This window comes from Erythrolamprus reginae, chromosome 4, assembly GCF_031021105.1.
Source record: "Erythrolamprus reginae isolate rEryReg1 chromosome 4, rEryReg1.hap1, whole genome shotgun sequence".
In the NCBI taxonomy this organism is placed as follows: Eukaryota; Metazoa; Chordata; class Lepidosauria; order Squamata; family Dipsadidae; genus Erythrolamprus; species Erythrolamprus reginae.
This window is the reverse complement of record NC_091953.1, coordinates 123,531,743-123,603,831: the sequence shown is the minus strand read 5'-3', so window position 1 is coordinate 123,603,831 and position 72,089 is coordinate 123,531,743.

Genomic DNA, 72,089 nt, shown 5'->3' with positions numbered 1-72,089 from the left:
CTCTCCATCCGTCTTTCTTTCTCTTCCTTCCTTCCTTTCTTTTTTGCTCTTTCTATCTCCCTCCCTACCGCCCTCTATGTCGTTCTCTCTCTCTCTCTCCTTCCTTCCCCCCTCTCTCTTGCTTTCTTTCTCTCTCTCTCTCTCTTTCTTTCTTTCTCTCTTGCTTTCTTTCTCTCTCTTGCTTTCTTTTTCTCTGAGCTTCACGGCACACATGACCATGTCTCGCGGCACACTAGTTGAAAAACACTGCACTAATGTGCCATGGCACACTGGTTGAAAAACTCTGCTCCAGACTATACACTATATGAAACTTTCTACAACTCCCGAGTGAATTTATTTTTGCTCACTCAGTTTATGAATAATCCCCCCTCCCCCAATATAAATGTCTCACTCATCATCATCAAATTAGTTCATCTTGTATGAATCTAAATTTAAATGTTTTTCAGTCACACTATTTCGTGAATATTTTTGTTTTGCAAAAAAAAAAAATCACTCTGAGAATGCTTTTCCAATTTGACCATTTCCGTCTCCAGTAAGTCGCTCTTATAAAACTTGTATTTTAGACAGATATTTGGAAGCCAAATTAATTTTTTTTAATGCAAGTGCTGGATTTCCTTGGAGGTTAATCCAAACCACATGTGAATCAACTCCCTGGAGAAGTCCATAGCCCTGGGAAAGATGGAAAGAAAGAAAAGAGCACGGTCAGCAGCCAGGTGGATGGACTTGATTATAATGAGTCACTCGTTGGGAAACAGATCATCCTTGAGTAGATTTACGAGATCTCTAAGAATCTATATCAACTCGATGGTATGCAGTCTTTCCTAATAAACTGCATTCAAAGTTAGCATCCACCCCTCTTAGAAGAAAGAAATATTTTAGGAAATATTTATTTATTTATTTATTTTTAAGAAATTTTTTAATTGATTTAAAATATATATATATATACATATACACATTTACAAAACGTAACAATGAGAAGAAAAAAAAAGAAAAAAAGACAAAACACATACCAACATAAGTAATAATAATAATAATAATAATAATAATAATAATAATAATAATAATAATAGTTGATTAATTATTTAAATACAATAAACGATGTTAACTATAACAATAAACAAACAACATAATATTTAGGAAATATTTAGGAAATATTTAAAAAGGCAGAATACAGTGGTACCTCTACCTACAAACACCTCTACTTAAGAACTTTTCCAGATAAGAACCGGGTGTTCAAGATTATTTTGCCTCTTCTCAAGAACCATTTTCCACTTACAAACCTGAGCCTCTGAAACTGTAACCGAAAAAGGCAGGGAGAAGACTCCGTGGGGCCTCTCTAGGAATCTCCTGGGAGAAAACAGGGCTGGCAAAGGTGGGAAGAAGCCTCTGTGGGGCCTCTCTAGGAATCTCCTGGGAAGAAACAGGGCCTCCGCCCTCCCTATGGTTTCCCCAATCGCACACATTATTTGCTTTTACATTAATTCCTGTTGTGGTTAGCTCTGGCCCTGCTCCTGCCCCAAGGACTGTAGATGTGGGGGAGACATCCACATGCTGCAGGCCTGTTTTGCCCCCCCCCGGTGGAATCTGATGATGAAGGCTCCTCTGACCAAGAAGACATGAGTGACAGGGAGGAGGGGAGTGTGTCAGACAGCTCAGAAGGAGATCAATTATCTAGCTCCTCCTTGGATTCAGAACAAGAGTTAATGATACAGCCACACATGAGGAGAGCGATGCATAGGCAGCAACAACTGAGAGATTATTATCAAAGAAAATGAGGTCACCTGTGGTTGGGTGGGGCTGTGGTAATTAGTGAGGCTGCTATAAATAGCAGCCTGTGGGTTTGGCCATTGTGGAGGATTTTCTGATCGTTGTGTTTCATGACTACTTTACTGACTTTGACTTTTTGTGTGCTGATTTTCCCCCGCTTTGAAACTAAACCAGAGCAAAGTGTGTGTCACTTTGTGAAAGAAGAAGGACTGTGAATTGCCTCACAGCTGCAATCTAAGTATCACAGAAGTGATAAGGGACTTGTACAAATTACCAGTTTGTTTGGAGACGAGTGTTTTTTGCTATACCAAAAGAGGGCTTGGTTTAAGTGAATTTTCATTATAAAGAACATTGTTTTGAATTTTCAAATGTGTGTGTGTCTGAAATTTGTACCTGTGAATTTTTGGGAAGATTCAGCCAGAGAGCCCGACAGAACAAATTCCTATGGGAAAAATTGCTTCTTCTTACAAACTTTTCTACTTAAGATCCTGGTCACGGAACAAATTAAGTTCGTAAGTAGAGGTATCACTGTATTATATTCCCTGAAAGGAGAAATATGTTCTTGGAAAGAAGCTTCCACCTTTCTTAATAACCCCAGCAGGACTAGGACAAATTATCTACAGCTCCAGGGTGATGTGATTAAGACATGACCAGTAGCGGGTTCCTACCAGTACAGTTGATGCCGTCACACCGGTAGTGAAAATTGAGCTGCATGTGCAACTTCACTTCTGTGGCATGCATGTGTGAGCACCCAAGTGAGATATTGCTGCTGTGCATTACCAGGAAGCAAAATCTCATGTGTGTGTGAGAGAGAGATTTTGGTGACTTTTTTTTGCTTCCATACATGGCTTGGATTTGGCAACTGATAACAAACCTGTGAACAAATATTTATGCGAAAACATCCTTGCTCTGGAACATGTTGTAACAACCAGTAACCCAAACTGGATTTAATCCGATTAAATGGAAATCTGATAATGTTCCATCCGTGACAAAAATAAATAAATATTGAATGACCATTCTAATTTCACATGAGGGTTTTTGTACTTTATTAACGTATGAGCGGAGTAATCCTTGTTTACTAAGGTTGTGCACACACAGAAACATTTAGATTGAGATTAGTTGTGAATAACTATTCAGCCACACACAGATGTACTAACTGGAATTAAAGTTTACTTTGTGAAATAACATATTCAGATAAACAGTCTAAAGTCATACACATAAGTCAGAGTAACAAATATTATCAATAGATAGACTTTCTAATCGGTTGTCTTTGTCATAATCAGCAAGCAAAGACATCAGGTTTAAGCACAATTTAGCTGTAATACATAACTACAATACAGAGAGATTGCAGAGAAAATGCAGAGAGAGTGCTTAGACAAAAAGAAACAGAGAGAGTGACTCAGAGAAATAAACTATGAACTCTAGCTCCCTCTTGTGGCAATCTGCAACACCTGCAGCCAATATATTGTCCACCCAACAGTTATGGACAGAGTTCTAACATACTTTACCCTTCATCATTTAAGGAACAGTGAGCTAGAGTTGCCCTGAAACAATAAATATATCAAAACTGAAGAAAAGTTTTGGCTGGCTCCAGTCTACCACTTAATCTCCCACAGTGGTCCATTGGTTGTTTTTGTATAGCATAAGAAAAGGATTGTAAAGTCTAAAGTGTGCAATAGGGCTGATATTCCTGGAGGCATCTGTAATATGGTAAATAATTTAGCTTTACTAGATGAATGGTCAAAGCAATGGAAACTGCAGTTTAATGTTTCCAAATGTAAAATAATGCACTTGGGGAAAAGGAATCCTCAATCTGAGTATTGTATTGGCAGTTCTGTGTTAGCAAAAACTTCAGAAGAGAAGGATTTAGGGGTAGTGATTTCTGACAGTCTCAAAATGGGTGAACAGTGCAGTCAGGTGTTAGGGAAAGCAAGTAGGATGCTTGGCTTCATAGCTAGAGGTATAACAAGCAGGAAGAGGGAGATTATGATCCCGCTATATAGAGTGCTGGTGAGACCACATTTGGAATACTGTGTTCAGTTCTGAAGACCTCACCTACAAAAAGATATTGACAAAATTGAATGGGTCCAAAGACGGACTACAAGAATGGTGGAAGGTCTTAAGCATAAAACGTATCAGGAAAGACTTAATGAACTCAATCTGTATAGTCTGGAGGACAGAAGGAAAAGGGGGGACATGATAAAAACATTTAAATATGTTAAAGGGTTAAATAAGGTTCAGGAGGGAAGTGTTTTTAATAGGAAAGTGAACACAAGAACAAGGGGACACAATCTGAAGTTAGTTGGGGGAAAGATCCAAAGCAACATGAGAAAATATTATTTTACTGAAAGAGTAGTAGATCCTTGGAACAAACTTCCAGCAGACGTGGTTGATCAATCCACAGTAACTGAATTTAAACATGCCTGGGATAAACATATATCCATCCTAAGATAAAATACAGAAAATAGTATAAGGGCAGACTAGATGGACCATGAGGTCTTTTTCTGCAGTCAGACTTCTATGTTTCTATGTTTCTAATTGCCTCAATATTCACCCCAATTTGTCCTCCTTGCACAAGGTCTCGCTTGTTCCATAGTTGCATGGAAATTTTGGTTTTATTACTGGATATACAACTTACCTTCTTTAATATGAAAGCTTTCTAAGTGTTGAAAAGATTCAAAAGGCTTGTTTCCTGCACCAGCAGCAAGTCTTTATGGTTCTCTCTGGTACACCTCAATCCAGCTGCTAGATCTTGTTAACACGCATCTGGTTACCCCATCCAATGTAGGAGTGTTGACACTTGAAAGGAAGTAATTGGCATGCGGGCTGACTAGCTAGCTCTCCTATGCAACACAAGGAGAGTGTGTGGAAATAGCATGGAGGCATAGGGTTGCTGGAGAAATGTGAGTGTCCGGCAAACCTAGAAGCAATGTTTAAGGGGTGACAAATTGTTCCCCTCCAACAGGCTGCATTGCTTTGAGAGTCTCCAATGGGAGGAAATATAGATATCATTCATGTGACTGCAATGCCGCGATGTGTAAACTACTTGTATACTAAATCATAATGAATATTAAAAATTGGAATTGTGGTTGCCTTTTATATTATAGAAACACAGGAACATAGAAGATTGACGGCAGAAAAAGACCTCATGGTCCATCTAGTCTGCCCGTATATTATTTCCTGTATTTTATCTTAGGATGGATATATGTTTATCCCAGGCATGTTTAAATTCAGTGACTGTGGATTTACCGACCACTTCTGCTGGAAGTTTGTGCCAAGCATCTACTACTCTTTCAGTCAAATAATATTTCCTCAAGTTGCTTCTGATCTTTTCCCCAACTGACCTCAGATTGTGCCCCCTTGCTCTTGTGTTCATTTTCCTATGAAAAACACTCCCCTCCTGAGCCTTATTTAACCCTTTGACATATTTAAATGTTTCGATCATGTCCCCCTTTTCCCCTTTGTCCTCCAGACCAGTGTTCCCTCTAATTTTTTGGGGGGGGTGGGCGGAAAAGTATAGTGTCTGAGCGGCAGTCCCTTTGGGACTGGGCGGCACAGAAATATTAAATAAACAAACAAACAAACAAACAAATAAATAAAAAACCCACCCTGTTTTGCCTCAGAGAATTTCAAAATAAAATACTGTCCTGTGTGTCTATAACAGTGAGCTCATAATAGGGCAACTCTATCAATATCAAAATGCCACTTAAATAGTTGAGCTAGTTTCAAACTAGATTTTGTTTTTCTTTCTCTCTTCCTTACTCCCATTCTTTTTCTTTCTCTTTTCCTTCCTCTCTTTTTTCTATCTGTTTCTCTTTCTTCCTCTCTCTCTCCTTCCCTCTCACTCTTTCCCTCTCGGCTTCTGGGCAGGTTTGAAAAACTCTGAGTTGATGATGATTTTTAAGTGAGCGATTGCTCACTGCTCAGCTTAGAGGGAACTATGCTCCAGACTATACAGATTGAGTTCATCAAGTCTTTCCTGATAAATTTTATACTTAAGACCTTCCACCATTTTTGTAGCCTGTCTTTGGACCCGTACAATTTTATCAATATCTTTTTGTAGGTGAGGTCTCCAGAACTGAGCACAGTATTTCAAATGTGGTCTCACCAGCGCTCTATACAGTGGGATCACAATCTCCCTCTTCCTGCTTGTTATACTTCTAGCTATGCAGCCCCATATTATGACCTTCAGTCAAGTGAAAGTTATATTTTAAATATCAATGAAATCAGTTAGTTATTGCTGTCAATGCCACAATGAAATCAAGACTCTTCTACGTATCCTGGATCTCCTCTTTTAATTCCTATTTTGTTGAAAATCCTTATCTGTGACTATCTGTTTAAGCAAATTTAATTATACCTAGAACAGATAAATTAATCTTGCTGGAACTGTAGTGTAGGTTTCCTTATCTATCTCAATCTAGTTTCCCCCCCATAATTAGATTAAAAAGGAATTCCAATAGTCTTAAATTTCATTTCCTTAGTTCCTGGTAAAACAAATAGGAATTGTTTTGTGCCTGGAGAACTTCTTGTGAATCAAATGAAACGTTAATTGTGCTTTCATGACTGATCAGGAAGTCTGTGAGCCTCAAGTCACAGATTGATGTTATAGTGTTGGTTTTATGCCATATGCTGTAGATGATTGTGATATATTAAAGGTAAGCTATAAATCACAAAAATAGGAAAATATTTTAGAGTAAATGTCTGTTTAGGTATTTTTATATCATTTACTGTTTAGATCTTGACATATTGACCCCAGTTCTTCTTTTTTTGTATTAACACAATAAATCCTTACAGCACCCACCACACGGCCTACCTTAAAAGGTAGAATAACAAGAGTTGGAAGGGATCTTGGAGATCATCTAGTCCAAACATCTGCTCGAGCAGAGGACCCCATACCATTTCAGATGAATGACTGTCAATTTTCTTCTTGAAAGCCTCCTGTGATGGAACATGACAAGACGGAGTGGCTGTGGGTCTTGCCTCCCAAGGACAATTCCATCTGTCCATTCATTACCGTGGGGGGAGAATCATTGACCCCCTCAGAGAGGGTTCGCAACTTGGGCGTCCTCCTCGATCCACAGCTCACATTAGAGAAACACCTTTCAGCTGTGGCGAGGGGGGCGTTCGCCCAGGTTCGCCTGGTGCACCAGTTGCACCCCTATCTGGACCGGGAGTCACTGCTCACAGTCACTCATGCCCTCATCACATCGAGCCTCAACTACTGTAACGCTCTCTACATGGGGCTACCTTTGAAAACTGTTCAGAAACTTCAGATCTTGCAGAATGCAGCTGCGAGAGCAATCATGGGCTTTCCCAAATATGCCCATGTCACACCAACACTCCGCAGTCTGCATTGGTTGCCGATCAGTTTCCGATCACAATTCAAAGTGTTGGTTATGACCTATAAAGCCCTTCATGGCACCGGACTAGATTACCTCAGGGACCGCCTTCTGCTGCATGAATCCCAGTGACCAGTTAGGTCCCACAGAGTGGGTTTTCTCCGGGTCCTGTCAACCAAACAATGTCGTTTGGCGAGACCCAGGGGAAGAGCCTTCTCTGTGGCGGCCCCGGCCCTCTGGAACCAACTCCCCCCAGAGATTAGAATTGCCCCCTCCCTCCTTGCCTTTCGTAAGCTGCTTAAAACCCACCTCTGCCGCCAGGCATGGGGGAACTGAGATACTCTTTCCCCCTAGGCCTTTAAAATTTTATGCATGGTATGTCTGTATGTATGATTGGTTTTTATATAATGGGTTTTAACTGTTTTTAGTATTGGATTATACTGTTTTGTTACTGTTGTTAGCCGCCCGAGTCTGCGGAGAGGGGCGGCATACAAATCCAATAAATAAATAAATAAATAAATGAATGAATGAATAAACAAACAAACAAACAAACACACACACACACATACATAAATAAATAAATAAATAAACACCACAATTTCTGGAGGCAAGCTGTTCTACTGGTTAACTGTTTGCATCATCAGGAAATTTCTCCTTTAGTTCTAGGCTGTTTCTCACCTTGATTAGGTTCCATCCATTGTTCCTTGTCTCGCCTTCTGGTGCTTTGGAAAATAGGTCAACTCCCTTTATCTTTGTGGCAGCTCCTCAAATATTGGAACACTGATATCATGTCTCTCCTAGTCAATTTTTAGACAATTTGGACAAATTAGATAATTTTTCATCCTAAAAATAACAAGCTCTATTAAACAAGATAGAACATTTAGCATTAGACTTATATATCCAGTGAAGGGTTGCAAAATCTTTTATTGCCACACTGTGGGTGTGGCTTATTTTGTGACTGTGGCTTGCCAGCCATGTGACCAGGTGGGAGTGGCGGGACTAAATGGGGCACCTTTGCCGATGCAGATAGTCGGCAGCCATGAGGATGCAGCCCATCACTGAACACAGGTCATGATTGTTGTACATACTCCTGGTCAGTTGGAGGATGATGAAGATATTGAGGACTCTGATTCAGATAGTGTTTATGAATTAGTGGGAGGCCCGGGGTTACAGGTAGTAGAACAGGTGGGAGGCCAACCACAGGATGGGGCTATGAGTTCAGGATCTAGCGAGGGAGAATCAGACGCTCGCTGGGTTAACCCTAAATTCAGAAGGGCCCAGAAACGTAGAGAACAGAGGTCTGGAAGAAGATATTAAGGAGAGGAATGGGTTAAATACTGTAGTGATGTATTTGGCACGTCAGGGGGTCAGTGGGGAAGAAGGGTGGAGTTTCAACGTTGCCGATGAGAAAAATGGAGGTTTTTCTTGCCGCTCTCAAGTAAGCAAAAGTATTCTGTGTTGATTAACAGTCAGGGCTGCTGTTTTTAGAGATCAGGCTGTTAGGAAAATAAATCTTGTTAAGTGGAGAAGGAGAAGGAATGTGAGAAATGCGGTCAAGGGAGATAACGGACCAACAGATAAGTGCATGTATGAAATGTGTTTGAATTCCAGAAGAGCAGAGAAATAAATGGAGTTTCTTTATTCATGATATATGATAAGTGAAAGAAAGGAAAGACAATTGGACAGGGGATGAAAGGCACACCAGTGCACTTATGTACGCCCCTTACTGGCCTCTTAGGAACCTGGAGAGGTCAATCGTGGAGAGTCTAAGGGAGAAATGTTGGGGGTTAGGGGTTGACACTATTGAGTCCGGTAATGAGTTCCACACTTCGATGACTCGATTGTTGAAATCATATTTTTTACAGTCAAGTTTGGAGCGGTTTGTATTAAGTTTGAATTTGTTGCGTGCTCTTGTGTTGTTGCGGTTGAAGCTGAAGTAGTCATTGACCGGTAGGTATAATATATTATATTATAACATTATAATGATATAATGCATTTAATAAGAGTTATTTGTAATTGCTAAATTTCTACCAGAAACCAGAACAATGATGAGAAACATGCTGATTGTCATCTCTGCTAGTTATGCAGAAATGGAAACGCCCCCCTTTCCCTCTGTTACTGCACAATAGACAGGGATCTTTTGATCCAGCGAACTGTCCCTGGCTATTGCTGACTTTATGGATGTATATCACAGGTCTTAGTCGAGGGACCCTACTCACAACTTTCATAGTGTACGTGCTGTCTGGATGTTCAGGATGCCCACTGTTTTGTTCTGGTGAAGCCACACATGTACTAGATAAAGAACTGCTGACAAGAGGTGAACGATCACTTTCTCCTCTTAATCCTCCTATTCATTCTATGAGTTGGTGTGTATTTTCCAGGATTACTAAAGCCAGGAAAGGAAAGCAGAGCAAGACCTCACCTACAAAAAGATATTGACAAAATTGAACGGGTCCAAAGACGGGCTACAAGAATGGTGGAAGGTCTTAAGCATAAAACGTATCAGGAAAGACTTAATGAACTCAATCTGTATAGTCTGGAGGACAGAAGGAAAAGGGGGGGGGGGACATGATCGAAACATTTAAATATGTTAAAGGGTTAAATAAGGAGGGAAGTGTTTTTAATAGGAAAGTGAACACAAGAACAAGGGGACACAATCTGAAGTTAGTTGGGGGAAAGAGCAGAAGCAACGTGAGAAAATATTATTTTACTGAAAGAGTAGTAGATCCTTGGAACAAACTTCCAGCAGACGTGGTTGGTAAATCCACAGTAACTGAATTTAAACATGCCTGGGATAAACATATATCCATCCTAAGATAAAATACAGAAAATAGTATAAGGGCAGACTAGATGGATCATGAGGTCTTTTTCTGCTGTCAGTCTTCTATGTTTCTAAGATGTCGGCATGTTAACTGTCCTTAGTGTCTCCAAACTGGGCAAAAGGTCTAAAAAAGGGGTGGCACATTATTTCTTTGAAACATATGAGGTGCTTTAGGTTGAACATTATTAGTTTTAAATAAGTGAGAAGGTACATCGCAGAGTTCAGTCCATTATGCGCGCTAAGGATTCGAACTGCCAAGTTGCTGATCTTTCTGACTGACAAGCTCAGTGTCTTAGCCACTAAGCCACCTCATCCCCTGAACTGTAGTACAGTGGTACCTGTTCTTAATAACTTAATTCGTTCCGTGACCAGGTTCTTAAGTAGAAAAGTTTGTAAGTAGAAGCAATTTTTCCCATAGGAGTCAATGTAAAAACAAATAATGTGTGCAAACCCATTAGGAAAGAAATAAAAGCTTGGAATTTGGGTGGGAGGTGGAGGTGGAGGAAGAGGAGGAGGACAATCACTGCCCAGAGCGAAGGGAGCGTTTCCCTCTCCAAGCGCTCAGAGAAAGGAAAATGCTTCATTCACTCTGGACTGCCAAAGCCTCCTTAAGCGCCACTGAAAGGCTCCTCTGACAACCCAGAAAGGCCCGAGATGGCCAGGATTAAAGGGGGAATGGCAGGAAACTGGCTGGGCCTTCATGCCACTCTCAAATTTCCTGGAATATTTTTCCGGGCTCGGGTTCTTAAGTAGAAAATGGTTCTTAAAACGAGCCAAAAAAATCTTGAACACCCAGCTCTTATCTAGAAAAGTTCTTAAGTAGAGGCATTCTTAAGTAGAGGCACCACTGTCTTTGCATCTAATCTTGGATTATAATAAATTTGCTCTTTGATCACACCATCTCAAGCGAGGATGGATTTATCTATTTTCATTGTGTCAATTTTTCCTCCTCATTTTATTCCTGTTTTAAAATGGAAATCATAACAAAACCTCTCCATATCCATATTAAAATAGAGCGTATCCCACCCCCCAGGAAATGGCAGATACAGTATCGGTTGTACTTAAGCCTTAAATTGGAAGTAAATCTCAGTGCATTAAATGGGAGTTCACTTCAGAGGAGCAGTAAATTATACTGTCAAGAACTATATTGCAATATATAAACAATGACACAAGCTCTGAATGTGATCAGCCCCTACTGTAACACATTTGATTTCCTGGCTTGCCATACCAGGAAATGTCTACATCAGCTCTAATTCTTCCAGTTGTCATTTTGTACCTCAGGCAGACTTCAGCTGCACGAATCCCAGCGACCAGTCAGGTCCCACAGAGTTGGCCTTCTCCGGGTCGCGTCGACTAAACAATGTCGTCTGGCAGGACCCAGGGGAAGAGCCTTCTCTGTGGCAGCCCCGACCCTCCGGAACCAGCTCCCCCCGGAGATTAGGATTGCCCCCACCCTCCTTGCCTTTCGTAAACATCTTAAAACCCACCTCTGCTGTCAGGCATGGGGGAACTGAGATATCTTCCCCAGGCCTATATAGTTTATGTATGGTATGTTGTGTGCATGCTTTTTTAAATTATGGGTTTTTAACTTTGTAATATTAGATTTGTATTGTACATTGTTTTCTATTGCTGCTGTGAGCCGCCCTGAGTCTGCGGAGAGGGGCGGCATACAAATTTAATAAATAAATAATAATAATAATAATGACCTCTCGCCATAAGAGTCTTGTTAAATGTGCATTCTTTCTATTGCTGAAATCGTATTCTTTGAAATCGAGTTTAGAGCAGTTTACATTTAGAAACATAGAAGATTGACAGCAGAAAAAGCCCTCGTGGTCTATCTAGTCTGCCCTTATACTATTTCCTGTATTTTATCTTAGGATGGATATACGTTTATCCCAGGCATGTTTAAATTCAGTTTATGTATGTATGTATGTATGTATGTATGTATGTATGTATGTATGTATGTATGTATGTATTTGTCAAACAAATATAGGATGGTAATTTGCGCAAATAAAACATTAGATAAGTAACTCTTAGAAAGGGGGAGAGGTCAATTGTAGATAGTCTAACAGGTAGGACATTTTGGTATATGATTTTATGAACTATAGTTAAGTCAGAACGGAGACGATGGAGTTGTAAGTTGTTTAATCAAAGAATTTCAAGTCTGGCGGAGTAAGGTATTTTGTTGTGAGAAGTGAAATATTTCTGGACTCTCTCAATTGTGTTGATGTCAGATATGCAATGTGGGTTCCATACAGGCGAGCTGTATTCTAGGATTGGCCTGACAAATGTTTTGTAAGCACTTGTTAGCAGTTCAATATTACCAGAGAAGAAGCTGCGAAGGATTAGGTTAACAACTCTTAAAGCCTTTTTGGCAATGTTATGGTAGTGGGCTCTAGGACTTAGGTCATTGGATATGAGTACTCCAAAGTCGTTGACACAGTGAGGGTCATCATTAAGTTCAATTCCTCTATTTCTATTTAGTATCCTAATTCTTTTTACCAATGTGTAAAACGGAGCATTTAGTGGTGGAGATTTGTAATGCCGGAGCATTACTTTGTGACTCAAATATATTTGATCTTATGATCTTATGAACAACAGTTAAATCAGTTCGTAGGCGATGTAGTTTTAAATTGTCTAGCGGTAGTATTTGAAGTCTGGAGAGGAGGAGTGAAAGACTCTTCTTAGTTCATTCATTCATTCATTCATTCATTCATTCATTCATTCATTTATTTTGTCCAATACACAATGAGGGTTTTAGTGGGTACAAGTGCACAAGAGTGCCTTCCGCCCCTGTCCTATTGCTCTCCTATATCTCCTATACCTTTCTTCTATTCCTATTTTACTATTCCATAGTAAAATACATGATGAAGGTTATAGAGGAGATACTCATAGTAAAATATATCTAAGAAATAATAGAAAAGAAGGTATAGTAATAGAACATATCAATGAAAGAATAGAAGAAGAGATATAGGAATAGAAGAAAGGTATAGGAGATATAGGAGAGCAATAGGACAGGGGACGGAAGGCACTCTTGTGCACTTGTACTCGCCCCTTACTGACCTCTTAGGAATCTGGATAGGTCAACCGTAGATAATCTAAGGGTAAAGTGTTGGGGGTTTGGGGATGACACTATGGAGTCCGGTAATGAGTTCCATGCTTCGACAACTCGGTTACTGAAGTCATATTTTTTACAGTCAAGTTTGGAGCGGTTAATATTAAGTTTAAATCTGTCGTGTGCTCTTGTGTTGTTGTGGTTGAAGCTGAAGTAGTCGCCGACAGGCAGGACGTTGCAGCATATGATCTTGTGGGCAATACTTAGATCTTGTTTAAGGCATCTTAGTTCTAAACTTTCTAGGCCCAGGATTGAAAGTCTAGTCTCATAGGAAGCCAGCCTTAAATGAAGTAGAATATACCACTTTTATTCTCATACACTTTTTGTGATTATTGACCTGAAATATTGAAATACATCATGTTTAGTTCCCATTAGTTTTGTTATTTATTTATCCCTTCATGTATTTCTTTCTTCTGGGGTGTGCTGAAAATTGCAGATAACTAACATCTATCATACCAGAGTTTTCTTTCTAATATTGTACTTATTGTTTCTTGTTGCTGAGACATAGCTTGTTTATATTTGCAAGACTAGTTGCCTTTGTATTCAGTATTAGTTAAGCTTGCAATATTTCTGGTCCTACCGGAAACTTTTAAAGATGTAATCACCTCTTTATTCATCTGGGTATAAGCTCACCAATTAATTTAATCAAATATTAACTTCTGACGTCGGTACAAGGTAAGATATTAGTTTTAATGGTTATACAAGAGGGGGTTTTTTAATAAAAAAAAAGCTGAACATTTTTTATTTTACTATTTTTTTTAAAAAAAAACCTCCACAGGAATCTTAAATTGATTCATGTAATGTTTATTATTGTCTTAAAGTTAAAACAAACATTTTTTTTTCACCCAATGAAGTGAGCTTACATTCTGATACAAGTTGAACTGTGTGCAAAATTTATTCAGTGGTACAAATGTTACAGAAAAAGGACAGCAATTCTAACCAATCTATTACTCTGCAAAGTAAAGAAAAGTGGGATTGAGAGCAATGTACCCTCTAATTTTTTTTCGGTGTGGGCGGAAAAGTATAGTGTCTGAGCGACAGTCCCTTTGGGACTGGGCGGCACAGAATAATAAATAAATAAATAAATAAATAAATAAATAAATAAGAAAAAAATAAATACATCAATCAATCAATAAATAAATAAATAAGAAAAAAAATCCCTTTTATTAAAAGAAATTAATAATTTAAAAAAAACAAAATCCATTACTATTAAAACTAAATCAACCAGCAAAACCAAAAACATAACTATTAATAAAAACAGGTGAGGGCTGGTTTTTTTTTTCTCTGTTATTATTTAAGTGCTTTTACCATATGCTTTAAATCAAGTCACTTCTATCTCTATCTCTCTCTCTCACTCTCTTCCTTCCTCTCTCATCTCTCTCTCTCTTTCTTTCTCTTTCTCTCTTTCCCCCTCTTGGTCTCTTTCTTTTTCTCACTTTCTCCCTCTCTTGCTTTCTCTCTCTCTCTCACTCTTTCTTGTTTTCTTTCTCACACTCTTTCTCTCTCTTGTTCTCTCTCTTGCTATCTCTTTCTCTCCCCCCTTTCCCTCTCTCTCTCTTTCTCACTTTCTCTCTATCTTGCTGTCTGTTGCTCTCACTCACTCTCGTTCTCTCTCCGTTCTTCTCAGCGGAGGCTGGTGATATTTAATGTCAGGGGGGCGCGTGCGGTTGCGCGCGCTCCCTATCTCCATACCAGGCCACTCGGAACATTCAAAATAAGAAAAGCCTTCGCTGGCAAAAGTTTTTCTTATTTTGAATGTTCCGAGTGGCCTGGTATGGAGATAGGGAGCGTGCGCAACCTGCCCCGCCTCTCCTGCAACCCCCTTGCTGAGAGCCCGGGATGAAAGTGCTCTCAGCAAAGGGACTGAGATGGGCAGGGCGTGCGTTCCGGGTGCAGAGGAGCCACGCCCAAAGGTAGGAGGCGGCGGAGGAGCAGAGGGGGCGGATTGGGCGGGGGGCAGTGATGAAAGGCCGAGGGGGCCGGAGGCAACATGGGGAGGCAGGGGCGACTGCGGCTCCCTTCCCTTCTGCTGCCAGCGCCTCCCCGCCCCCGCCCCCCCCCCCCGCGGGACTGAGCGCCCATGGAAAATGGGGACTGCGCGCCCATAGAAAAGGGCGCACGGGACGGTATTTTGGCGTGCGCGCTCGCTCACGTGCGCAGCCTACAGGGAACGGTGATTGAGAGTAACACAACAAGATGGATTGAAAACTGGCTGACCAACCACACCCAATGAGTAATCCTCAATGGGTCTATGTCCACATGGAGAGAAGTAGGCAGCGGAGTACCACAGGGATCAGTCCTAGGTCCAGTGCTCTTTAATATATTTATTTGTTCTCTTTCTGCTCAAGATTCCCATGGACAATTGGTGGGCCACTGTGTGACACAGAATGCTAGACTCGATGGTCTTTGGCCTGATTCAGCATGGCTCTTCTTATGTTCTTATGCTGTCATTTGCTGCCTAAGCAGAGGATTGGACTAGAAGACCTCCAAGGTCCCTTCCAACTCTGCTATTATTCTAAACATTCCCGAAGCTGCAACAGAATGTGTTTGAATTTCCCTATTCCGCCTCTCCCCCAAAAATCTTTAGTTATAGTTATGCTTCCTCTGATGAGATATGTTCCTTGTGCAGCCAAAGACCTCGGTAGGAAAACAGCTGCAGTGTTAATGAAAAAAAAATTGCGGGCATATTTCCTAAAAATATTTTCTAAGAGGGGGAAAATGTTCCCAGCTGTTCAGGTCCCTTTTGGGAGAACATCTGAAAATGGAGAGTTTGCCTCTGGCTTTACTTCCCAATGTTCGGCCTTGCTGATCTGGCTCCGTTCTGGCTCTCTATACTTGCAGTTCAAACAACTGAAAGGCCTGTTAAGAAATCGCTGCCACATTGTTCAGCCCGTCGGTCATAGCAAGTAATAGATGGGCTTCTAATTACGAACATATTAAGGGAAACAGCTCGATGGAGCTAAGCCATTTAACTACACATATACACAAAGACATAGCACCAACCCCCCCTTTGTTGAAAATAAAATAAAATAAAATTAGATGTTTGTTGCTGTTGCTTTTGAACTTCTGGAAGAACATGTGGTAGTGCATTAACCCCCCCACCCCACCCCAACAAATTAAAAGCATCCTCAGATAAAAATAACCCTGGTCTTCTCCCAGACCTTTCAGATTGAAACCAATGGTAGGTTTGTTTATTTGTTTGGCCACTTTCTGAACAGCCTCATGCACAAATGCATGGCTTGAAGCACCAGCTGGGGTTTTTTTTCACATCTGGGCAGCAAAAGGAGTTGCATGTGACTTTTAAAATGTACCTATGCTGCTTTGGTTTGGTTATTTTTCCCAAGCCAATCGAAATGCGATGGAAGCACCCAATCAAATAGCTTTCTGGTATCACACGTTCATTGTTCCTCCCCCATCTGGAAACATGGTAAATTGGTGGAAGAAAATGCAAATGCTGGCTGGGGAATTCTGGGAGTTGAAGTCCAAATATCTTCAAGTTGCCAAGGTTGGGAAACACTGCTCTATATCATGGAAGGAACATAATCTGAGGCTATTTCATTGTGTGGAATTGCCTGATATGAGTTAAGAAAAAACACTGACATCCCTTTCTTGGATCTAATCCAGGATGAAAGATGCTCTATGCTCAACCCAAATGGAGGAAATTGCTTTATTGCTAAAAAAAATAGAAAGAAAAAGTCTTTTATGTGCTACTGTTATGAAAAAGATTTTAAAAATGGAAATAACACTTATTTGAAAAGCAATTTTGAAACACACAAATGCACCATTTTCTTCTGTCTAAAGCACTATAGTTTTATTCATTCTTGAAAAATCCAATATTTTGATAGAAAGCAATATAATTTTGTACTCCGGTGTATGCAGTATGTATAACTTTATAGATTTGCCTCTTATGGGGAGAAAATTTTATTGGGATGATATAGAATATAATGAATGCCTTTATTAGACTAATAAAACAGTGAAATAGTTTGTTAATGTTACTATTCTAATAGCTTCAAAAGCTCAAAACGTTCAGAGTCAAGGCTCAAGATTCATTAAAAAGACAATTTTTTTTGTAAAATAATTATTTTGTGGTTAAATAACTTTTAAAGGCTGTTGCCTTTCCCACATACTTATTTTGGTTAAGTGCAATGTAATATGGCCTAGTAAAAACTAATAAATAAGAATTAATAACATAATGACAATATTTGTTCCGACCATGCTGCTTAAATTAGATTAACTAAGAACTACCATTAATCTGGTAATTGTTAGAACTGGGACGCAACCACTAGCACATTGTAATTCTTTACAACAAATTTATAAACTAGACCAGTGATATTATTCTCAGGTTACAGAGAGAAAATTGCTTGTGGAAGGAGTTAAATATCAAGGAGCCGGGGTGGCGCAGCAGGTAGAGTGCTGTACTGCACGCCACTGAAGCTGACTGTAGATCTGAAGGTCAGCGGTTCAAATCTCATCACCGGCTGAAGGTTGACTCAGCCTTCCATCCTTCCGAGGTGGGTAAAATGAGGACCCAGATTGTGGGGGCTTTGTTAAAAAGTGCTATTGCTAACATGTTGTAAGCCGCCCTGAGTCTAAGGAGAAGGGCAGCATAAAAATCGAATAAATAAATTAAATAAAATAAATAAATATATGCATCATTGAGAGCATAAGACACCTTTTTTCCCTCCCTAAAAGAGGATGAAAATTTGGGTGCATCTTAGACTTCGAATGTAGCTTTTTCAAAGCTTTTCCCCCCAGCCCTAACTAAGTGCTAACGAGCTTCCCAGCTTCCTATTCCCTCATTTTGAATCCAAACAATCCTCTTTAATGCAGGCAAAGAGCAATTGTGGGTGTTGGTTTTTCACTGGAAAAAATGGAACAGCTGAGAATGATTCATGGTTGAGAAGAAAAAAAACCCTTCTAGTTGTTCTGCTGTGGTTCCGATCCACAAGACATTCATAAAGCACATGATGTATATATATTTGAAACAAAGCTACAGACATGCATTGATATATTAATGTCTCTCATTTGACCCAAAGACTTCAGCAAGAGGGCTGTAATTATTCGGAAGGAAGTTGGTAATAAAGTTAATTGTTGCCAGCTTGCCTTCACACCAGCATGGAGCTAGGATTGCCAGAAAGACGAAAAAGGAGAAGTTGCTATTCATGGCACAATATCAGAATAATTTATTGCGTTTTATTGTATCTGGCATAAGCCAGGATCACTTTGTTTTTTCACAATTTAGGAAGCTCGGCCTATTTGAATTTCCATGGAAACTATTTATGAAATTAGCTAACTCCCTGGGGAAAAGCCATAGGAATGATGCTTTCTCCCACTGGATGGGCCAGGAGTAGGAGTGGGTTCTAACTTACTTCGCTGCTGGTTCGCTTCCTTCTGGGCAACGTGACTGTGTTGTGTAACCAGCTTCTTGCATACTCAGAAGAAATAAATTAAATTAAATTAATTTTTAAAAAAAGATGGTGGCCCCGACGATGTGAAACTTTTCAACACCACTGACAACACACTCACTCTCCAAAAAGACCTTGACTTTGTTTCAGATTGGTCTAACACCTGGCAACTTCAAGTATCAACCAACAAATGCTCTAGCCTCCACATCGGCAAAAAGAATCCAAACCTCATATATGAACTGGATAAACAAATTCTTGCAGCCAACCCACACTCAGTAAAAGACCTTGGAATACTAATATCAAATGACCTAAGTGCTAAAGCCCACTGCAACAATATCGCCAAAAAGGCTTCCAGAGTTGTTAACCTGATCCTACGTAGCTTCTGCTCTGGCAATCTCACACTACTGACTAGAGCCTACAAAACCTATGCCAGACCCATTCTCGAATACAGCTCATCTGTCTGGAACCCACACCACATCTCAGACATCAACACTCTCGAAAACGTCCAAAGATATTTCACCAGAAGAGCCCTCCACTCCTCCACTCGAAACAGAATACCCTACGAAAATAGACTAACTATCCTGGGTCTTGAAAGCTTAGAAGTGCGGTGCCTAAAACACGGTTTAAGTATTGCCCACAAGATCATATGCTGCAATGTCCTTCCGGTCAACGACTACTTCAGCTTCAACCGCAATAACACAAGAGCACGCAACAGATTCAAACTTAATATTAATCGCTCCAAACTTGACTGTAAAAAATATGACTTTAACAATCGAGTTGTCGAAGCGTGGAACTCATTACCGAACTCAATAGTGTCAACCCCTAACCCCCAACATTTCTCCTTTAGACTATCCACGATTGACCTCTCCAGGTTCGTAAGAGGTCAGTAAGGGGCGTACATAAGTGCACTGGTGTGCCTATCGTCCCCTGTCCAATTGTCTTTCCTTATCCCATTTATCATATATATTCTTTCCTTCCCATCTACTTCTCTTCTTTTTTACTTCCTATCTTTATATATATTACTTAATGTCTATTCTCTTTCATATGTATTGTATATTGGACAAAGAATAAAATAAATAAATAAAATAAAATAAAATAAATATGGACCGACACTGGCCAAACTGGTTCTGTGATGTCATTGTGACATCACCAGCAGGTCACTACCGGTTTGGGTGAATGGTTCAAATTGGGAGGAACCCACCTGGTCAAACTGATTAAATGGTGGCAGAGTGAGTTACAAGTGTCAGGAATTAAAAATCCCTGGGTAATATCTTAATGCAGAAGATAGGCCTCTGTTGAGAATGATGAGTCATTCAGAGGCAGTTGAGGTGCAGCAACCTAGTAATTATGTGAAGAGTATTTAGCTAGGCAAGAGCTCTTTGCTCTCTCTCTCTGTGTTCGCTGTTAGCTGTGTGCTGTTGCTGTTCGTGGAAGTATGCTTTGAAGAAGCTGTAACGCTGTAAAAGTTGGTTCCTGTGAGTTATTGAACTAAGATAGTTGTAGCAAGGTGCTAGCAAGATACTAGTTTATTGTATGTACAGTATAGACAGTAGTAGTTGTAGTAGTATAAAGAAGTAAATATATTTTTCCACAACTTCCTACTGCTGCTGTGTTTCATTGAAGACTTCAACTCCATTTCTACTGGTCTGTGGTTGGCTGGCTGGTTGGGTTGGTGGGCTGGCTGGACTTGTTTGCTGCTTGGGCACAAACAGGCTAGTTTCCGCAAATGCAAGCTCTGATAACAAGTAGATGTGCAAGAGATGAAGAACATAGTGGAAAATATAAGGAAAATTAAGAATACAAGGGTCAGGGAAATGAGAAGGAAAATATTACATAAGTGGTATCACACCCCCATTCAACTTGCATACTTTCAGCACAATGTTAAGAATACCTGTTGGCATGGGTGTCAAGATAAGGGAGTGTTTATGCATATGTTTTGGAAATGTCCGGTAGTGCAGAACTTTTGGAAAAAAGTGCAAGAGAATATTAATAGGATGTTAAATATATAATGGACAATTACAAAGGAAATGGCAGTATTAGTTAAAAGGAATGAGATGGGAGAATTTAGAGAAATAAAATAAGCAGTGATAGAAAGCGCTCAGGTGGTAATAGTCTTAGGTTGGAAGGATGCGACAAAATGGACAATACAAAACTGGTATTGGTATATGGTGGATCATATTCAATTTGAGATTATGGATAAGAGGATGAATTTGGCCAATGATATTGATCTGCGGGAACTGATAGGATGATGGGACAAGGTAAGAGGATATATGGTCAGTAGAATTCGACACCAAGCTACAAGGAACAAATTGGAATCACTTTATAATATGTAAATAGATATATTGCTCTTGAGTTAAAATAGTATGTATAAAATATGCCCCCATTTTGGTGGAGGGGGGTGAATGTTGTCTGGTGGTGGGCATTAATCAGTGTGCACATTGTTATATGTTGTGTGTACGTTTTATATTATAAAATCCATAAAAATATTTTTTTTTTAAAGAATCCACCTGGTCAATAGTTGAATGGCAGCCATGAGATTTAGAACTATTTCATACACAACAGTTTCGCCATTCATTCCAGAAATGTGTGGTGGACCACCATTGTGTTCTGAAAGAAAGTTGTCCCCATCTGAACAGAAATGAAGTAGATAGGAACAGTAGTGGGCAGCCAAATTTTTTACTGCCACACTGTGGGTGTGGCTTATTTTGTAAGTGTGTCTTGATGGTCATGTGACTGGGTAGGAGTGGCTTGCCGGTCATGTGAGCAGATGGGAGTGGCTTGAACAATCATCATCGTTCAAGTGAACTGTAAAGTCCTCGACTTACAACCTCACCAGTGTCGCTCTCTGGGGTGACAATTTGCTTTCTGTTTCCCGTGCTCTACTTCCTGGATCACCCCCCATTTCAGGCTGGGTAGCCAATCAGCTGTTGAGAAAAGATGGGGGAGGAAAAGGACCCCCCCCAACTCTTGCCGGTGCTGGTCTCCCTGCCGCTTTCCGCGGAGGAGAGGGGGAGAGTCACAAGGTTATTATTGCTGCACGATGCCTTTTCATCTCAGCTGCGGGTGGAGTGAAGGCTTTGCAAGGGGAAAAAGACCGCAGCCCAGACTGCTTTGGTGTGGCATGGCTCGACTTTCCCTTTTCCCCCTGCTGCTGCTGCTGCACGCTCCTCGCTTTTTTCCTCTTTCTTTCTTCTTCCTTCCTTCCTGGCCTCAGGAGGTGGCTGCGTGAGGCTGGAGGGGTGCTGGACAGGAGAGAGGGAAGCTCATCCAAGACCAGGAAGGAAGGAAGAGGAAAAAGAGAGCCAAGCTGAGACTGGTAATCCTGGTAATCCAGGAAGTGACTGCCACTGGTCAGCAGCTGCACACGCAACTTTGTTTCCGCCAGTAGAACTGCGTTCCACCCCTTCCTGCCTGCTACCTGGATAGAAACCTACACCTGAAGTACCCACTCTTTGATGGCTCATGAACAGGCGGTGATTGCTACTTACCACCACTACTGGTAGGTTGTGCGTGCAGCTCCGCACCACCAGCGTGCACATGTGTGTTCTCTTGTGAGATTTTGCTTCTGCACATGTGCAGGAAGTAAAATCTCATGAGAGGACATGTGTGAGAGATTTCAGCGATTTTTTGGTTCCATGCATGTGCAGAAGCAAAAAAATTCCCCAGATCTCTCTCGCACGTGCTGACCTCTTCTAAAATTATACACATTCAACCTCATTTACTGTGATAGGAAAAACATACCCATATCAAAAATTTTCTACCGGTTCTGCTTACTTGATCGTACCCGTAGGAGCCCATCACTGGGGTTTGTGTCACGTGTACATTTGCCTTCATTCACGAGAGAGCAATTTTCTATTCTATTCTATTCTATTCTATTCTATTCTATCCCTATTCTATTCTATTCTATTCAATTTATTGGATTTGTATGCCGCCCTTCTCCGCAGACTCGGGGCGGCTAACAACAGTAATAAAACAGCATGTAATAATAATCCAATACTAAAAACAGTTAAAAACCCATTATTATAAAAACCAAACATACATACAGATATACCATGCATAAAATTGTAAAGGCCGAGGGGAAAAGAGTATCTCAATTCCCCCATGCCTGGCGGCAGAGGTGGGTTTTAAGCAGCTTACGAAAGGCAAGGAGGGTGGGGGCAATTCTAATCTCTGGGGGGAGTTGGTTCCAAAAGGCCAGGGCCGCCACAGAGAAGGCTCTTCCCCTGGGTCCCGCCAAGCGACATTGGTTTGTTGACGGGACCCGGAGAAGACCCACTCTGTGGGACTTAACTGGTCACTGGGATTCGTGCAGCAGAAGGCGGTCCCTGAGATAATCTGGTCCGGTGCCATGAAGGGCTTTATAGGTCATAACCAACACTTTGAATTGTGACCGGAAACTGATCGGCAACCAATGCAGACTGCAGATTGTTGGTGTAACATGGACATATTTGGGAAAGCCCATGATTGCTCTCGCAGCTGCATTCTGCACGATCTGAAGTTTCCGAACACTTTTCAATTTTGTCCGTTCTTCACTCTTACCTCAAGCTTTCCAAATATTTCTCTTGACTTCATCTCTGTTTCAACTCTGAATATTCCTCTCCCACACCCCGTAAGTATTACATTTGTTTTAATCTTTGGCTCAACTGGTTTCCTCCCCTTTTATTTTTGGGTCCACCTGACCTATCTGTGTTTAACATCCACTAGGCCTGCTTGGAACCATCGGCAGAGGCCACCTGGATTCCCTTTTCCTGCACCGCTTCCTCCCCTGCAAAATACGACCATCAGATCGGCGAACAGAGTTGGCTTTGTCCCCCCAGCAACTAAGATCTGGAATTACAGTGATACCTCATCTTACAAACACCTCGTCATACAAACTTTTCAAGATACAAACCCGGGGTTTAAGATTTTTTTGCCTCTTCTTACAAACTATTTTCACTTTACAAACCCACCTCTGCTGCTGGGATGCTCCACCTCTGGACTTCCATGTTTTTATGATGCTGCAGGAGAATCCCAGCAGCACGAAAACAGGCGCTTCGCTGGCAACGGAAGTCCAGAGGTGGGGTTTCCCAGAGAGGGGAGCCTCAGTGAAATTGCATCATCACAAAAACACAAGAGGGGTTTCGAGGACTTTGGTGTTTTTGCGATGCTGTGATTTCACTGATGCTCCCTTCGCTGGGAAACCCCACCTCCGGACTTCCGTTGGCAGTGAAGCGCCTGTTTTTGCGATGCTGGGATTCCCCTGCAGCATCGCAAAAACACAGAAGTCTGGAGGTGGGGTTTCCCATGGAGGGGAGCCTCAGGGGGATCCCAGCAGTGCAAAAACGGGCGCTTCGGCTGGCAAAAGTGGTGAATTTTGGGCTTGCACGCATTAATCGCTTTTCCATTGATTCCTATGGGAAACATTGTTTCGTCTTACAAACTTTTCACCTTAAGAACCTCGTCCCAGAACCAATTAAGTTTGTAAGACAAGGTATCACTGTACCTTCCATGATTTCCACTCTATACCCACTCAAACACATTGATGTGATCAACGCTGCCCTGTGTGAGTCGTATTTCTCCTCTCTCCCTCTTTAGCAAATAGCTTGCTAAAATTCCAGGCATGTACTTCCCCGAAAACACGGCTGAGACAGGGCCCTGAATATTCAGTTGGAAAGCCACCAACAGCAAGAGCTTAGCTTGGCATGGGTGGTGTTGACTCTTAATAAGTGACTTCCGAAAAGCTGAGCCATGGGCCTGATGGCTTCAATGACTTGTTTGAGAAATATTTCCTAGGTGCCTCATACCACTTTATTTCCTGTGGCATGCGTCACATGGCAAGTTATTCTGAGCCAGCCTGTTTCCAAAAGCACTAACATTTTACACTCCCCCCCCTTTCCTTCCAAGATTGGGGAGGTTTTAACGAAAAAATGTGCTTATACAAGATGAGCTCATTGCCATTAGAGCTGATACAGGTTTAACTGCTCGGATAAGAAAATCTCTGAGCAATAAACTCTGCTGGTGGTTGAGGTGGGTGGAAGGAAGGGAGAAGGAGGGAAACCTGACCACTAAAAGTGACAAAACCCTCCAAAATAGAAAAGTGTTGAAATTGTTTTTCAAAAAGGCAAGTATCCTTTCTGTATCTCTCGCAGAATAATCATACTGGGAGTGTGATTCTAAGATACCATATGTTGTGGTTAGCTCTGGCCCAGCTCCTGCCCCAAGGACTGTGGATGTGGGGGAGACATCCACATGCTGCAGGCCTGTTTTGCCCCCGGTGGAATCTGATGATGAAGGCTCCTCTGACCAAGAAGACATGAATGACAGGGAGGAGGAGAGTGGGGCAGACAGCTCAGAAGGAGATCAATTATCTAGCTCCTCCTTGGATTCAGAACAAGAGTTAATGATACAGCCACGCATGCGGAGAGCGATGCATAGGCAACAACAACTGAGAGATTATTATCAAAGAAAATGAGGCCACCTGTGGTTTGGTGGGGCTGTGGTCATTAGTGAGGCTGCTATAAATAGCAGCCTGTGGGTTTGGCCATTGTGGAGGATTATCTGATCGTTTGCTGTGTTTCATGACTGCTTTACTGACTTTGACTTTTTGTGTGCTGATTTTTCCCTGCTTTGAAACTAAACCAGAGCAAAGTGTGTTTCACTTTGTGAAAGAAGGAATCTGGATAGGTCAACCGTAGATAATATAAGGGTAAAGTGTTGGGGGTTTGGGGATGACACTATGGAGTCCGGTAATGAGTTCCACCCTTAGACAACTCGGTTACTGAAATCATATTGTTTACAGTGACGTTTGGAGCGGTTAATATTAAGTTTAAATCTGTTGTGTGCTCTTGTGTTGTTGTGGTTGAAGCTGAAGTAGTTGCCGACAGGCAGGACGTTGCAGCATATGATCCTGTGGGCAATACTTAGATCTTGTTTAAGGCATCTTAGTTCTAGGCTTTCTAGGCCCAGGATTGAAAATCTAGTCTCGTAGGGTATTCTGTTTCGAGTGGAGGAGTGAAGGGCTTTTCTGGTGAAGTATCTTTGCATATTTTCAAGGGTGTTAATGTCTAAGATGTGATATGGGTTCCAAACAGATGAGCTGTATTTGAGGATGGGTTTGGCAAATGTTTTGTAAGCTCTGGTAAGTAGTGTGAGATTGCCAGAGCAGAAGCTACGTAGGATTAGATTAACAACTCTTGAAGTCTTCTTGGCTATGTTGTTGCACTTAAATTAATTATTAATTATTAATGTAATTATTCAGTTTAGTAATAAATAATACTCCACACCAACATTGTCTTCAGCATTAGGTGTTTTTTTTAAAAAAATCAAAAGATGATATAGCTGCCACTGTCTAGCGCCATATACCGGTATTTAAAAAACGGAAGGAACTACAATCATTTGGAGAAAGTGTTATCTTTCTCGATCACTCTAAACAGGACCTTCTCCACAATTGTCATTTTGATAGTTCATATTTATTTATTCAGTTATATCCCACCTTTATTATTTTCACAAATAACTCCAACATCTCTACCTGCAAGGTGAGTTGGGCTGAAGGAGAGTGACTGGTCCAAGGGAATCCACACATCCACATGGCTTTTCTGTCTAAGATGGGACTTGAACTCACAGCCTTTTGCTTTCTAGCCTGATGACTTAACCACTGGACCAAACTGGCTCCCTCACTGCTTAGATGAACTATTGAGTGTATGTAGCATCACAAAGAACCCATTTAGCATTCTAAATAAAGAATATATGTACAATAAAAAACCCATGTTTATTGAATACATAGATTTTCCATGTTTCTCTCTTTGTTATATAGTTAATTATTTCCTGCTTAATTTTTGAACCCCCTTTCTACAGTATTCAGCAATATTTTGGCTATATAAAAGCTGAACAATGGAATAAAATCTGCATTACTGCTATTTTTCTGATTGCATTGCTTACATGTGTCTCTTAAGGGTTTGTTATACGCATTTGTTATATGTAGGTGCATTATATAATGTAGTTATAAATGTATTCTACAAGATGTACTCGAGAAAAGCTGAACATATACAGTGTTTTATTTATCACAAAAAGCCTGACATTGAAAAAAAAAACTGACCAGGGCTATAATTTTGGCCATATGTTCCCAAGCTGTAGGGTGCTTTTAATTTTCAAGTTTATGTAATTGAATTTTTAACTGGATAGCAAGACAAAAGATATTTTTATTGAAAAATGAACTCTAATTATAAAAAAAGCAGAGTGAATAATTTAAATAAACAAATAATGTTTTATTTTTAACTTTCCTTCTTATAAAACCCCCACCATTTTAGGAAAGAACCCAGTATTTCACAAAGAAAACACTTCCTTTAATTAAAATTAGCTTGTTATTTGTTCAAGGTTTTGGGGTCAATTATGCTCATAAAGAGTTTAAATAAAACTACCATATGTTTAACATGTTTCTTCTCACAATATCTCTTTGGTATATATATCACTAAAACTTTTTTTTCCAAAAATATTTTTTATTTTTCTCCCTACACACACATACAATATAATTATACCTTCCATTTTCAATACAACATAATATAATATAATATTTCTCAACCAATATAATCTTTAAAAAATTCTTAATTCCTATCTATTTAATTTTGGTATAAATCGTTTTGTCACCTGGAATACAAAGATTGTTTTATTTTCTGTAGTCAAAATTAAACTAAAATTCTTGTTCTTTTAATCTTTAACTAGACCAAATGGAGCAGCATTTTTTTTTTAAATCATCAAACAAATGGGCTATTAAGTTTTTAATTTTTTAAAAAATGTAAGTTTTTTATGGGCTCCAAATCTCACCTCTGGTTGGCTCAGCCGAGGTTAGGTTTATTGGATTTATATGCCGCCCCTCTCCGCAAACTCGGGGCGGCTCACAACAATAATAAAAAACAGTACAGTACATAATACCAAATCCAATGCCCACCCATCTAGTTACAATTTAAATTAATAATCTCATAAAAACAGTATATATAAAAAACAGGCACACAGTCAATCAATCAACAAAACAACATGGGCAAGGGGGAGGTGTTTTAGTTCCCCCATGCCTGACGGCAAAGGTGGGTCTTAAGGAGTTTACGAAAGGCAGGGAGGGTGGGGGCAATCCTAATCTCAGGGGGGAGCTGGTTCCAGAGGGTCGGGCCCCCCACAGAGAAGGCTCTTCCCCTGGGTCCCGCCAGACGACATTGTTTAGTCGACGGGACCCAGAGAAGGCCAACTCTGTGGGACCTAACCGGTCGCTGGGATTCGTGCGGCAGGAGGCGGTCCCGAAGATATTCTGGTCCAGTGCCATGAAGGGCTTTATAGGTCATAACCAACACTTTGAATTGTGACCGGAAACTGATCGGCAGCCAATGCAGACTGCGGAGTGTTGGAGCCGAGCTTTGAGAGAGAGAGACACACAGAGAGAGGCAGAGAGAGAGAGAGAGAGAGAGAGAGAGAGGCAGAGAGAGATATATACCTATGAGCTTTAGGGAGTGCCCCCTTGTCCTAGTATTGTGTGATAGAGAAAATAATTCTTCTCTATCCACCTTTTCTATCCCATGCATGATTTTATACACTTCGATCAAGTCACCCCTTAAACGCCATCTTTGAAGGCTGAAGAGACCAAGACGTTGCAACCTGTTATCATAAGGGAGGTACTCCATTTCCTTTATCATTCTTGTAGTGTAATGTGTTTAAGTGATGCCTTAATTTATTTGGCTTCATGCTGTCTGCTGCCAACATTTTTAGACACAGTAAACATACTGGTCTTTCCTTGTCTCCCACCGTAGTCACAGTGAAGCCAAGCGCTACATACGGTTCACCATATTTCCTCATTTCAGCTTCGGGAGACTTACGCTTGTCTTATTATCTCCGTCTCTCTCCTCCTTTCTTTTCATCCCTGTTAACTTTCCATGGTGTCTCTTAAGGGTTTGTTATATGCAATTCATATCTCCTACTCTGTGCTGTGTGCTATTGTTTGGTGCAAAGCCCCCTTACTTCTTGGGGCAAAAAAGGCAAATCCTGCAGGTAATGCACCCCCCTGGCATCGCGTCATGTCCCTCAGGAGGCCTTGCCCCACTAATTGAGAAACACCGTTTAACCATTCTTTGTACATTTTAGTTCCAGCCCCCTAATTTGATTCTAATAAGAATTATTCTAATAAGAAGTCATTCCTAGCAAATTAAGCAAAGCTAAAGAAACAGATGAAGTGATACATTGTCCAAACCAAGATACATTAAAGATTCTGTATAATTTCAGATTTTTTTGGGGGGTAGGGGGGTGGATAGAGCTACCAGGAATGTGCAAAGTTTATTTATTTAATTTATTTATTTATTGTTAGAGTTGGAAGGGACCATGCGGGTCATCAAGTCCAACCCCCTGCCTAAGCAGGAACCCTATAGCATCCTAGCCAAATGGCAGTCCAATTTCCTCTTTAAAATGTCCAGAGTTTTGGAGTTCACAACGTCCGCTGGTAGGTTGTTCCACTGGCTGATTGTTCTGACCGTCAGGAAGTTCTTCCTTATTTCCAGGTTGAATCTCTCCCTGGTCAGCTTCCAGCCATTGTTCCTCGTCCAGCACTGCGGTGCCCTAGAAAATAAAGTGATCCCCTCCTCTCTGTTGCAACCCCTAGTATACCTGTAGACTGCTATCATGTCCGCTCTGGCCCTCCTTTTCTCTAGGCCAGTGTTTCCCAACCTTTTTTGAGCCGCGGCACATTATTCATATTTTCAAAATCCCGAGGAACACTGAAAGGGGGGGCGGGGCGGGGGGGGAGGGCTAAAGAAAAGTTTGGACAAAAAAACCCTCTCTCTTCCTCCCTTTCGCTCTATTTCTCCCTCTTTCTCTTTTCCTTCCTTCCCTTCTTTCTCTCTCTCCATCCCTCTTTCTTTCTCTCTCTCTTTTTTGCTCTCTTTCTCTCTCCCTCCTTCCCTTCCTCTATGTCTTTCTCTCTCCTTTGCTCTCTCTCTCTCTCTGTCTCTCTTGCTATCTCTTTCTTGCTTTTCTCTCTCTCTTGCTCTCTCTCTTTCACTGTCTTGCTATATGTCTCTTTCTTTCTCTTTGCCTCTCTTGCTATCTCTCTTTCTTTCTCTTTCTCTCTTTCTCTCTCTCTGTCTCTCTTGCTATGTCTCTCTTTCTTTCTCTTTCTCTCTCTCTCTGTGCCTCTCTTGCTGTCTCTCTTTTTCTCTTGCTATGTCTCTCTTTCTTTTTCTCTCTCTCTGCCTCTCTTGCTATGTCTCTTTCTCTGCCTCTCTTTCTTGCTCTGTCTCTCTCTCTCTGCCTCTCTTGCTATGTCTCTCTTTCTCTCTCTCTCTTTCTCTGCCTCTCTTTCTTGCTCTGTCTCTTTCTCTGCCTCTCTTGCTATGTCTCTCTTTCTTTCTCTCTCTCTCTGCCTCTCTTATATGTCTCTCTTTCTTTCTCTCTCTCTCTCTCAGCTGACTGCAAGCGGGAGCCCTGACGGCGGCAGCTGGACGTGCTGCTGGACACCGTATATGCCAGGCCCGCAGCGCCAGCATGTACGACGTCTAGCAGCACGTCCAACCGCCACCGTCAGGGCTCTCGCTTGCAGTCAGCTGAGAGAGAGAGAGAGAGCGCTCCCTCTCGCCGCCGCCATCTCCCCACGACTGCCTGCGGCCACTGCGGCCGCCCCCGCCCCCCGCTCCCATCGCCAGTGCCCTCCCGCCGGGCCACAAAGGAAACTTGCCGTCGACGCAGGAGAAGCTCCAGCTGGGCGGGGCGCTGCCGGTACTTCCTCTTGGGGCTCCCGCTCGCAGCTGTCAACCGGCTCCTGCTCGATGCCGCGGTTTTCGGCGCTCTCCTGCTGGGTCCCAAAGAAGGAAGGCGGGGAAAAGGCGCGAAGAATAAAGCTCTCCTTCTTCCTGCCTTCCTTCTTTGGCGCCCAGCAGGAGAGCGCCGAAAACCGCGGCATCGAGCAGGAGGCGGGGGACAGCTGCGAGCGGGAGCCCCAGGACGGAAGTACCGGCAGCGCCCCGCCCAGCTGGAGCTTAGCGGCACACCTGGCCATGTCTCGCGGCACACCGGTGTGCCGCGGCACACCGGTTGGGAAACGCTGCTCTAGGCTATCCATGCCCAGTTCCTGCAGTCTCTCTTTGTAAGTCTTGGTTTCTAGACCCCTGATCATTTTGGTTGCTCTTTTCTGCACCTTCTCCAGAGTTTCAATGTCTTTTTTGAAGTGTGGTGACCAGAACTGAACACAGTACTCCAGGTGTGGTCTGACCAGGGCGTAGTAGAGTGGTATTAAGACTTTCCTGGTCTTGGAGTGTATTCCCCTGTTGATGCAGTTTAGGATTGTATTGGCTTTTTTGGCTGCTGCTGCACATTGTTGGCTCATGTTTAGTTGATTATCCACCAAGACTCCGAGATCTCTTTCGCCATCGCTACTGCTGAGAGGGGTTTCTCCCAGGCTGTTGGCAAAGCACATGGTGTATTATAAACTCTGCTCAATCTCATTTTAAAATTTAAATTTGATATACACAAAGGGGTGATATAAGGGAAATGTGAAGTGGGTGAGCACGGGACATGGCTTTCTGGGAATTTGTACATATACACATACAGGGACGGGCTGCCCCCCTGTACACCTGGGATTGTTGTTCCAGTAGCAGAAATGGTGATGTGTGCACCTCTGCGCATTCCTGCCATGCCCCCATGCCCCCCGCATGAAATTTTGCTTCTGCACATGCTCAGAAGCAAAGCAATCGGCAAAAATCAGCAACATTTCACGTGTGTGAGTGTTCTCATGTGAGATTTTTGTGATTTTTGCAATTTCTTTACTTCTGTGCATGCATAGAAGCAAAATCTCACGTGGGGGTTCACCCTCCTGCCACTGCCCACGAGTGCATCTCCGCCAGCCTCCGGGACCGATCCGTTAGGGAAAGGTAAGTGCAGCCCTTCACTTCAGGTTTTAGTTCTACATTAAATTATATAATTTCTCTTAACTAGCATTGAATTTTTTTCCAGTATGTCCTGGCCCCATGACATGTCCATCACATGTGGTAGTAAGTCCCTAATTCTTTTTTGCACTTCCAATATTTATTTGTTTATTTGTTTATTTGTTTATTTATTTATTTGTTTGTTTGTTTGTTTGTTTGTTTATTTGTTTATTTGTTTATTTGTTTATTTGTTATTTATTTATTTTGTCCAATACACAATACATATTGAAGAGGATAGACATGAAGTATTATATATAAAGAAAAGATATAAAAGTAGAGGAGAAGATATATGAAAGGAAGAAAAGATATATGATATATGCGATAAGGAGAGACAATTGGACAGGGGACAAAAGGCAGGCTAGTGTACGCCCCTTACTGACCACTTAGGAACCTGGAGAGGTCAATCGTGGATAGTCTAAGGGAGAAATGTTGGGGGTTAGGGGTTGACACTACTGAGTCCAGTAATGAGTTCCACGCTTCGACAACTCGATTGCTAAAGTCATATTTTTTACAGTCAAGCTTGGAGCGATTAATATTAAGTTTGAATTTGTTGCGTGCTCTTGTGTTGTTGCGGTTGAAGCTGAAGTAGTCATTGACAGGCAGGACATTGCAGCATATGATTTTGTGGGCAATACTTAGATCGTGTTTTAGGCGTCATAGTTCTAAGCTTTCTAGACCTAGGATTGATAGTCTGCTTTCGTAGGGCATTCTGTTTCGAGTGGAGGAGTGAAGGTCTCTTCTGGTGAAGTATCTTTGGACATTTTCTAGGGTGTTGATGTCCAAGATGTGGTATGGGTTCCAGACAGATGAACTGTATTCAAGAATTGGTCTGGCAAAAGTTTTGTAGCCTCTGGTGAGTATTTGGGCGGTAAATCGGGGTAAATTTTTGCCAGTCTTGTCGGAGCAAGATGCCACTGCTAAAAAAATTTATACATGTTTTCTTTGTAAGCTGTGGAGCGTATGGAGCTGGAACTTCAAACTAACAATCTCCACGGCGGCCCTTCACTTCATACGCACATCCTTTGTGTTCTGTCTGGGTCCCCCCAGACGCCAACACCAACTAAAAAGACTAGCCAGACACACTGGTAAAAAGCAAAGGCAGTTTATATATTTGAAAGCAAACACAGGTAACAAAAACTGTTCTTACAGACAGGAACGTTATGAAGCTTCACAGAGGTTTCACGACGGATTCTTGCTGGCAAAAACAACACTGGAGGTAATAAAACCCACGCCTCCCCCAAGTCTTCAGCCTTCGAAGCCACAAGCCAGGATCAGAGACGCCAAGAATCGAAGCAAGGTCACAGGACTCCCAATTGATAACTCTCCACAATACAGTAAGGGCGGGCCTGCCTTTTCAACCCTGCTGAGGAGAACCACACCCAAACCCAGCTGTTACCAATTCAGGGATGGAAATACCTTTCTAATTGGCCCCTTCTTTGGGCTGCCCGTCTCTGCCTCATATCTATGATAGCCTGGGCGTCTTCATCTAATGAATCCAGGCTACTCGCTGGGGAGAGGCCCCCCGGGGGTCTCAGGCTGCTCTCCCTCCTCCTCTTCCTCTTCTGCCTGGTCCTCCCCCTCCTGTTCATCGTCCTCCCCCTCTGAGCATGGATCTGGCAGAGTTCCAGCCGTTCCCTGAGGAGCCTCAGGCTGAATCACAACACTTTGGAGGAAGCGTCACCGTAACACTGCTATAAAAAGCCAAAATAATCTGCTTGCCTTTTCCACTCACTGCAATACGTATTAGATGAGCTGTTCTATTCAACATTGCAGAATCATGATTTCAGTCCTAGAGACAAAAAACTCCTACTTTGCCAATGAGCCCTCATTCTTCTCGGGAAGGCGTTCCCTCCTACTCATTCATGAGTAATCATCAGTAGGAAAGGACAGATCCCTCAAAATGACTGCAGAAGTGGCCCCTCATTATGAATCACAGAAGCTTAGGCTGTCAGGAGAAGATCAGCAGAGGGGAAGAAATGATGCTAATATTAGCTCCATTCATGGAATGCATTTGAGCATGGTGTTTACCCACCAACCAGGGATAAGCAACCCCTCCCATATGAAAAAAATCATACTATGACATCAGTTGCTGAGGAATACAGTAGGTTTCTCAACTGCAGGTATTCATGTATGAGCCGGGGGTGGCGCAGCAGGTAGAGTGCTGTACTGCAGGCCACCGTAGCTGACTTGTAGATCTGAAGGTCAGCGGTTCAAATCTCATCACCGGCTCAAGGTTGACTCAGCCTTCCATCCTTCCGAGGTGGGTAAAATGAGGACCCGGATTGTGGGGGCAATAGCCTAGCTCTGTTAAAAAAAGTGCTATTGCTAACATGTTGTAAGCTGCCCTGAGTCTAAGGAGAAGGGCGGCATAAAAATTGAATGAATGAATGAATGAATGAATGAATGAATGAATGAATGAATGAATAATAAATAATAAATAATAAATAATAAATAATAAATAATAAATAATAAATAATAAATAATAAATAATAAATAATAAATAATAAATAATAAATAATAAATAATAAATAATAAATAATAAATAATAAATAATAAATAATAAATAATAAATAATAAATAATAAATAATAAAATAATAAATAAATATGCTGGCTCTGTTAAAAAAGTGCTATTGCTAACATGTTGTAAGCTGCCCTGAGTCTAAGGAGAAGGGCGGCATAAAAATTGAATGAATGAATGAATAATAAATAATAAATAATAAATAATAAATAATAAATAATAAATAATAAATAATAAATAATAAATAATAAATAATAAATAATAAATAATAAATAATAAATAATAAATAATAAATAATAAATAATAAATAATAAATAATAAATAATAAATAATAAATAATAAATAATAAATAATAAATAATAAACAAACAAACAAACAAACAAACAAATGTTGTGTTCGTGAGATGCCAAATATCACCATTGCAATTTAACAGAGCGAAGGAGGGTTGGACACCATAGCTTGGAGAATGAGATTTATACCACATGGTTCTGGGCATCTCTTTAGCACAGGTATATCTTTTTTAATATTTAATATAACTTTTAAACTGATTTTTATAATAATAGTAAAACATTCACACAACACATAGCAATGAGCTCAATGGTCAAAGTGCCCACCAGCAAACAACATTCATACCCCTCCACCAAAATGGGGGCATATTTTCTATATATCATTTTAACTTAAGAGCAGTATATCTATTTACATATTATAAAGTAATTGTAATTTATTCTTTATACCTTAGTCTCAAATTCTACTAACCACGTATCCTCTTATCTTGTCCCATAGTCCCATCAGTTCCCACAGATTAGTTTCATTGGCAGAATTCATCCTCTTATCCAAAATCTCAAACTGATTATTATTATTATTATTATTATTATTATTATTATTATTATTACTTAGATTTGTATGCCGCCCCTCTCCGAAGACTCGGGGCGGCTCCACCATATGATCCACCATGTACCAATACCAATTTTGTATTGTCCATTTTGTCACATCCTTCCAGCCTAGGACTATTACCCCCTGAGCACTTTCTATCACTGCTTCTTTTATTTCTCTAAATTCTCCCATCTCATTCCTTTTGACTAATACCGCCATTTCCTTTGTAATTGTCCATAGTTCAGCAGAGGTTCATTAACTCATAGCTTTCTGATGCAGGCAATAAAATACAGATAGAATAGAATAGAATAGAATAGAATAGAGTAGAGTAGAGTAGAGTAGAACATAACAGAACAGAATTCTTTATTGGCCAAGTGTGATTGGACAGACAAGGAATTTAACTTTGGTTTAAACAGATATTTTCAGGAATCAAAAGTCAGTGATACCTATAAAAGATTTTTTTTTTTTTTAAACCCAATTTATTTATATATTTTCCATAACATACATTAATAGTTTATTAACAGCATGTTGTCTGGGTGCGTTCGCTTAACATAATAGCAGAGATGAAATGCTACCAGTTCAGGAGAACTCCTAATGGACATACAGCCTGGTTCACCAAACCGTTTAGTGATGGATGGATGGCCAAATCTCGGAAATTGTCCCCTGGTCGCTGCCCAAAGCACCTGAGGGCAGGGCAAGAAGCAATAGGTGGACTCTGATCAAGGAGAGAAGCAACTTAGAACTAAGGAGAAATTTCCTGACAGTTAGAAAAATTAATCAGTGGAACAGCTTGCCTCCAGAAGTTGTGGGTGCTCCAACACAGGAAATTTTAAAGAAGATATTGGATAACCCTTTGTCTGAAGTTGTTAGATCGGGGTAAAGCAGGACACAGAAGCACTGTAGCTATTGATCCTTTATTTAAAGTTATCTGGAGTGCTTTTGGAATGAGCCGATGGCTCCAAGTGAAGCCACTTTTAAGGGTTCCATTGCAGGTAGCCAGCTCTGACAATCTTTTGAATTTTCCAGACTTGTGGTTTAGCCCAGTGTTTCCCAACCTTGGCAACTGGAAGATATTTGGACTTCTACCTTTGAAAAGTGTTCGGAAACTTCAGATCGTGCAGAATGCAGCTGCGAGAGCAATCATGGGCTTCCCCAAATATGCCCATGTTACACCAACACTCCGCAGTCTGCATTGTTTGCCGATCAGTTTACAGTCACAATTCAAAGTGTTGGTTATGACCTATAAAGCCCTTCATGGCATCGGACCAGAATATCTCCGGGACCGCCTTCTGCTGCACGAATCTCAGTGACCGATTAGGTCCCACAGAGTGGGCCTTCTCCGAGTCCCGTCAACTAAACAATGTCGTTTGGCAGGACCCAGGGGAAGAACCTTCTCTGTGGCGGCCCCCAGAGTTTAGAATTAGAATCTGGAACCAACTCCCCCCAGAGATTAGAATTGCCCCTCCCCCTCCTCACCTTCCGTAAGCTTCTTAAAACCCACCTTTGCTGTCAGGCATGGGGGAACTGAGATACTCTTTCCCCCTAGGCCTTTACAATTTATGCATGGTATGTTGGTATGTATGTTTGGTTTTATAATAAGGGTTTTTTAGTTGTTTTAATATTGGATTGTTACATGCTGTTTTTTTATCACTGTTGTTAGCCGCCCCAAGTCTATGGAGAGGGGCGGCATACAAATCCAATAAATAAATAAAATAAATAAATAAACTCCAAGAATTCCCTAGGTAGCGAATGCTGGCTGGGGAATTCTGGGAGTTGAAGTCCAGATATCTTCCAGTTGCCAAGGTTGGGAAACACTAATTTAGCCAATCAGCGACTGACATGCAAATTTGGAGTATGTAGCCACGTAGATAACAGAAGTGGTGTAGGGTTTCCTGCACTGGTGAAGTCTACTTATCTTCCCTACCAGTTCGGAAGTACTTGCTTTGCGTGTGTACGTGTGCATGCTCCTGTCGTGTGCTTATCACCCTCACATACACTTTTTTTTACCTTCTGCACATGCGCAGAGGGATAAAAGAAGAAAATTGCAATGGGTGGGTGGGTGGAGCCTTGCATTGCTGCTGCTACTGGCTTCCTAAACCACAGGCGGCTGTTACTACCAATATGCCTGAACAGGGCTGAAGGGGTAGCATTTCACACCTGGTTTTTTGCTTTGACAAGGGGTTGGACTAGAAGACCTCCAAGGTCCCTTCCAACTCTGTTATTTTGAGACGGACCTTGGAAGTCTTCTAGTCCAACCCCCTGCATCATCATCTTCATCCTCAATGTGCTTTAGGAATTGAGATGATCCTGGTCTGAAACGTATTTTCAAACTGCCTGCAAATTCTAAGAAATCTTTGATACTGACTTACTGAAGGCTCTGCGAGCTTTCAGAATTTGACTGACCGCAGGAAACGGCAGAGAGGTTTTCCAGCCTGACCAGATCGGCTGTCTGACCACAAGAACTTCCTATTTGGGCTCAGTCTTTTCAGCTGACTCGGGGCTGTTGCCTCCAGATCACCAGGCTCGATTTAAGGAGAGCCTACTGATTCTCCGTTCATGCAGGAATTTCTTCCTCAGGACAAGTCAGCCTTTCTTATAACACAGCAGCTCCTATTTGCCTTATTAAACCGTGGCTAATGTTTCCAAAAGCATGCGGACAACTTTTGTTACGCCCTAGGACATGACCAAATTTTGTTTCTCCTTGGGTTTTTGTGCAGGAATGGGGGAACGAAACTTTTATTTTGGGTTTTGCCGATTACACAGCTTTCATGTTACAGAGATAGCGAATTTATATTAAAATACCAATATAAAAAACTGAGTTTTTATTATTATTATTTATTATTATTTATTAGATTTGTATGCCGCCCCTCTCCGTAGACTCGGGGCGGCTCACAACAGTGATAAAAATAATACACAATGACAAATCTAATAATTAGAATCTAAAATGACAGTATTACATTTAAAAGTCTAAAAGCAAGAAACCCCAATATATAAAAAGCATACATACAGTCATATCATGCACAAAACTACATAGGCAGGGGAGATGTCTCAGTTCCCCCACGCTTGACTACAGAGGTGGGTTTTAAGGAGTTTACAAAAAGCAAGGAGGGCGGGGGCAGTTCTAATCTCTGGAGGGAGCTGATTCCAGAGGGTCGGAGCCGCAACAGAGAAGGCTCTTCCCCTGGATCCCGCCAGACGACATTGTTTAGTCGACAGGACCCGGAGAAGGCCAACTCTGTGGGACCTAACCGGCCGCTGGGATTCGTGCGGCAGAAGGCGGTCTCACACATATCCTGGTCCGGTGCCATGAAGGGCTTTATAGGTAATGACCAACACTTTGAATTGTGACCGGAAACTGATCGGCAACCAATGCAGACTGCGGAGTGTTGGTGTAACATGGGCATACCTGGGAAAGCCCATGATTGCTCTCGCAGCTGCATTCTGAACGATCTGAAGTTTCCGAAAACTTTTCAAAGGTAGCCCCATGTAGAGAGCGTTATAGTAGTCGAACCTCGAGGTGATGAGGGCATGAGTGACTGAGCAGTGACTCCCGGTCCAAATAATATTTATGTCAATATTATATTGTACTGCACCCAAAGGAGTCAGAAAAAGCCTCCCCCCATTTTCCCCCTCTGTCCTCCATTTCTTGCTCTTTCCCTTCTCCATTATCTTTATTTTTCTTTGTATACTTTGCGTTTTATATTTTGATAAACCAATAAAATTTGTGAATCCCTAAAACCCTTGGTACAAAATATGGCCGATCCACTTATCTTAATATTTAACAAAATATTTACTGACTCCTCGCATTTATTTATTTATTTATTTATTTATTTATTTATTTATTTATTTATTTATTTATTTATTTATTTATTTATTTATTTATTTATTTATTTATTTATTTATTTATTTATTTATTTATTTAGTTTGTTTATTTGTTTATTTATTTATTTATTTATTTATTTATTTTATTTATTTATTAGATTTGTATGCCGCCCCTCTCCGAAGACTTGGGGTGGCTATATTGCTACAGAGGACTGCACATCAAGACAAGTAGACACAAGAACAGGTTTTTCCCCGAATGCCATCACTGGAAAACAAATAATTCCCTCAATAGAAACATAGAAACATAGAAGACTGACAGCAGAAAAATACCCCATGATCCATCTAGTCTTCCCTTACACTATTTCCTGTATTTTATCTTAGGATGGATATATGTTTATTCCAGGCATGTTTAAATTCAGTTACTGTGGATTTACCAACCATGTCTGCTGGAAGTTTGTTCCAAGGATCTACTACTCTTTCAGTAAAATAATATTTTCTCATGTTGTTTTTGATCTTTCCCCCAACTAACTTCATATTGTGTCCCCTTGTTCTTGTGTTCACTTTCCTATTAAAAACACTTCCCTCCTGAACCTTATTTAACCCTTTAACATATTTAAATGTTTCGATCATGTTCCCCCTTTTCCTTCTGTCCTCCAGACTATACAGATTGAGTTCATTAAGTCTTTCCTGATACGTTTTATGCTTAAGACCTTCCACCATTCTTGTAGCCCGTCTTTGGACCCGTTAAATTTTGTCAATATCTTTTTGTAGGCGAGGTCTCCAGAACTGAACACAGTATTCCAAATGTGGTCTCACCAGCGCTCTATATAAGGGGATCACAATCTCCCTCTTCCTGCTTGTTATACCTCTTACTATGCAGCCAAGCATCCTACTTTCTTTTCCTACCGCCCGACCACACTGCTCACCCATATTGAGACTGTCAGAAATCACTATCCCTAAATCCTTCTCTTCTGAAGTTTTTGCTAACACAGAACTGCCAATACAATACTCAGATTGAGGATTCCTTTTCCCCAAGTGCATTATTTTACATTTGGAAACATTAAACTTTAGTTTCCATTGCTTTGACCATTTATCTAGTAAAGCTAAATCATTTACCATATTACAGAGGCCTCCAGGAATATCAACCCTATTGCACACTTTAGAGTTATCGGCAAATAGGCAAACCTTCCCTACCAAACCTTCCCCTATGTCACTCACAAACATATTAAAAAGAATAGGACCCAGAACAGACCCTTGTGGCACACCGCTTGTAACCTGTCTCTGCTCAGAATACTCGCCATTAACAATAACTCTCTGATGTCTACGCTTCAGCCACCTGCAAATCCAATACTGTCAAACTATTTACTAAGTCTGCACTACTATTACTACTAGTTTTTTCTCTTCATTGCTGTCAGCCTTGATAGCTTCAAGGCAGGATTAGACAGATTCATGGATGCTAAGTGTATCTGTGGTTATTTAATTGGATGTCCATGTGCTGCCTCTATATTGGTGAAGGCATGCAGGATTCCCTTGAGTACCATTTGTTGGGGCACAGGGAAAGGGAGAGTTTTGCCTTCTCTTTCTACTCAAGATCCCCTTGTACAATTGGTGGGCCACTGTGTGACACAGAATGCTGGACCTGATGGGCTTTGGCCTGATTCAGCATGGCTCTTCTTCGGGGAAAGATCAAAAGCAAAATGAGAAAATAGTATTTTACTGAAAGAGTAGTAGATCCTTGGAACAAACTTCCAGCAGACGTGGTTGGTAAATCCACAGGAAATGAATTTAAACATGCCTGGGATAAACATATATCCATCCTAAGATAAAATACAAAAAATAGTATAAGGGCAGACTAGATGGACCATGAGGTCCATCAGACTTCTATGTTTCTATGTTTCTATGTTTCTATGTTTCTATGTTCTTATGTTCTTAAAGGGTTAAATAAAGTTCAGGAGGGAAGTGTTTTTAATAGGAAAGTGAACACAAGAACAAGGGGGCACAATTTGAGGTTAGTTGGGGGAAATATCAGAAGCAACGTGAGAAAATATTATTTTACTGAAAGAGTAGTAAATGCTTGGAACAAACTTCCAGCAGACATGGTTGGTAAATCCACAGTAACTGAATTTAAACATGCCCGTGATAAACATATATCCATCCTAAGATGAAATACAGGAAATAGTATAAGGGAAGACTAGATGGACCATGAGGTCTTTTTCTGCCGTCAATCTTCTATGTTTCTATGTAAGTCTAAGTGCTATTTTTTTTCTTTCTTCCAAGGAAGTAATTAAGTGAATGCATAATATCGCTTCTCTGGGTGTATATTATGTTGGCTCTCCCCACAGCTGTGTATGTTTGTGTGTACGTTGACATGGGAAACACCTGGAGTAAGTGGGTATAGGAAGAAGCAGTTGGTAGTCTTCCGAGCCACTGCCCAAATGCCTTTCCCGTAGGGAAGATTTTCTGGATTCCCCTCTCCTCCATTGCATCTGCATTGGCTTTTTAGATCATTTTTTTTAAAAAAATTGACATTCCCTTTGGTAGCTCCTTCTTTCCCTTTTGTAAAATTTAGTCCTGTTCTGTTCAGGTTTTAGGGAGTTATCTGGCTGATTACATCACAAGCAACTGTGTCCTCTTCGCCGACGATGTAAAACTCTTCAACACCACCGATAACACAACCACTCTCCAAAAAGAACTGAACTCTGTTTCTGAGTGGTCTAACACATGGCAACTCCAAATCTCAACTAGCAAATGCTCTGTCCTACACATTGGGAAGAAGACTCTGAACTCCAAATACGAACTGAATGATCAAATTATCACAGATAATCCCCACTCGGTTAGAGACCTCGGTATACGAACAACAAAAGATTTAAGTGCCAAAGCCCACTGCAACAATATAGCCAAGAAGGCTTCAAGAGTTGTAAACCTAATCCTACGTAGCTTCTGCTCTGGCAATCTCACACTACTTACCAGAGCTTACAAAACTTTTGCCAGACCCATCCTCGAATACAGCTCATCCGTTTGGAACCCATATCGCATCTCAGACATCAACACCCTTGAAAATGTCCAAAGATACTTCACCAGAAGAGCCCTTCACTCCTCCATTCGAAACAGAATACCCTACGAGACTAGACTTTCAATCCTGGGCCTAGAAAGCCTAGAACTAAGATGCCTTAAACAAAATCTAAGTATTGCCCACAAGATCATATGCTGCAATGTCCTGCCTGTCGGCGACTACTTCAACTTCAACCACAACAACACAAGAGCACACAACAGATTTAAACTTAATATTAACCGCTCCAAACTTGACTAAAAAATATGACTTCAGTAACCGAGTTGTCGAAGCTTGGAACTCATTACCGGACTCCATAGTGTCATCCCCAAACCCCCAACAATTTACCTTTAGATTATGTATGGTTGACCTCTCCAGATTCCTAAGAGGTCATTAAGGGGCAAGTACAAGTGCACTACAGTGCCTTCCGTCCCCTGTCCTATTGCTCACCTATATCTCCTATACCTTTCTTCTATTCCTATATCTCTTCTTCTATTCTTTCATTGATATGTTCTATTACTATATCTTCTCTTCTTTCTTAGATATATTTTACTATGAGTATCTCCTCTATAGCCTTCATCATGTATTTTACTATGTGTGTATATATATATATATACCCACTAAAACTCTCATTGTGTATTGGACTAAATAAACAAACAAACAAACAAACAAACAAACAAGCAAGCAAATAAATAAATAAATAAATAAATGATAGTAGAGTCATAATTTCTCTTTTAACATTCCATTGAGTTGAAACAAATAAAAATGGAATTGACACTGCAGCCCTGGGGCTGTCGGTTGACAATGGATCTAAGCAAAGGAGCTTCGACCTTCCTTTTCCCCCCTCCCTGTATTGTGAGCCTAGAAGTCCACTTTGTCAGTGCCATTTGCATATAAATGCAGCATGAATTTCCTTACGCAAACCATATTTGCTAACAATTAACCTGTAGCCAGCTGGCATCTTGCCATTTGTTTCAAGAAATAAATGAAAACAAATAAAGGCTCAGTGTGTGACTAAAGTCACCTCTAGTTTGCCTGGATTTCATTATCAAAATACTGTACCACAGTATCATGTCGCCTCTGTTGAACCATGAATACTGCTGTTTCTAGAATATGAATATAGGTAGTCCGTTTTTATTTATTTATTTCTCCACTGTAAAACCATACATATATAACAACATATGTATATGTATATGTATATGTATATGTATATGTATATGTATATGTATATGTATATGTATATGTATATGTATATGTATATGTATATGTATATGTATATGTATATGTATATGTATATGTATATGCATATGTATATGTATATATGTAGATTGTTCTGAGTTCAGGTTTTGCTCCGTGTAATATTTTGAATGTCTATGCAACGTTTCGGTGAAATCACATTCACCATCATCAGGCTGAAGTTGTTAGCTTCGTGCTGCTGTAAACATAGTTTGTTTGCAACTGCCATTTGTTCCTTATAAATTCAAGTCTCAGTGAGGGTATGGCTAGCTGATGAGGCCAAAATAAGGCCGAAATAGATCTATCCTAGTCTCCATTAATTTTCAAATTCAGCAAAAACATGTGATGTATATATATACAGTGGTACCTCGAGATACGAGTTTAATTCGTTCCGGACCTGGGCTCTTAAGTCGAGCAGCTCTTATCTCGAACGACTTTTCCCCATAGGAATTAATGTAAATAATTTTAATTGGTTCCAGCCCTCAAAAAACTCACAAAGTTAGTCTAAATTATGCAGAAAGACATGTTTTTAATGAAGAAATGTACATGTACATATAAATGAATAATGAAATTTCTTTCACTTAACTTGTAAACTTTCTTAAACTTTTAAATTTACATATGTTCAACTTCTCTGCCACCCAATCCTGTAGGACAGAGGTCCCCAACCCTTTTTGCACCAGGGACCGGCTTTAAGCGATCAAGAGAGGAATGGGTGAATGAATGGACGGAGGGTGGGAAGGAAGGAAGGAAAGAGGGAAGGGACAGGAACAGAGGAAGGAAGCAAGGAAACTTATGAAAGGGGAGAGTAAGAGAGGAATGAGTGAAGGGAGGGAGGGAGGGAAGAAGGTGGGAAGGAGAAAGAAAAGAAGAAATAGAGGAAGGGAAGGTAAAAGAGAGAAAGAAAAAGAGCAAGAAAGAAAGAAAGAAAAAAGAAAGAAAGGGGGAAGGGACAGGAACAGAGGAAGAAAGCAAGGAAACTTATGAAAGGGGAGAGTAAGAGAGGAATGAGTGAAGGGAGGGAGGGAGGGAAGAAGGTGGGAAGGAGAAAGAAAAGAAGAAATAGAGGAAGGGAAGGTAAAAGAGAGAAAGAAAAAGAGCAAGAAAGAAAGCTGCAAGCCCCCCCCCGAGCCCCCCAGGCCGGCTGCAACCTTTTAAAACGCGCGCCGCTTCGCAGCTGTCTCCTGAAGCCGAACGCGGAAGTTAGCGTTTGGCTTCAGGAGACAGCTCCTTGGCGCTTGTATCTCGAATTTGGGCTTGTAAGTAGAACAAAAATATCTCTCCCCTCCCAGCTCTTATCTCGAGTTGCTCTTAAGTAGAGCAGCTCTTATGTCGGGGTTCCACTGTATATATATATATGTAGATTGTTCTGAGTTCGGGTTTTGCCCTGTGTAATGTTTTGCATGTCTATGCGACGTTTCGGCGAAATCACATTCACCATCATCAGGCTGAAGTTCCAATCTTTGTGTTGTTGTACAACAACACAAAGATTGGAACTTCAGCCTGATGATGGTGAATGTGATTTCGCCGAAACGTCGCATAGACATGCAAAACATTACACAGGGCAAAACCCGAACTCAGAACAATCTACATACATATACCCGTGAAAATTTACGAATATATATATATATATATATATATATATATATATATATATATATATATGTCACATGTTTTTTTGCTGAATTTGAAAATTAAGGGAGACTAGGATAGATCTATTTCAGCCTTATTTTGGCCTCATCAGCTAGCCATACCCACTGGGACTTGAACCTGCAACCTTTGCCTTGTATGTGTGTATATATATTCACATACATATATAGGTGGGTGGGGTGTAGGTTTAACATATTTTTGCTGATAATGAACTCAACAAAAAATCACACACACACACGCACTCAATCCAAGAGTTAACAGTAGGTAACTGATAAAAGAAATAAGATACATATGCACTCAGAGCTGAACTGAAATTATCAATCTTTTAAGGACTTTTACATAAATCAAGCAATTACATACTGCCTAGGAGGTTCTTACTCAGCACTTATTAAATATTCATTTGCTTTTTGTAAACTTCTTCATCTTAGTAGCATCTTTAAAACATTCAAAAAAAGAATAGCCACTATTGCCAGCTAGGCGGGTCACTCACGAATGCCAATTCTAGAAAGAAGACTTGGACACATCTCTCTCTGGGTGAAATGACACAGTATTGAGCTGTGCACCTCATTTTATTGGGAGAATATGCAAATGGGAAAGATTACACATACATGTCAAGTGATATACAAACATCCAATAACGTAATTCTAAAAGATGACACAACTTCCGAATCCTTCCTATCTCCATATGGCATGTAACTAGTTTCTACTGAGCAGATGTCTCTCATGGCCAATTTCCTGGGACCTTTTGTTGTTTAACACAGCTATCTCCTGTTTACCACAAAGCAAGGTCTTTTATCACAGCCTTCGTCCTGTTCACCCCAGGCAATGTAAATTGCATCCTTTGATCACACAGTTCTTTTCCTGCTGACACATTCTTGTTATCCAAGGAGAGTTGCTTGAACCGTTTTATGGCCAGTCACTTCCTTAAGCAGATTTCACCAGAAATGCAGACTCACTATGTGACCTACATGCAGTCCTGTCCTGGCTAATGGAATCGGAGTGTATAAGGCATTTATGTTAGAAGTCCAGATATAGTGTAATCCTATCCTAACATGCTATGGCAGCTACACTAACCACTGTGCCACCAAGGCTCATAATCAGGTTGCAAGCCCAAGGAAGGCCTAGAGCAGTGATTCTCAATCTTTCTAACCCCTTATTACAGTTCCTCATGTTGTGATGACCCCCAACCATAAGTCTAGTGCCAATTCTCCCAACAGAGCTTTAAAGGTGACTGGCAGGAAGGTCAGAGGGACACTCCCACTGTAAGCATCTGATTGGTCAGATTATAAAAATATGTTCCAAGGTGCCAGAATAGAAGCTTTAATTCCTAAGACGATGGGAAATTTGTCTTTTCCCGTGGTCTTAGGCGACCCCTGTGAAATGGTCGTTCAACCTCCAAAGGGGTCCCGATCCCCAAATTGAGAACCACTGGATTAGAACATTCTCCTGGTTTAACTTTGATGCTTTAACCACTAGGCCAAAAATGGCTCTCAAGTCATGGAAAATTTCAATAATGAAAATGAGTCTATGCCCCAACTCTCAGGGTTAAATATGGATGGATATGTGGATGGAATTAATTTTCTTCAAAATTGGCGCAATACAAAATGAGAAAGTTTGACAAGGAAAAAAAAATTGAAAGAGTCTTAACAGGATCAGATCACTGTATCCTATATTGCATCCCCCTTGCTTCCCCCATCCCGAGTTTCTTTTAAAAATGCAATCAGCCAACAAAATTGTGTAACCCTCCTAATTCTGCCAAAGATTTCTCAATCTCATATTTACAGATACACAATCCTTTTCTTTACTAATGAGAAAGAATTATTTCTTTGATACGAGTGAATGGTATGTTTGGGCCTTAAAAAGAGAGAAATCCTAGAAAGATAAGTTTCTGGTAATAATTAAAGTAAGAACTGATATACATCAACATCCAAGCCATTTCACAGAATTATTGTGAAGTTTCTGGAGACCTGAATTAATTCTGTGGTTTAATTCAGTGACACAAGGACAGGTTTAATTCAAGAAATTCCAACGAGAGGGATTAATCGTGAAGCGTTAAAACACGTTAACCCAGAAATATTAGATGGACATAATAAAACAATTATTTATTGTGTACAGTGAGGATTGAAAAACTTCAGCCTTTCATCTAAAAGTGGCGGTGGGGAGTGCTTTTAGACATAGAGATAGAATTACAGAGTTGGAAGGGACCTTAGAGGTCATCTAGTCCAACCCTGTGCTCGACCAAGAGACCCTATACCAGTAGTAAACTGGTGGTGACATCATGAGACTGGTTTTATCAGTGCTGGTCCATGGATGCTGCCATCTTAAATCTTTGCCCGTGAGCGATTTTTGCTAATTTTTTGGTTCTGCCCATGCATGGAAGCAACATCATAAGAATATAAGAAAAGCCATGCTGAATCAGGCCACAGCCCATTGAGTCCAGCCTTCTGTGTCACACAGTGGTCCACCAATTGTCCATAGGGATCTTGAGCAGAAAGAGAAGGCCCTCCCTTTCCCTTGACTCCCAACAAATGGTACCCAAGGGATTCTGCCTGCCTCAACCAACATAGAGGCGGCACATGGACACCCATTTCAATAACCACTGATACACATGGCATCCATGAATCTATCTAATCCTGCCTTGAAGCTATCAAGGCTGATAGCTGTCACAACCTCTTTTGGAAGTGAATTCCATAAACCAAGGACCCTCTGGGTGAAGAAATATTTTCCTTTCTTTGTCCTCACTTTTTTACCTATGAGATTTAAGGAGTGCCCCCTCCTCCTAGAATTGTGTTGTAGAGAAAATAATTTTTCTCTATCCACCTTTTCGATCCCATGCATGATTTTATACACTTCGATCAAGTCACCCCTTAAAAGTCGTCTTTCAAGGCTGAAGAGACCAAGGCGTTTCAACCTGGTTTCATAAGGGAGGTGCTCCATTTCCTTGATCATACTTGTTGCCCTTTTTTGCACCTTTTTCCAGTTCCATTATATTAAAATCACACGAGGGGATACTTGTGGGTGTGCGATTTGCACAAAGGGGATGAGCGCATGCACAAAATATTGTGATGTGCACTCAGCACACTGGTATGGAATTATTATTATTATTATTATTATTATTATTATTATTATTATTATTATTATTATTGTTGTTGTTGTTGTTATTATTGTTATTATTATTATTGTTGTTGTTATTATTATTATTATTATTATTATTGTTATTATTATTATTATTATGTCAGTACAACACAGCAAACGAGATCACTATGCTGGATTTCGTATTTCATCACCAGTCGGGTGCTTCCCAAGCACCTAGGACTGTGTGATGTAGCGGCGAATTATGTTTGCCGATCCCAGTAAAGCAGCCTTTTGCAATTGACAGATGGAGATTTTGTCAATTCCGATGGTTTTCAAATGTCCGCTGAGATCCTTTGGTACTGCACCCAGCGTGCCAAGTACCACTGGGACTTTATTATTATTATTATTATTATTATTATTATTATTATTATTATTATTATTAATTACATTTGTATGCCGCTCCTCTCCGAAGACCCCCACCCCAATCCAGAGCAAAATTCTTCAATTGCATTTGGACTAATTACATTTTAAATGTGGAGGATATCATTTCTGGGGGGCAGAAGATGGGTTGAGAAGTAACTTTCTAGAATTCTATCTGAACACTAGATCTGAGAATCACCTTTCATTATGCAATTGCACTAATATGGTACAAATTCATGACACCTGTGGTTCTTGAAAGAATGACATAACACAAACATAATTATGGAATCCATAGCAGTGGTTGAAAGGCATAAGCTTCTAGGCCGACTAAATCTGAAAAACACTATAGAGCGATCTAGGAGTCTAGCATTTGTTGTTTATATCTTATATAAGCTGTAACAGATGGAAAGATGTGGAAATTTAAGAAACATTGTCCTGGCCATTAAGTTGAAAAATGTCAGGCCCAACTTCTTAAATGTCAGGGATGGAAATTTATTTCAGCCTAGGAAAGAACACAGGATCCAGAGTGAAGGATCTGAAATTATTTGGCAAATATTTACGTTTAGCTCTTCACAATTACCTTATATTTTATGGATTTCAGAGGGGCTGATTATAAGAAGAGCATTATGGCTTAATGCTCCAACACCAAACCAGCTACGTATGCTGGCTTTGATCCAGGGGAAATCAGCACCGGTTTGCACAATTCAGAACCGTGATGGAAAATTTATATTTTGCTTATGTTTATTTATGTTCCCGAGTTCTAGGCTGCTCAGTTCTGACAATTACTAAAAACAGCTTTTTGGAGGGTGGTTTTGTTTTGTTTTGTTTTGAAGAAAATAATGAAATAAAGTCCAGTATTCAGAGGTCATCCAAGAGAGAGTAAATCATACAGACAAAAACAGATAATTTCTCCTCCCTCTCCTTTCAATCCTCCAGGGCCAGGGGGGAGAGCCATGTTTTTAATGTTGTCTTAAAGGGTGTGTAGGAAGTTACCACCTACCCCCACTCCTAGAGGAATAAAATATTTTAGGAGTCCTCGGAGAGGGGCGGCATAGCAATCCACTTAATAATAAAATAAATAGGAAATATTAAAAAGGCAGACTATTATGTAGACTATTCCTGGCTGAGAAACATGCTTTTAAGCAGGGAAGCATGCTTTTAAATTTGGAACCCATACCGCATTTCTGACATTAATACCCTCTAAAATGTCCAGAGATACTTCACCAGAAGAGCTCTTCACTCCTCTACCTGTAACAGAACGTCCTACAAAACTAGACTTACAATCCTGGGTCTAGAAAGCTTAGAACTAAGACGCCTCAAACATGATCTAAGTATTGCCCACAAGATCATATGCTGCAATGTCCTGCCTGTCAAAGACTACTTCAGCTTCAACCACAACAACACAAGAGCCCACAACAGATTCAAGCTTAATATTAACCGCTCCAAACTTGACGGTAAAAAATACGACTTTAGTAATCGAGTTGTCAAAGCGTGGAATTCACTACCAGACTCTGTAGTATCTTCCCCTAACCCCCAACACTTTACGGTTGACCTCACCAAGTTCCTAAGAGGTCAGTAAGGGGTGTAGATAAGTGCACCAGAGTGCCTACCATCCCCTGCCCTATTGTCTCTCCTATATCTCCTATATCTTCTCTTCTATCCCTATATCTTTCTCTTCTATTCTCTCATTGTTATATTTTACTCCTTTATTTTCTCCTCTATTCTCCCTTTAATACATTCTACCTGATTATATCCTCTATAACCCTCATTGTGTATTATTGTGTATTGGACTGAACTACTTGAGTCAGGTCCATGGCTGTCATGGTGGCCATGAACTCCTGTGCTAATCCAGAGGAACCGCCGAGTGATGGCAGATTGAAGTCCCCCAGGACAACAAGTCCGGGGAACTCCACCGCCAACCTGGCCACCTCCTCAAGCAGCACAGGCAGGGCTGTTGACATGCAGCTGGGAGGCAGGTACGTGAGTAACAAGCCCACCTGAACCCCTAAGTCCAACTTCACAAGGAGTGACACACAACCCGCAATCTCAGGGGCAATGAGTCTACTCAGGCGAAGGTTCTCCTTGGCTACAATAGCCCCTTCCCCCCCTTCCCTGGGGTCGAGGCTGATGCCATATCTGAAACCCGGCTGGGCATATTTTCGAGAGAGGAACACTCCTCCCTCTGGGCCCAGCCAGGTTTCAGTCACACATGCCAGATTGGCCTCCTCATCCAGGATTAAATCCCGGATGAGGAGAGCTTTGTTTACTACTGATCTGGCATTGAGCAGCAGTAGCTTGAGCCCATGGCCCGGATTACACTCGTCACCAGGACCCCGGGTTGAGCTCACAGAACCGGAACAAGGGATCGCTATTAAGCAGCAATCTCATTTTCCTTCAGAACGGCTAGCCCCGTGACTCCCGCCATATCGCCTGTGCAGAAGCAAAAATTCTATTCTATTCTATTCTATTCTATTCTATTCTATTCTATTCTATTCTATTCCATTCCATTCCATTCCATTCCATTCCATTCCATTCCATTCCATTCTATAAATTGGTTGCTCTGGGGTGGAGCTCCATTTTCGCTACCCCACTGCGTTTCCCCCCTGTCTGGGCAGCAGCCCACCCCTGGATGTAAACATATACACACAGGTCCAAGTGCTGTTGCTATTCCTGAAGAGAAGTGTGTTTTTAGAAAACATTTTAGGAAAACTTTAGACCCCTCCCGCTTTCCAAATGTTCCAATAAAATACAACAGATATTGCATTCCGTATTATAATATAAAACATATATAGTTTTTTTTAATATCCAAAAGGTCCAATAAAATACAATAGCTGTAGCATTTCGTATTTTTATAGGTTTGTATCATTCAATGTTTATAGTTTTATTTTAAATAATATTTTAAACTGCCCAGAGTATCTGGCAGTTTAAGATGAATGGCCAATAAAACCGATGAGGAGAAAAAAAAAGACTGATTAATAATAATAATAATAATAATAATTTATTAGATTTGTATGCCGTCCCTCTCTGAAGACTCACAACAATGGTAAAGAACCATTGGGAGAGAGGAATGAAATGAAGTGCATAGGAAGAGCGCAGTGGCCATTGCAACTAGTTGTTGTTACTCCCTCTTGTAATCGCTTTAACAAGGATTTAAACGTAAAACAACAACAACAAAAAATCTTGTTAGCTTCTCCAGGTGTGCAGCAGCCTAAGAAATTCAGGTGTTCTCCCGTCCCGAGAATGAAATCAAATATTCCGTGGGGACAATTGTACGGGAATGTATCTAACCCACCCCACCCCCTTTTTTATGGCACCCAGCAAAGCTATTTTTTAAAAAGTTCTATAGAGCATTAATCCTTTCACCCTCCTTTGAATGAGTGCTGTAAAAAATCCTTTCAGTGAGGAAGGGTATCAGCATTTTTTGTCTTTTGCACGTTGATTAAGGGCGAGGGAAGGGGGAAATCCTTCACGGAGCACGGAGGGGCGTTGTTGGAGACAAAATGCTCTTTGTCTGAAAGGATATTGCACCTGTGCTAACTTTGCTGCTGACATCCTTAGTTGAAATTTGATTTCCACCCCTTCCCCTTCTCCCTTCCCCTCGTTCTTTCATTATTTCTCATGCTGAGGAATGTCAGGCACGCAAGCCATCTTTCTTGTCACTTGACAAATTTCTTTCCTCAAGGGGCAAAGGGGTAATTCTCTCCCCACCCCCCAGCCCCCAAGGACAGCCAGGCTCTGCATAGACTATTATCAGCTATTCCATGCACCTGTGCCTTGTAACAATAACCTGTGCTTGGCAGGAGCTCCATACCTGTCTGACAGATGTCGGAGATCAATATCCTACCCCCCTCATAAAAGTTAGGAGTTAGGCTTCTTGGATGAGGAAAAATAATAATAAAAAAAGATATTTGAGGAATAGTTCTACAGGGACTCCAGAGACCCTGGGAATTTCCTTTCAGAAGTGGCAGTGGAACTCAGAAAGGAAAGGTGCCAGGAACGCTTGTAGTGTTAGCTTCCGAGATTCGCCCACGTTTCTTCAACACTCCGTGGCTTGCATTGGCTGCTGATCAGTTTCCGGTCACAATTCAAAGCCCTACATGGCATGGGACCAGATTACCTCTGGAACCGCCTGCTACCGCACAAATCCCAGCGACCGATAAGGTTCCACAGAGTTGGCCTTCTCCGGGTCCGTAAACAATGTCGTTTGGCGGGCCCCAGGGGAAGAGCCTTCTCTGTGGTGGCCCCGGACCTCTGGAACCAACTCCCTCTGGAGATTAGAACTGCCCCCACTCTCCCTGTCTTTCGTAAAATACTCAAGACTCATTTATTCCGCCAGGCATGGGGGAGTTAAGATATTCCTTCTCCCTAGGCCATTACAAGTTATGCATGGTTTGTTTGTGTGTATGTTTGGTTTTATTATAAGGGTTTTTAGTTGCTTTATTAATTGGATTTCTACATGCTGTTTTTATAATTGTTGTTAGCCGCCCCGAGTCTGTGGAGAGGGACGGCATACAAATCCAATAAATAATAATAAATAATAATAAAAAAGGGAAATATTTTATTTATTTATTTATTTTGTCAAACAATTACAGGGTGGTAATTTGTACAAATAAAATATTAGATAAGTAATGTCTACGGAGAGGGGCAGCATACAAATCTAATAAACAAACAAACAAACAAACAAACAAACAAACAAACAAATAAATAAATAAATAATGATAAAAAGTAACAAAAGTAGACAATAGGACAGGGACGGTAGGCACAGTGGTGCGCTTATGCACGCCCCTTACAGACCTCTTAGAAAGGAGGAGAGATCAATTGTAGATAGTCTAAGGTTAAAAGTTTTGGGGTTAGGAGTAGAAACCACAGAATCAAGTAGTGCATTCCAGGCGTTGATTACTCTGTTGCTGAAGTTGTATTTTTTGCAGTCAAGTTTGGAGCGGTTGACATTTACTTTAAATCGATTTTGTGCTCCTGTGTTGTTGCAGTTGAAGGTGAAGTAGTCGTTAACAGGTAGGACATTTTGCTATATGATTTTATGAACTATAATTAAGTTGGAACGGAGACGACGGAGTTGTATGTTGTCTAAACCAAGAATTTCAAGTCTAGCGGGGTAAGGTATTTTGTTGTGGGAAGAGGAATGAAGGACTCTTCTTGTGATATATAACTTCCTTTTTGTGTAAGCGGAAGCTAACACATCTGAAGAATGGCTTCAGTAAGTGGATTTGTCTGGTGATGGACTCCTACAGCTATGGTCAGGTACCCAGCAGACCCGATAGAAAAAATTAGATTTTTTTCCTTTTCCCCCCTTTTGGCCTCTGGGTATGTTTTTCTTATCACAGTAAATGAGGTTGAATGTGTATAATTTTAGAAGAGCAGTGTGTGCACACATACAGTTTATATATAATTTATATAGTAGATAATGTATATTTTTGTGTGTCTGCGTGTAATATGTATGTACACATATGGCATATATACATAGAATTAAATAATATATTTTGGATGTTCAGTAATAGTAAATAGATAAGGAAATTGTATCTCTTTGAGGCGAGGAGAGGCCAGGCACCCTAACCCAAACCCTTGATGTGAATGATGTCAAATTGCCCACTTTTAAGCCAGTCACATCAACAAAGACGGACTACAAGAATGGTGGAAGGTCTTAAGCATAAAACGTATCAGGAAAGACTTAATGAACTCAATCTGTATAGTCTGGAGGACAGAAGGAAAAGGAGGGACATGATCGAAACATTTAAATATGTCAAAGAGTTAAATAAGGTTCAGGAGGGAAGTGTTTTTAACAGGAAAGTGAACACAAGAACAAGGGGACACAATCTGAAGTTAGTTGGGGGAAAGATCAAAAGCAACATGAGAAAATATTATTTTACTGAAAGAGTAGTAGATCCTTGGAACAAACTTCCAGCAGACGTGGTTGGTAAATCCACAGTAACTGAATTTAAACATGCCTGGGATAAACATATATCCATCCATCCTAAGATAAAATACAAAAAATAGTATAAGGGCAGACTAGATGGAGGTCTTTTTCTGCCATCAGTCTTCTATGTTTCATGAGGTCTTTTTCTGCCATCAGTCTTCTATGTTTCTATGTTTCTATGTTTAAGCCACTCCGTTCAAATGATCAACAAGCCACTCCCACCTGGTTACATGGCTGACAGGCCACACCCACAAAATAAGCCACGCCCACATTGTGGTAGTAAAAAAAAATTGCAGTCCTTGACTGGCACTGAGGTTAAAAAAAAAGAAAATTCCAACATCCAGATGGGTGGGTGGAGCTTCAAGTTGCCGCCCCTACTGGTTCTCGGAACTACTGGTGGCTGCCACTACAGGTACGCCTGAGCTGGGTCGAACGGGCAGCATTTCACTCCTGGTCTGAGATCTACCTACCTACCTACCTACCTACCTACCTACCTACCTATCTATCTATCTATCTATCTATCATCTATCTATTTATTGTTAGAGTTGAAAGGGACCATGAAGGCCATCAAGTCCAACCCCCTGCCCAAGCAGGAACCCTATAGCACACCAGTCAAGTGTCAGTTCAATCTTCTCTTAAAAATGTCCAGAGTGTTGGAGTTCACAACGTCCGCTGGTAGGTTGTTCCATTGGTTGATCGCTCTGACCGTCAGGAAGTTCCTCCTTATCTCCATGTTGAATCTCTCCTTGGTCAGCTTCCAGCTGTTGTTCCTCGTCCGGCCCTCTTGTGCCCTGGAGAATAAAGTGATCCCCTCCTCTCTGTGACATCCCCTGGTATACTTGTAGACTGCTATCATGTCCGCTCTGGCCCTCCTTTTCTCTAGGCTATCCATATCCAGTTTCCTTAGTCTCTCTTTGTAAGTCTTGGTTTCCAGTCCCTTAATCATCTTGGTTGCTCTTTTTTGCACCTTCTCCAGAGTTTCAATGTCTCTTTTGAAGTGTGGTGACCAGAACTGAATACAGTACTCCAGGTGTGGTCGGACCAGGGCGCAGTAGAGTGGTATTAAGACTTCCCTGGTCTTGGAGTCCATAGCTTGTTGAAGCAAGGCATTCTGCCGATGATGGTAGAGTCAGCTTTGATGGATGGCTCATTGTGATTATTTCTCTCGGTTTTCAGCATCCCATATCTGGCAGAAAAGAAAATGTTCACAAGTTGATTCTGAGTTGTGTTGAAGGGATTAAGAATGGAAAAAACAACCTGTGAGACTTCAGCAGGAATAAATTCTTTGCTTAGAACCGCAGTCTTTCCTTCCCCCTGTTCTTTCCTGAGGCTTTAGCCCTCAGAAGACCTGGGCTGAAAGCCACCCTATCCTTTGCCAATCTGAGCAAAAAAATCATGATTTGGGTTTTGAAATTTTATTGAAACTCAAACAATGGAAAATACTTCTTTGCCACTTTGGCAAAGACCACAAAGATTCCTTAATGAAGCACTGCTGCTCTTAAATCCACACAATTTGTTTGCCAGCAAAGGATATATTATAAGGCAACTTGAGCCTTTATTCCAAAAAAGAAAGGGTGGGGGGAGAGAGAGAGAACAACACATTTCCATTCAAAAGGCGGAGAAAGCATCTTTATTGTAATCTAAATCTATTGTTCTGTGTTTTCTAAGCCATGACCTGCCCTGGAGGGTTTGTCACTATGCCAGCAATTGACTGGCAGAACATAAAACAAACATACTAAATTTGAGAGTTTGCCTGTAATGTTACTGTATCAAAATGGCAATTTCCGAAAGGATTTGAAATGGATCTTCCAGTTCCTCAAACATCAGGGAGGTCCCTCCATTTTTGCCAAGATGGTCTCCAGCTCAAGCTGGGCCTAATAGAGGAATACACAAAAAAACCCCCATTCCTTTTATTTAGATTTATTTTTAGGCCTAATCTCAAGCAGATTCGAAAGAATGTGTAGCGTACTGGAATTGTAGCTAGAACAATTGAGTTTACTTTACCACAGTTCGAATAGTCTGTGGTGCATGACATATCCACAAATTGAATTTTTCCTCTCGTGAAGGTAACTCTACCGAAGGAAATGAAATTAAAATGACAACCACAACCCGTCATCACCATACTTTTTAATATCGGTGAGGAAGAAGCAGAAATCAGCATAACATACATGAACCCTTCAAACACAAGAATACACCAAGGCAGATAATTTTTCCACTCCAAAGACAAAATATCCAGTCATAAAGTGAGCAACATGATTTGTTTTTTTGTTTGCTTGTTTATTTGTCTGTCTGTCTGTCTGTCTGTCTGTCTGTATCTATCTATCTATCTATCTATCTATCTATCTATCTATCTATCTATCTATCTATCTATCTATCTATCATCTATCTATCTCTATCTATCTATCTATCTATCTATCATATCTATTATCTATCTATCTATCTCTATCTATCTATCTCTATCTATCTATCTATCTATCTAATCTATCATCTATCTCTATCTATCTATCTATCTATCTATCTATCTATCTATCTATCTATCTATCTATCTATCTATCTATCTATCTATCTATCTATCTATCTATCTATCATCTCTATCTATCTATCTATCTATCTATCTATCTATCTATCTATCTATCTATCTATCTATCTATCTATCTATCTATCTATCTATCTATCTATCATCTATCTATCTCTATCTATCTATCCATCCATCCATCCATCCATCCATCCATCCATCCATCCATCCATCCATCCATCCATCCACCCACACCAAGTCAATCAATATAGCTGGTGGGCATAGATGCTTAGAGTTATTCTTCAACAAGCTTTGAAAGGTCCTGCCTGTCATTCTCTTCTCCTACAGGAAAAAAACGATTACTGTCAACCTGCCTTCCATTGAGGACCTGTATACTGCCTGAGTCAAAAAGAGGGCTGTGAAAATATTTATTGACCCCTCACATCCTGGATATAAATTGTTTGAACTTCAACCCTCAAAACGTCACTACAGAGCATTGCACACAAAGACAACTAGACACAAGAACAGTTTTTCCCCGAATGCCATCACTCTGCTAAACAAATAATTCCCTCAACATTGTCAAACTATTCACTAAGGCTGCATTACTCTTACTATTAGTCTTCTCATAATTCTTATCACCCTTCTCCTCCTACTTATGACTGTAACTTGTGCTTGTATCCTTATGATTTATATTAATATTAATTATTTCCGGATGGCTTATTTGTATCCTACGACGATCATTAAGTGTTGTATCTCATGATTCTTTTGCCTTTGATCACTTGCTTTTTAAAAAAATACCATTTTCTAGATCATAAGGAAGGCAAAAAAACAGGGGAAATTGTCTATTTATTCATACTTGTAATTGGAATTCTTCTGTTTAGAAGAAGATATTTAGAAGAAGATATTGAGTTTTCTGACAGTCCCAAAATGGGTGAACAGTGCAGTCAGGCGGTAGGGAAAGCAAGTAGGATGCTTGGCTGCATCTAGAGGTATAAAAAGCAGGAAGAGGGAGATTATGATCCCACTATATAGAATGCTGGTGAGACCACATTTGGAATACTGTGTTCAGTTCTGGAGACCTCACCTACAAAAAGATATGGATAAAATTGAACGGGTCCAAAGACGGGCTACAAGAATGGTGGAAGGTCTTAAGCATAAAACGTATCAGGAAAGACTTAATGAACTCAATCTGTATAGTCTGGAGGACAGAAAGAAAAGGGGGGGACATGATCGAAACATTGAAATATGTTAAAGGGTTAAATAAGGTTCAGGAGGGAAGTGTTTTTAATAGGAAAGTGAACACAAGAACAAGGGGACACAATCTGAAGTTAGTTGGGGGAAAGATCAGAAGCAACGTGAGAAAATATTATTTTACTGAAAGAGTAGTAGATCCTTGGAACAAACTTCCAGCAGACGTGGTAGATAAATCCACAGTAACTGAATTTAAACATGCCTGGGATAAACATATATCCATCCTAAGGTAAAATACAGAAAATAGTATAAGGGCAGACTAGATGGACCATGAGGTCTTTTTCTGCTGTCAGACTTCTATGTGAAATTCTTCAGTTTAAAAGATTGTTACGAAGACCAATTTTTAAAGAGTTAAATCTTTATAATATCTTGTAATCTATTTTTGCTCCATTGCGTTTCTTCTCCTACTATAACATTGCAACATCATTTTTCTCCAGGAGGCACATTTGAAATGCATTACAAGAATTGTGGGAATACTTATGTTCTCCTTCTCCATCAGATAAGAGGCCCTTGTTTCTTTCACCCATGGGGTGGGCTGGGGGAAGAGAAAACTCAATAGCAGCTGTTTTGGCAGCTGCAAAAGAGGGTAAACAACATACCATTTTTAAGTCTCCACATATTTATCATATTACAAGTCCTCCCAGACTCAATCAATAGAATACAAATCTTCAAGAAGACACTTGGATCCACTGACAATCAAATCGGCGGTACGTCGAAGCAGCAAATTCTCAAAAAGCAGCCAATCTTGTGGTAATAAAATAGCACTCCAGATGCTCCTGGAAGGAAAAAAAAAAGACAGCAGAACACCATAAACAATTTGTATGTCATTTTATGAAGAGTAAATGCTTAATTGGACAGTCGTTTGTCTAGTGAATTGTCTGAAATGGTATAGGGCAGTGTTTCCCAACCTTGGCAACTTGAAGATATTTGGACTTCAACTCCCAGAATTCCCCAGCCAGTGAATGCTGGCTTGGGAATTTTGGGAGTTGAAGTCCAGATATTTATCTATCTATCTATCTATCTATCTATCTATCTATCTATCTATCTATCTATCTATCTATCTATCTATCTATCTATCTATCTATCTATCTATCTATCTACTTAGTTAGTTAGTTAGTTAGTCAGTCCAATACATAATACACATTGAAGAGAATAGATATGTAATAATATAAATAAAGAAAAGAATAGAAGAAAAGATATAAAAGTATAGGTGAACATATTTGAAAGGAAGAAAAGATAAATGAGATAAGGAGAGACAATTGGACAGGGGACGGAAGGCACACTGGTGCACTTATGCACGCCCCTTACTGACCTCTAAGGAACCTGGAGAGGTCAATCGTGGAGAGTCTAAGGGAGAAGTGTTGGGGGTTAGGGGTTGACACAATTGAGTCCGGTAATGAGTTCCATGCTTCGACAACTCGGTTGCTGAAGTCATATTTTTTACAGTGAAGTTTGGAGCGGTTAATATTAAGTTTGAATCTGTTGCGTGCTCTTGTGTTGTTGCGGTTGAAGCTGAAGTAGTCATTGACAGGTAGAACGTTGCAGCATATGACCTTGTGGGCAATACTTAGATCGTGTTTTAGGTGACGTAGTTCTAAGCTTTCTAGACCTAGGATTGATAGTCTGCTTTCGTAGGGTATTCTGTTTCGAGTGGAGGAGTTCAGAGCTCTTCTGGTGAAATATCTTTGGACATTTTCAAGGGTGTTGATGTCCGAGATGTGGTATGGGTTCCAGACAGATGAACTGTATTCAAGGATGGGTCTGGCAAAAGTTTTGTAGCCTCTGGTGAGTAGTGTGAGATTGCCAGAGCAGAAGCTGTGTAGGATCAGGTTAACAACTCTAGAAGCCTTTTTTGGCAATATTGTTGCAGTGGTCTTTGGCATTTAGATCATTTGATATTAGTATTCCAAGGTCTTTTACTTATCTTCAAGTAACTTTATCTTCAAGTTGCCAAGGTTGGGAAACACTGGTATACGGTAGGGGCAGTGATGGGTTGTTGCCTCCTTGTGGGGCGCAGTGGAGGTAGAAAGTTTATGCAATATTTATTGAATACTTAATAGTTTTTTTAAAATTGACCTTGTGGGTTCGGCACAAAACCTTAAAATGTTACCGTGCTCCTCAACAAATAATGCTGTCTATCATTTGTCCTTTTTGTGGCTATTCAAATAATGTGACACATAATCAACCCACTTCTGCTTCCAGCTCCATTCTGATTGATTGGATTGTCTTAAACAGACCTTCACAGCTAAGGCAGCTCAATAATTTGTCACCCTCCCAACAAATTGATGCAGTCAGCCTTAGTCAGTGAAGTGGTACAAAACATTTTACTACCACACTGTGGGTGTGGCTTATTTTGTGGGTATGGCTTGCCAGCCATGTGACCAGGTGGGAGTGGTTTGACGATCATGTGACTGAGGTTGGCACAAAGATCATGTGACTGGCTTAAAGGTGGCCAACTTGACGTCACTCATGTCAAGGGTTGGGGTTAGGGTTAGGGTGCCTGGCCTCTCCTCGCCTCAAAGAGACACAATTTCCCTATTTATGTAGTACAGTATTACTGAACATCCAAAATATACTATTTAATTCTATGTAGATATGCCATATGTGTACATACATATTACAAACAAGCACACAAAAATATACATTATTTACTATATAAACTGTATGCGCATGTACACACACACACACAGAGCTCTTCTAAAATTATACACATTCAACATCACTTACTGTGATGGGAAAAACATACCCAGAGTCCAAAAGTGTGACATCCCTTTTCGTAAAAATATATATTTTTGTTTTTACGTGAAAAGACTCCCTTTGAAGGAGCTGGGGAATCCCTCCCACGAAGAGATTCCGGGGGCGGAGCTTTGACATCATGTATATTGGCAGGTTGCTAAGGCTGCCAAGGTGATCACTTCCTGGATTCCATCGGGTTTGGGTCCGGCAGACCGAACACCACAAAATTCGGTACAGACCCGAATTGTGCGGGTTCGGTTTGCCCAACACTAATCATGAGGAAAGCAGGAACCGGAGGAGTCCCGGCAGACAGGGTGAGCTCTTTCATCCTCGCACTGGAGCGGACCCCGACCTCCTACCGAGAGCAGCCGAGCACCAAAACCACGCAAACACTTCACAGCAGTATTGCCGTAAAGCAAACAATCTGGGGTCTGTAGAGTGGGTCTGGGTGTTTAGGTCAGGCCAGGGTCTGGGCCTTTACAGTATTGGGTAGAACTGAGTTAATTATATTAGTCCAGCCCTCTAAAACCATCCCAATTTCTCATGTGGCCCCATGGCAAAATTAATTGCCCACCCCTGTGCTACAACATCCTACCTGTCAACGACTACTTCAGCTTGTACCACAACAATACACGAGCACACAACAGATACAAACTCAAAGTGAACCAACCCAAATGTGACTGTAGAAAATACGACTTTAGCAACAGAGTGGTTAATGCCTGAAACTTACTACCTGCCTCTGTGGTTTTGTCACCAACCCCCAAAAACTTTATCCTTACACTGTCCATTGTTGACCTCACCGGATTCCTAAGAGGTCAGTAAGGAGCGTGCATAAGCACACCAGTGTGCCTACCATCCCTGTCCAATTGTCCCCTCTTATCAGTATCCATCTTATGTATAGAAACAATATTATATCTATGTATATTACAAATACGTACTTGACAAAATAAAGTAAAAATAAAGGATAACACATTGGCAGAAATTTTATTTAGTCAGAGGAGTAATGCACTTATTCATATAAATGTTACACCAACACTCCGCAGTCTGCATTGGTTGCCGATCAGTTTCCGGTCATAACTCAAAGTGTTGGTTATGACCTATAAAGCCCTTCATGGCACCGGACCAGATTATCTCAGGGACCGCCTTCTGCTGCACAAATCCCAGGGACCAGTTAGGTCCCACAGAGTGGGTCTTCTCCTGGTCCCGTCAACTAAACAATGCCGCTTGGCGGGACCCAAGGGGAGAGCCTTCTCTGTGGTGGCCTCGGCCCTCTGGAACCAACTCCCCCCAGAGATTAGAATTGCCCCCACTCTCCTTGCCTTTTGTAAGCTACTTAAAACCCACCTCTGCCGCCAGGCATGGGGGAATTGAGATACCCTTTCCCCCTAGGCCTTTACAATTTTATGCATGGTATGTCTGTATGTATGTTTGGTTTTTTATTATAATGGGTTTTAATTGTTTTTAGTATTGCATTATTGTTATACGCTGTCTTATTATTGCTGTTAGTCGCCCCGAGTCTCCAGAGAGGGGCGGCATACAAATCCAATCAATCAATCAATCAATCAATCAATAAATCAATCAATCAATAAATAAAAATCTGATATTTTTCAGGTTTGCTCATGGGGGAAAGTGGTAAGATCGCACCTTTGCAGCCACAAAGGCTAGAAAGATTTTTTTTTTGCTTTTTTCTAAAATAGAACTTTACCTTCTTAAAATATATTTGTATGCCACATCTCTCCCACACACACCCCTGTTTTCATCCTTGCTGACAAATCTGCTTCTCATTACTGTCGGTTGCCAAAAAAATCTGGGACTCGTGACAGAATGCCACTGTGACCGAAGGAAGGATTAGAATGACATATTAATGAAATAATCCTGATTCTTTATAGCCATTCATGTACATTAATAAGGCCCCATGTACAATTCCGGCATAGCGCTAGCCCGCTTCCGAAGTCACGTGATTACCAATTCAGCGGTCCTTGGCTTTAATCGCATCCAGTCATTTGTCATTCAACTGTGTTGAATTAAATGTTATTTGGAAGAAGGTTCCACTGAAAAGGAAAACGCTTACCAGGTGTTCTGTTGGGCTCTCTGGTAGAATCCTCCCAAAAATTCACAGGTACAAATTTCAGACACACACACGTTTGAAAATTCAAAACAATGTTCTTTATAATGAAAAGTCACTTAAACTAAGCCCTCTTTTGGTATAGCAAAGAGGACTCATTTCCCAACAAACTGGTAATTTATACAAGTCCCTTATCAGTTCTGAGATACTTAGCTTGCAGCTGTGAGGCAATTCACAGTCCTTCTTCTTTCACAAAGTGAAAAACACTTTGCTCTGGTTTAGTTTCAAAGCGGGGAAAAGTCAGCACACAAAAGGTCAAAGTCAGTAAAGCAGTCACGAAACACAACGATCAGATAATCCTCCACAATGGCCAAACCCACAGGCTGCTATTTATAGCAGCCTCACTAATTACCACAGCCCCACCCAACCACAGGTGGCCTCATTTTCTTTGATAATAATCTCTCAGTTGTTCCTGCCTATACATCGCTCTCCACATGCGTGGCTGTATCATTAACTCTTGTTCTGAATCCAAGGAGGAGCTAGATAATTGATCTCCTTCTGAGCTGTCTGCCACACTCTCCTCCTCCCTGTCACTCATGTCTTCTTGGTCAGAGGAGCCTTCATCATCAGATTCCACCGGGGGGGGGAGGGGCAAAACAGGCCTGCAGCATGTGGATGTCTCCCCCACATCCACAGTCCTTGGGGCAGGAGCTGGGCCAGAGCTAACCACAACACCAGGGGGACTTTACATGTGCAAGATTTTGAAACTACATGATGCATTAGGCACATGCATTTGTTCACTTCTATGTATGTGCCCTCCATATACTTATCAACAGAACAGAATAACTGAGTTATTGGCTATCCAATCTTTTCTTAAAACCCCCCAGTGATGGAGCACCCACAACTTTTGAAGGCAATCTGTTCCAATGGTGAATTGTTCTCACTGTTAAGAAATTTCTCCTCAGTTCTAGGTTGGTTCCCTGCTTGACTGTTTCCATCCATTGTTTCTTCTGTTGCCTTAAGGTGCTTTGGAGAATATGTTTTCCCCATATTCTTTGTAGCAGCCCCCCAAATATTGGAACACTACTATCAGGCCGCCCCTTAGTCTGTCTTTTCTCTAGATTAACTATATCCAACTCCTGCAATCATTCTTCATATGGTTTAATCTCCAGCCCTCTAGAAACATAGAAACATAGAAGACTGACGGCAGAAAAAGACCTCATGGTCCATCTAGTCTGCCCTTATACTATTTTCTGTATTTTATCTTAGGATGGATATATGTTTATCCCAGGCATGTTTAAATTCAGCTACTGTGGATTTACCAACCACGTCTGCTGGAAGTTTGTTCCAAGGATCTACTACTCTTTCAGTAAAATAATATTTTCTCATGTTGCTTTTGATCTTTCCCCCAACTAACTTCAGATTGTGTCCCCTTGTTCTTGTGCTCAATTTCCTATTAAAAACACTTCCCTCCTGGACCTTATTTAACCCTTTAACATATTTAAATGTTTCAATCATGTCCCCCCTTTTCCTTCTGTCCTCCAGACTATACAGATTGAGTTCATTAAGTCTTTCCTGATACGTTTTATGCTTAAGACCTTCCACCATTCTTGTAGCCCGTCTTTGGACCCGTTCAATTTTGTCAATACCTTTTTGTAGGTGAGGTCTCCAGAACTGAACACAGTATTCCAAATGTGGTCTCACCAGCACTCTATATAAGGGGATCATAATCTCCCTCTTCCTGCTTGATCATCTTTGTTGTTCTTCTCAATATTGTTTCCAGAATCTCAATATCTTTTTTATATTGCGGTGACCAAAACTGGATGCACAAATGTTCTATTTGTGCAGTCTCTGTCTTTGTTTCTCTCTCACCACCATTCCTTCTCTTTATTGTGGACGTCTGCTGGACAGATTATGAAACCCATTCCTCACTGAAGTTACCTCACAAATGGTGAAGGGCTGCAAAAATGTTTACTACCACACCGTGGGTAAGGCTTATTTTGTGGGTGTGGCTTGGCAGCCATGTGACCAAGTGGGAGTGGCTTGATGAACATGTGACCGGGGGTGGCTTAAAGATAATGTGACTGCTTAAAGGTAGCCAACTTGACATCACTCACATCCAGGGTTAGGGTTAGGTTGCCTGGCCTCTCCTCACCTCAAAGAGATGCAATTTCCCTATCTATTTACTATTACTGAACATTCAAAATATATTATAATTCTGTGTACTGTATATATGCCTTATGTGTACATACACATTACACACAGGGACACAAAAATATACATTATCTACTATATAAACTGCATGTATATGTACACACACATACGCACGCACAGCTCTTCTAAAATTATACACATTCAACCTTATTTACCGTGATAGGAAAAACATACTCAGAGCTCAGAAGTAGTGATGGGCGAACCCAATGGTGTTTGGGTTTGGCAAGTTTGGCCGAATTTTACGCAAAATTCGTCCCAACCCGAACCTAACCCAAACTGAACCCGAACCGAACCCGAACCGAACTTGAACTTGAACCCAAACGGGGGAATCCCTCCCATGAAGAGATTCTGGGGGCAGAGCTTTGACGTCACTGGCAGGTTGCTAAGGACGCCAAGGTGATTTGTTTATTTTGACGTGAAATGACCGCCCTTTGCTTGCAGTGTCGCTGCGGTGTCCTTTTTCATAAAAATAACGATGTTTAAAAATAACGATATTTATGTGAAGACCTCCCTTTGAAGAGATTCCGGGGGCGGAGCTTCGACGTCACCGGCAGGTTGCTAAGGACGCCAAGGTGATCACTTCCTGGATTCCATGGAATCCAGGAAGTGATCACCTTAGCGTTCTTAGCAACCTGCTGGTGACGTCAAAGCTCCGAACACTGAGCATGACCCCGAACTTTGCCCGAACTTTGGAAAAATTTCGGGTTCGTGTTCGGCATACCGAACACCCCAAAATTCGGTACGGACCTGAATTGTGCGGGTTCAGTTCGCCCATCACTACTCAGAAGGGAAAAAAACCACCATTTTTTTCTCTACTGGTTCTGTGTACCTGACAAAAATTGTTCTACCGTTTCCGTAGGAGTCCATCACTGCTCACAAATCACTTGTGAACCTATAGTGAAATGATTCTGTATACATCCTCCACAGCAATCCAGAAGAAGCAACTATGATGCAACTCTGAAGAATTTTCTTCAAGTCCTTTCCTCCATCTTACTCTTAAAAAAAAAAAATGTAGTGGCATTTGAAAATGCCAGTAGTTTTAATGAGGTTTTTGGTTTCCTTTCAAAGTGAGCTTTCTAATCTGGCTCATTCAGCATATTCCCTGGCAGACCAGAAGGTCTTTCCCAACCATCTATGTCAACCCTGGTGACTGATCACAGCTTTAAGGAAACCAGAATCTATTTTTCCCTCATCCTTCTTATTATTCCATTCCCACTTCCTCCCTCCCACACCAGAATACTTAAAGGCTGGCTCTCGCCTTGCCATTCCTTTGTGGCCACATCACACACTCTGCCATCATGTTTCTGCCAACACATTCTAAAATTACATCATTTATGTCTGAATGGAATACTAGCTGTGTACTGTGTGCCTGGTCAGACTGTTCATACTTTCCTGTGAGCTGGACTGTTTACTTGGTCATCACACAACTCTTGCCAAGCAAAAAAATAAATAAAAAAAATTGCTCATCTTATGTTCTGTCGGGCTCTCTGGTAGAATCCTCCCAAAAATTCACAGGTACAAATTTCAGACACACACACACATTTGAAAATTCAAAACAATGTTCTTTATAATGAAAATTCACTTAAATCAAGCCCTCTTTTGGTATAGCAAAGAGCACTCATCTCCAAACAAACTGGTAATTTGTACAAGTCCCTTATCACTTCTGTGATACTTAGATTGCAGCTGTGAGGCAATTCACAGTCCTTCTTCTTTCACAAAGTGAAACACACTTTGTTCTGGTTTAGTTTCAAAGCGGGGAAAAATCAGCACACAAAAAGTCAAAGTCAGTAAAGCAGTCATGAAACACAACGATCAAATAATCCTCCACAATGGCCAAACCCACAGGCTGCTATTTATAGCAGCCTCACTAATTACCTCAGCCCCACCCAACCACAGGATTATTTTCTTTGATAATAATCTCTCAGTTGTTGTTGCCTATGCATCACTCTCCGCATGCGTGGCTGTATCATTAACTCTTGTTCTGAATCCAAGGAGGAGCTAGATAATTGATCTCCTTCTGAGCTGTCTGCCACACTCTCCTCCTCCCTGTCACTCATGTCTTCTTGGTCAGAGGAGCCTTCATCAGCAGATTCCACCGGGGGCAAAACAGGCCTGCAGCATGTGGATGTCTCCCCCACATCCACAGATCTTGGGGCAGTAGCAGGGCCAGAGCTAACCACGACACCTTATAAACACAGTGTGTACTTTTTTATTGGACTAAGGGTGGTGGCGGTGCTATTTTCCCACTAGTAGGTTTCTTCAAATTGTTACTAAGTGAGTCATGATGGGATTTTGCTAAAAGTGACTCAGATCCAACAGATTATGATAAAATCCCATGAAGTTTTATTGTGTGACCTACTCTTTAAAAAATCCCATCCTTGATGCTCTCAGGAGGTGTGTCATGTTGCAGTCATCTTTCCAAGTGTCCTTTTCCTTTATTGCCTTTATTCTTTTCATCTTTCTTTTCTAATCCCCTTATTTTCCTTTTGCTCTTTTTTCTACATTCCATTTTAGAAAGCTGTCAAAGAATTGCACGAACCTGGATCAATGTGGACTGGTTTAAAGAAACCAGATGTTTGTGCAATGATTAATGATTAAACAAGTATCTTTCTAGTTATAAAATTATTATTTTGGATGTTCTGTTGAATAACAAGGTATTTTTCCATTAATCTTGTCAAGTCCATTCCAGGGTATCAATATATTTGGCTAGATAAATGAAATATTCAGGTTAGCAACATTCTGTAATCAGAAAAACATTGTGTTATCTTTCAAAACCCATGAATGAGTTTTGGTTGATGAAGAAGAAGATGCTTACAACTTTTAGAATAGTGATGATTAAGATGAGGGAAGAATGCACTACTATTACTAATACTAGTAGTTTTTTTCTCATCATTCCTATCACCCATTTCCTCCCACTTATGACTGTATGACTGTAACTTGTTGCTTGTATCCTTAAGATATTTATGAATATTGATTGATTCCACCTTGCTTATTTCACCCCCTATGACAATCATTAAGTGTTGACCCCATGATTCTTGACAAATGTATCTTTTCTTTTATATACAAATCTAATAAATAAATAAATAAATAAATACACTGAGAGCATATGCACCAAGACAAATTCCTTGTGTGTTCAATCACACTTGGCCAATAAAGAATTATATTGCTTAAGAATGGAAAACAACATTCCTCAGTTCAGAGGCAGGTAAATAAATATTCCTTGGATTTTTTGGAACAAAACAACTGAGGACTGATTACCCATCAATGACCTAACTTACTTGGGAAAAAAGAGAGAGAAAGAGAGGGAGAGAAAGAAAGAAGGAACGAAAGAGAGGGGGAGAGAGAGAGAGAAAGAGAGTGAGGGGAGAGAGACGGGGAAGAGAGAGAAAGAGAGAGGGGAGAAAGAGGGGGAGAGGGGAGAGATAGAGAGAGAAAGAGAGTGAGGGGGGAGAGAGGGAGAGAGAGGGAGAGATAGCTAGATATCTAGATATCTAGATATCTAGATAGCTAGATAGCTAGATAGATAGGTAGATAGATAGATAGATAGATAGATAGATAGATAGATAGATAGATAGATAGAGATAGATAGATAGAGAGAGAGAGAACACGGTAAGACATACAAGCTGACTTAAACCATATTTCTCTAATTTGCCCAAAACTACCAACTCAGATTTCCAGCTCATTTATATGGCTTACCATCTGCTATTAGGAACAAAAGATTAAATAAATGGAATGTACATTATACCACTAGAGCTATGCTTCTCAACTTTAGCAACTTGAAGATGTGTGAACATCAACTCCCAGAATTCCCCAGCCAGGGGATAAAGCTTGGTCTTTTGTGGATACCATCCTGGTACTTCTGGGTCAATCCTCTTCAGTTACAAACAAAATGGAAGTATAGATTTGGATCCTGTGATTGATGGAAGCAAACAGCTTTTGGGTTGGCCGGAGTTGGTAGTAAAATGAATCTGGCAGTTTTGATCAGGCTCAGCTTCAATAACAACTCTCAAAGAGCACATCTGTTGTTTGGGGCAGCTTGTCATTCACTAGTTTTTCTTTGTTGGCAAGAATCTATTTCAGCATAGATGACCTGCTAGGATGTAAGGGGTATTATGCCATAGAATAGCAGAAAAATAATAATAGTGAATATGGAGCACAAATTAATATGGAGGAGAAAGTGCAGTTTAAGCGTACATAGTGAATAATGTTCATAGCGGTTTGCTCATTAAGGTTGCCACGTGCTCAGAAATTGCATGCATTCTAATGCTTGAACAAATTTGTAGCAGCTGTTGAATGTATTCATCACTGTGGACTGGGGTTTTGGTTAAAGTTGTGCTGAACTCCAGGAAATCAACTCAGAAATAATCAAGTTCCCAATGTAAATAAAAAAATATATTGTCTACTCCGTCTTGGAAAGAGCTTTGCTATACGTAAATTTACCATTGATTTGTATATACATTTTAATGAGATTATTAGGAGCAGGTGACTCACGTGGTTGGAATGCTGGATTAGGGTTAGCTGACCTGAGAGCTGACCTGAGTTCTAGCTTTTCACAACATTAACTATTTCACCCTCAAATGTGAATGCGAAACTTTTAAACACCACTGACAACACACTCACTCTCCAAAAAGACCTGGACTTTGTCTCAGACTGGTCTAACACCTGGCAACTTCAAATATCAACCAACAAATGTTCTACCCTCCACATCGGCAAAAAGAATCCAAACCGCACATACGAATTGAATAAACAATCTCTGACTGCCAACCCACACTCAGTAAAAGACCTTGGAATACTAATATCGAATGACCTAAGTGCTAAAGCCCACTGCAACAATATCGCCAAAAAAGCTTCTAGAGTTGTTAACCTGATCCTACGCAGCTTCTGCTCAGGCAATCTCACAGTACTCACAAGAGCCTACAAAACTTTTGCCAGACCCATCCTAGACTACTGCTCATCTGTCTGGAACCCATACCACATCTCAGACATCAACACCTTTGAAAATGTCCAAAGATATTTCACCAGAAGAGCCCTTCACTCCTCCACTCGAAACAGAATATCCTACGAAAATAGACTAACAATCCTGGGCCTAGAAAGCCTAGAACTACGGCGCCTAAAACACGATTTGAGTATTGCCCACAAGATCATATGCTGCAACGTCCTACCAGTCAATGATTACTCAGCTTCAACCGCAACAACGCAAGAGCACGCAACAGATTCAAACTTAATACGAACCGCTCCAAACTTGACTGTAAAAAATATGATTTCAACAATCGAGTTATCGAAGCATGGAACTCATTACCGGACTCAATTGTGTCAACCCCTAACCCCCAACATTTCTCCCTTAGACTCTCCACGATTGGCCTCTCCAGGTACCTAAGAGGCCAGTAAGGGGCGTACATAAGTGCACTGGTGTGCCTTTCGTCCCCTGTCCAATTGTCTTTCCTTTCTCTCACTTATCATATATATTCTCTTTCTTTCATATATCCTCTTCTCTAAGTTCACTTTTACCCTTATATATATTACTACATGTCTATTTTTCTTCCTATGTATTTGTGTATTGGACAAATGAATGAATAAATAAATAAAAACTAAAAACTATTAATAGAAGTGTTGCTTCCCAAACCAGTGCCTGTAAGTTGGGTTGAACATCCGTTCCCATGATCTCAAAATAACATAGCCAACAGCATTGCTAGCTGGAGACTTAGAGCAGTGGCTGGCTGGGGAATTCTGGGAGTTGAAGTCCAAATATCTTCAAGTTGCCAAGGTTGGGAAACACTGTCTTAGCGAGATAAAAAATTTTCAGGATGATGAGCAAAGAATGCATAATATGTCTTCTTAGTCACGATAGATGGCTTATAGCACCCTACAAATTCTTGGGCTTAAATCTCTCATTACTTTTAGCTAGCTTCTAAATATACTGCTCAAAAAAATAAAGGGAACACTTAAACAACACAATATAATGCCAAGTAAATCAATATAATGCCATAGAATAGAATAGAATAGTGATTGGACACACAAGGAATTTGCCTTTGATAGAATCTGTAGTCCAACATTACCCAAACATCCTGAGGTTTTTCTCCTTAGGATTTGGGACTTGAATGGAAACTATCCATCAATTTTTTCAAACATGGATGCAAGCTAGCAGTGAAATCTACTTCCCTTTTATAGTAGTTCGGAAGCTCATTCTTCACTTGCGCATACAGTTTTTCATCCACGCTCCAGTCGCGTGCATGCTTTTTCATCCTCTGCGCATTGGAGTCTCATGCTGCCACCACTACTAGTTCTCTGAATCACTGCCAACCATTGCTACTAGTATGTATGTATGTATGTATGTATGTATGTATGTATGTATGTATGTATGTATTCATTCATTCATTCATTCATTCATTCATTCATTCATTCATTCATTCATTCATTCATTTGTCCAATACACAAATACATAGGAAGGAAAACAGACATGTGATAATATAAAAGAGGGTGAAAGTGAACTTAGAGGAGAGGATATATGAAAGGAAGAGAATATATAAGATAGGTGAAAGAAAGGAAAGACAATTGGACAGGGGACGAAAGGCACACCAGTGCACTTATGTACGCCCCTTACTGGCCTCTTAGGAACCTGGAGAGGTCAATCGTGGAGAGTCTAAGGGAGAAGTGTTGGGGGTTAGGGGTTGACACAATTGAGTCAGGTAATGAGTTCCACGCTTCGATAACTCGATTGTTGAAATCATATTTTTTACAGTCAAGTTTGGCGCGGTTCGTATTAAGTTTGAATCTATTGCGTGCTCTTGTGTTATTGCGGTTGAAGCTGAAGTAGTCATTGACTGGTAGGACGTTGCAGCATATGATCTTGTGGGCAATATGCCTGAACTGGACCTAACTGGTAGCATCTCAACTCCGATGCAAGCGGTATGTATTAATATTAAGAAAGATATTCAATTCCAAAAAAACCTGAACCAAATAAATGTAGAAGTATATCTATTTTTGTTATCTTCTCAGCAAAAGAAAGCTTTTTTCCAATCCAATATGTGGAATTTCATATCTGAGTATTTTGCTGTGAAAATTAGGTACCAATGGCAGGGTGCACTTGAGTTAGTGGTCTGAGACAAAAAAATTGGAGAAAAATATTAATCAGATCAAAGATTTAATTTCATTTACAATTAACTGAATGTAATACAAATATTCCTGCCTAGGTACAAATAATTTTAAAGTTGAGTAACATAGGACATTACATTTTGCTGATCATTTGTTCTCTGGGCATCCAAGGTTTTCATAACTTGTCTTTGCAAGCTGTCTTGTTTTTGAAGGACACACACACTCACAAAAGGGGAACCTTGTATTTAATATTTGAGAAGTAACAAAT